A 72,089-nucleotide genomic window follows, 5' to 3' on the forward strand; every position below is an offset into this window, starting at 1 on the left:
TCTCGTGAACCTTAATTTACATTTATAAAGCGCTTTGAGATCTGCTGACAGAAGAAGCTACAGGAAAATGAGACGTCTGATTGGGCTAAAGGTTAAGGTCCTTGTCCAGTCTTTACTCAGCCCTCCCCCAGTCAAAACTGCCTTTGACTTCAGTGAGAGTTTTGCGTGAGTAGGGATTTCCGGATTAACAGAAACTGATGAGTAGATTACGTGCCTCACTCATTATCCTTCCTTGAACACATCATTTGATTAACCTCCCAGGGAATTGATCAGTGTTTAAGAACTGCTCCCTTTTACAGCAGGGCAATGACTTTTTGCTCATCCAGCTTTGTCACCTTTTAGGGGGAGGAGTCTGTATCACCTCCTTGGCTTTCTCTCCTACCACAACAATAATGATTCCATTTTTATGGTCCCCGTAGCTCATAGAGGGAGAATCTAGAAATGTGCCATGTGAATATCCTACCTGGGAAGCGGCAGGGGGCATGTTACTGGGGGGAAATCTTTTGTTCTCGTCATCTTAGTGGGGTGTAAAGGGAAATCAGCATTGTTGAATCAGTGTAGCTTCTGCTGCATGGGAAAGCGCAAGGTGGGGCCACACTTCCTAGTGTGATATGGAGCCCAGCTCTGCCTCAACGCCCAGCTTGCAGCCATGGAGGCGATGGTGAGCAGGGGGAGGCTTGGATCAGGGGCGGGGTAGGCAATGCACAAGCAGTGTGGATAATGTGGAGGCAGCAAATATTATGTTAGATACACAACTTTCAGGGCAGTGGGTTTAGTTAGGAAGGGATCCGCTAAATGGAAAGAAACTGGAAGGAGAAGGGGACAGGGCAGAGAAGAAGAGAGGGGGAGGGACAGGTGTAAAGAGTGAAAAGGCGGTGAAGGGCAGGGGGGTTGAAGCAAACAGCCAATCAGCAGGGAGCAGATAAAGTCCAATCAAAACTGCACACGTTCTCTGAGCGGCCAAAGGTCCCTGCTTAGACTGCTTCTACCAACTGGTGTCTCTGGCTAACTCCTGCCTGGCCACACCGGGAAAGAGGAGGCAGCACCTGGATCCTAGTGCCCCTAGAGTAGGGGGAGTCTTCGCCACACAGTTCTGGGGAAGGGGTGTCCCCAGCTGGGCCCCTTTTATCCTCTCCCCCACCCCAGCGCAGCAGTCCCTCCTTCAGGCGTCCGAGTGCGGCATGCAGCCACTGGTGACATTCCACTGCAGCTACCTGCAGTCGCTGCCTTCGTGCCACAGCTGCCTCTGCCTCTCTGCATGTATAAATAATATCTTGTAGCTACAAATATATTCTGAGGGTCAAGTCCTGTCTGGGGCCAGAGAAGCTGGGCTGAGCAGTGGAGCATCCCAGGGGTTCTGTGGAAAGAGCTCGCCATGGTTGCTTCTCCTACCCTGAGGCTGCAGCTCTGCGGGGGCAATAGCTGGTCTATCAGTACAGTGACTAAGCCACTGGCCCCGCTCTGCTACATCTGGGGCATTGCATGCAGGAAGGCGGCAATATTTACCCTTTAATGAGCTGGGGCCTTGAAAAGTTTTATTTAAAGGCACCGCAATTCACCTTCCAAAATGCAAAACGATGTCCCTGTCCAAGCAACGGCTCGGGTTATCAATCAGATCCTAGAAATAACTAACATCCCGCTGATGCCGAGGGACACGATCAATCATTACGTATTATTATTACATGATGAAATTCTAATTATGGGAAGGAAACATGGCATTACATTTTCCAATCCATCTTCCCAGTGCTTTGCACTTAGATGGCACCTTTCAATCAAGGCTCGCCAAGTGCTTACCAAACTGTATTCCCCTCCCTTCCCCCCAGTGCAGAGTGGGCAAATATCGCCCCATCCCCAAGGGGGGGGGGAAACTGAGGCAGAGACTGGATAAGGGGAAATAAACCCCAAATGAAGTCATCATAGGAGAAAGACTCCCTTCCTTTGAAGTTCATGTATGGCTGGCTCGTCATTGTGTTGCTTACTCTACCACACCGATATCTTGGGCAGTGGACACTCTTGACTCCCAAAGTAGTATAAGACCCCCATGTTTGTCATCTGTCACCAGCTAGGAATCAGTGGAACGTTTAGGAAGGGAAGAATATGCATTGGCTGATTTTTCCCAGACTACTAGTATCTATTTAGATTATCAGCAATTTGAGGCAAGGACCATCTGCTACTCTTCCTTGTACCGTGCCTTGCCCAATGGGGCCCCATTCAGGATTGGCGCTGAAATATTCCTGTAATAAACAAGATTAGTAATAAGTCTTGTGGGTTCTAGCAGTGAGCTGAGCTGTGGGAGGCCTGCCTTTCATTCCCGGCTGTGCCACAGGCTTCCTGTGGGAACTTGGGTAAATCACCTAAACTCTCTGTGCTTGTCAAATGGGGACAAGACTATTCCTTTTGTCTCATCTCCTTAAATTGCTAGCCGACTGGGACAGAGACTGCCTCTTCCAATGTGATTCTGCCCTTCCTAGCCCAATGGGGCCTGGATCTTGGTTGGGACCACTAAGCACAGCTGTAATAATAATAATCACAACCACCACCTCAGGTCAAGGCTGCATCATTTCTTCATCCCATTTGTCACCTTCAGGAATTCATTAATTTCCCCTGCATCCTGTATATAATCACTCGTGTTATGCAGTACATACTCTGACACATTAATAACCACACTGATTTCTTCTGCTGTCTGACAGGCCTACAGAGCCCACGCTCTGCTAACATCTGCCAAAAGGGTCCTCAAGCAACGAGCTGCCTGTAATTGAGCTCTCCGAAGTACCTGCCCTGAGGTGAGATGCAGAGAAACTTTACAAATGAAGATAATAGATGTGTGTGTCACACACAGCTACAGATGGCAAGCAGCAATCACTCACCCCATGAATTCAGCTCCACTGGGAGCTGTAACTGCTCAGTCCAGGGCTGAATTTGCTTCTCTGTGCGCTGCTGTCTGATGGCTGCCCATTGCTGCCAGTGCTCACATGCTAGCCTGTGACTCACTTTACCTTTTGCAGTGAATTGAATTGAGTTGAGTGGCTCATCTAGCTTGTTGAACTGGTCATCATGTTCTTTTGTAATAAATTCTCTAACAAATGCACCCCTCTTTTCTGTTCACAAACTGATCTCACTTTCCAGGAACGGATTCATTATTGATAAGTATTGGTCTGATAGCTCATGAACATATAGAGCCAGACCTTCACCTAGGGCCACAGGTGCCGACCCCGTGGGTGCTCTGGGGCTGGAGCACCCATGGGGAAAAATTAGTGGGTGCTCTCCACCCACTGGCAGCCAAGGTCCCCGCCCCGTCCCCCTGCTCCACCTCACCTTACCTCTGCCTCCTCCCCTGAGTGCACCGCATTCCCGCTCCTCCACTTACCTCCCAGCACTCCCCACCACAAAACAGCTGTTTCGTGGAGTAACAAGCTCCTGGATGGAGTGGGGAGGAATGAGAACGTGGCGGCGAGGAGGAGGGGGGGAAGAGGCGGGGCCAGGGCAGGGATTTGCAGAAGGAGTCGAATGGGGCAGGAAGGGGGCAGAGTTGGGGCGTGGACTTTGGGGAAGGGGTTGGAATGGGGAAGCGGCAGGGGTGGAGTCAGAGGGGCTGGGGACAGATGGGGGTTCACACACCCACCAGCGCCAGCAGAAGTTGGCACCTATGCCTAGGGTTACTTGATCTAGCTCCAGTGAAGTCAAATGGAACAATGCTGATTTTCTCTGGCTGAGGAAGTAGCCCATATTTTTTAGCCCCTGGGGAGATGAACCTATTGGTTATTCATGGTGCACCTTAAGTCCCATGGAACTGTTTACTTTTTAAATCGCACAATGCTGGATGTTGAATCGCAAACAGCATACATTTGTGTCTAAACAAGCACCAACCATAGTATCTGAATATTTCACAAACATTAATGAACCCATATGAGGTAGGTAGGTACCTTTTATCTCCATTTAGAGATCAGTAACTTGCCTATGATCACATAGGAAGCCTGTGGCACAGTTAGGAATAAAACTCTGATCTCCGGAATCCCTAGAATGTGTCTTAATCACAAGACCATCTCTCCTCTGATAAGGATGCAGAAGTGTTGATGCCCCAGGAAAGACTTTTTTCCTGCTCAACAGTCAGCCCAGAATCATATGCAGATATAGGAACCATGGCCCAGGTCCTCAAAGGTATTTAGGGTGTCTAACTCCTTGGTTGGGTCATCGATAGGGGCTGAACCCTGGATTGCTGGCTCCATCCACAATCTACTACCACTTGAGCAAAAGGACTAATTCTGTTAGCTGGTGGCTATCCACAGAGGATCAGCTACTGATGGGGACACAGACACACTTTTCCACCCCAACCTGGGGAAACTCAACCCAAACTTCTGAGATCCCCAGCAGTTCAACCCTATGGGTTTCTAGAGGCCCCAGGTGAGATTTCACCAGCCTTTCTTTTCTTTCTTCCCATTTTCAGTCCTACTGCTCAGAACATACTGAGGTTATTGTTCAATGATGTCACATAAATACAGTCTATTTTCCATCAGGATACTTAAACAGAGCTTTCAAGCCTGCTCTCAAACAAAGCAGTATACAGCAAACATGTACTGTGTAAATGTAATGAGATCCCTGCACTGTTACCCCTCCAGGGCTAAATAATGTTATCCTGCTACATGGCGTGTGAATTTCCTGTGGCCTGACAGCCAGCTGGCTGTCTTGTACAATGTATCATTTTACACATCTGTAGCCATACCAGCATATATGTCATCTGCATCAAATCCTGCCAGTGCTGTACGGCTGCTAGGGATGGAGTGGTTGGGAAATAGCCAACCTGCCCTGGTACCCATTAGTATCCCCCAAAAACCTGCATCTAACCAGACAGTTACACACAGTACAGATCATGGATCAGATGTTCAGCTGATGTAAATGTAGCTCTAATGAAGCTACTTAGACAATCTCCATTGGAGACAATGGAGATATGCTGATTTATATTAGCTGAGGATCTGGTTCCAATGTGTTGGTATTTGAAGAAGTTTGCCTAAAAAACTAATTACTGCTTTGTCAGACTCTCTCTCTCTGGCCTGGAGTTCCCTGTCCCACAACAGCCTCTGAATAAGTAACACACACCGTTGCGTATGGCTCATAACTAACCAAGTGCTGGTGCATCTGTAACTTGGGAGGTAGATTTCGGAAAAGTTCTCAAAGTTTTCATAACAAATAAGACAACACAGATTCTTCCTTCCTATGTGTTCCACTGAACCCAGTCTGATGACAGATTACAAATGTACATCTGAGGACAGATTACAAATCCATCCTTCCATGGATGCAAATAGGAGTTTTGCAATAGATGACCTAGAGTTTTCTGCCAACATGGCAGCAACTGTGGCATTTCAAATTCACTTTTCACCATTCTTTGCTGTAGCAGAGAGAGACAAATTCTGTATGAGCTGAGACATCTGCTTGAATTCCTGCTGCTGATTGGCACTTGGCATTCTGAGTACCTAAAACAGACAGGTGGTAAATACACCTTACACATCCACCTGTGTGCCTGATCCACGGAGGATGTGAGCATTTCAGCCACCAGCTTGAAGAGCTGGCTTGTTAAACTCGTGCTGTAGAGACATGTGCATTCAAGACTGAGATTCCCAGGTTTAGTCCCAGCAAGCTACTTTCTCCCCGAAGCTGGGTCACAATTAGAGCTGGTCAAAAGTTTTCTATCTAAATCCTTTTTTCCACAGGACATTTTGACTGTTGAAAAACTGAAATAGTTTTTGGTCTGTCAAAGGAAAGTTCAACTTGACATTTTCCACAGAAAACGTAGATTAAAATGAGTTTTTCACTGTAATCTTCCACAGAAAACAAAGACTTTCTGACCAGCTTTATACAGAATTCATCTGGCCTTAACAGAATAAACTATCCAGAAGTCTAAAATGCCACGTTTATCGTATTCACTACTTTATCAACCATAAATCATTGACTGGCAAGTTTAAATATGCCAAGCAAGGAAAGCAAAGTATGCTGTATGATACAGCCATCATTGTCCGGTGCTTGCAGTTTGGGCTCATTGTTTGATCTGAGTGCCTCTAGAACTCAGAACATTGGCTTAGGGAGGGAAGGAAAAGCCATACACCAAAGCAATGCTGCATTTCCCAGAGCAGGTTGCCTGCAGCCTGGTCTCTTTCAGTCTCTTTAGAACACAGGGCACTTGGCAGGGCAGAGGGGGCAGGCTGGACCATTGCTCAGCCCTCGGTTATTGGCCTGTAACCCATAGATCAGTGTGCCCCCATGTTAATAAGTGTGATAATGTGAATATGACACACCCCTCAGCTTCATTCATGCCACATTACCCTTCTGAGCAGAGCCCTGGAAAGCTGGTAAATGGCCTGTCTCCAGGAGAATGTGTGAAAGAGAAGGAGGGGCATGGGAAATGGAAGCCAGCTGCAGCCAGGCATCCTACCACTGCTGTTGTAGAAACCACTTGAAATGGTAAAGTCAGTGTAACAGGGCACTCTGCCCCTTTAATAGCCTTGGGCGGGGCAGGAGGGAGAACAGGGAGCTGCTGATCCTGCCCTCCAGAGAAGCCCAGCAGGCTGGTGCTAGGAATCAGCTGATCTGTACTGCATGACCATGACTGGCCCACATTCCCAGCTGGACAATATAAGGGTGAGAGCTGTCTCTTGTAACCAGGGCAGAAGGCTGCAGGCTGGCAGACCCTTTGGAGACTCACCCCCACCCAGGGTCGGCTCCAGTCGCAGGTACCTGGGGCAGCCAATAGAAAGGGGCGGCGCTCTGTCCGTCATTGGGGCAGCACATCCGGGACTGCGGCGGCAATTTGGCGGTGGGTCCTTCACTCCCTCTCTTCCTCTTCGGCAGCAGTTCAATTGGGTTTTTCTTTTTTCTCCTTTTTTTTTTCTGCCGCTTGGGGCGGCAAAAAACTGGAGCCGGCCCTGCCCCCACCACAGGGTCAGAGAGAGCCCTACCCAGTAGCTACCAGAGGCTGAGAACCCCAGTCTGAACCCCTAACCTGACCATTTGTTACTTTTTGCACACTTTTCTTTCTTGTTTGTGAAAAGCAGTAAACAGAGCCCTGAACAAAGGGACAGAAAACTAACCTGGGAGTGGCTGATTGTCTATTCCTTGCTGGTGACTAAGACCACCGGTGTACAATCAGCCCATAGGTAACTTATTGTAGCTTTCTTATTCCAGGCCAGTACGGGAGGACAGTTCGCTGTTTCATGACCACTCTGACAGTTCAGCCACATCTAATTTGAACTAGCCATTCACAGTCATTGTGGTGTTGCTCTGTTGTGTTTCAAAAACATTTTCACCCCTAGCAGTGCCTCTAAGCAGGCCCAGTGTGAGGTAGAGCCTTGAGAAGAGGATATTCCAGAAATCCCAAACTATCCTGTCATACCTGCTTTCTATATAAACCTGTGCTTCAGCCATCTGCATATTGTCCTTTGTTTATTGTGCAGCCTTATTCTTCCAGATAAGGGAATAGATCCTCAGGTGTGAATCAGTATAGCTCACTGTCTTCAATTTACACCTATGAAGGATCGATCTGCATGGTATTTCCCTTCTAAATGGTATACTGATGACTCCAGGTGCGCATGCTTCCTTCTTCCCTCCAAGAAATGGCATTTTACACCAAGGGCCAGTGGCCTGCCTTTTGTTTTCTGGGTCATTTGCTAACAGGACCACCAAACCGCAGATTGCACTGGAGCTATGCCCTGTGGCAACCCAGGGCTGGTAGGGCTGATGTTGAGCTTCTCTGGGTGATTATGAAGGGACAGGATCTGTTTTGTTGTTAGTGACGGAGGAAAGTTTCAGGGGCTTGACTCAATGTGTATAAACGTCCACTGGCTGGATGCTTATCCATGTCAGAATACCAGGGAGCCGGCTAAGGCAGGAACAGACTCAGGATGAAGCAGGAGCAGGGCCCGGCTGGAACATGAGCAGCCTGTCAGAACTCTTACACAATTGGAGTGCTCCTGACCCAGTAGCAAGGCTGAGCAAACTGGAAAGATTGCTTCCCTTAGGCGCCTATATACCAGCCTTGGGATCACCTGGGTGGGTCCTCGCCTGTGGATTGGCTGAACCCTGGTTGAATGGTGTGAGGCCTATCACATGACCTGCCTCTGATGACTCATCACACTCTCTGTTTCAGGGATGACTCATCAGGCTTAAGAAGGTTTAGGCTCAGAGGTAACTCAGGGATGGCTCATCACCTTCTAGGCTGATTTTCTTTGGTCTGCAACAATGGGACTGGAAACCTCGTGAGAATAGGCTCTCTCTGGAGATTCCACGAGCTCTGGGTCCAGTCTAGAGCAGAGATGGGGACCAGATGCAGTAAGAGGGGGACATGGCAGAGTGAGTACCGAGGAGTGTGGACTGAAGAGGACATAGGCCTCTGAATTAAGGGCTCACCACTCAGCTGCAGCTGAACTCTGCTTCTGCTTCTTCACAGCAGAAAAAGAAATATTTGCAGCTCCGTGGTCTTGAGGCTGGCTGGGGTCAGACAGAATATAGGGTTAGATGAACCCCATGTTTGATCCAGTCGAGAAATTCCTCTATTCCTCAGAGGCCAGTTTTCTGACTTGGAAGCGATCAGAGATACCAGATAGGTGCTGAGGCTAGAAAACCAGTTGTAAAGACCAAGTTAGGGACCAAAGCTGCAAAGTAGACAGGCCAAGGCCTACTATAACCCACGCTTAACACTTTGAAGGGATCCAGGTGCAGTACCTAGAGGAACCAAGGTCATCACTGCTGAAGGCAAACGGTAGCCTCTGCAGTAGCCTTTTGTGAGCAGAGCAGCTAACCAGTTATGAAATGGACAGGACAATATGCCCTTCAATGCATGCCATGTTTCACAGAGCCCATTTGCCCCACTTTCCACCACAACCAAGAATGGCGGGTGCACTGTAGAATAATTAAAATCTGCAGGCCCAGGGGAGATCACATAGGAAAAGCTTCTGTACCAATGACAAGGGGAGGGTTGAGTCAATTCCAGCTTCAGGAAATTAAAGCCAGGCTCCAAACTCCATCATTCCGGTTTGCTACTGAATTACCAAGGGGTCATTTCTTTAAACAAGAATTGCATTTCTTTGCTTCAATGCCAGAAAGATATATAAAATATAATTCATGGTCAGATTAATGAGAGAGGGAAAGTCATTAGAAATCAAAAATGAGATAATTCTGCTGTGGACATGAGTGATGGCAGTAAATAAATTATATATGGTTGACATCACTTAATTAGTTGGAAACATAGCGCTTTTTTAACTTTGCTTAGGTGAAGTTTTTCAGCTTTTGACAAGTACATTTCAAGATAAGTATCCTAGATGTCAAGACAGCCAGATATATCTCGTCACTCATGTCATTTTTTGGCCATATAATTTTGAAATTTGATTTAATCATTTTAGAATTTTGGTTGCTGCCATAACATGGCATGTTTTGAAATTGGAGAACAATATTCAGATTATATTGTGTTCTCGAGAGCAACTAGTCAGTGTCCTCCGAAGCAGCTCTTGATACGATGGGCAAAAGATCAAGTCTGAGACAAATGGTGTTGTCTTAATTGTTGTAAATGCTTTGATAACCGATAACACTTTGCACTTCTACAGTGCTCCTCACCTGAGCCTCTCAAAGCACTTCACAGGCATGAATTAAGCCGCGCAAACTAGAACTGGCTGGTTGCAAATAATATTCTTTAGGCAATTTTTCATCAAATAATTATTCACAAATGTGTCTTCCTATTATTTTGCTTGTAATTATTATTCTGCGGTAGGAAAACATTATCCCCATTTTATATAGATGGACCCATGCCGAGGCAGAGAGGTTTAGCTGGCTTCTCCAAATCATACAGGGCCTGATCCAGAGCATGTTAAAATCAACAGGAGTGAATTAAAGGGAGAATTAGAACCCAGTAGTCCTGCATCAAATCACTTGCTGTGTCCATTATTCCATGTAACCAAGAGAACCCTCTTTTGCTAATTAATCAGCATCCAGGATCCTCCATTGTTCTGCAACACATATAGTCATTATAACTCTAAATAGTGGAGAATCCAAATTGGTTGGCTGCTTAGTTTTCCTCCAGGTGGAACATTCCACTGGAGTGTTGTGTTTTCGTTTTATCTTGTTTAAGAAACAGGCCATTTAAGCACTGTGCAGAGTACTAACTCTGCATAGGGATAGTTGATTCTTACTAATTCATTATAAAACAATCATTACCTCTTGAGATATATGCGTGAGAAAAAATTAACTTTGTAGGCCTTACCCAGCCAGACAAATTGGAGGATAATAGGGTTAGCTTTAAATAAAGTGATTGATGGACTTGCCCCATGGCTAAGTGAGATTTTTAAGGAAAAATAACAAAATGCAGGGGGAAAGGCACATTAATTCAGATTGCTAATGTTTTTGCATTTTGCAATACTGCCAGCTAATGCTGTTATTGGGTTGTACTGATTGGCTGGGAAGGAGGCTTAGCAGCACACTACCTCAGGCATTTATATACCGAAGATCTTGCATGGTGTAAATCAGCCATGGGGCAGTGATGGTTTGGAAATGACAACAGACTTTTATTTTAAGATGGTTCAGCGTTGTGAAGTTCAGACCCCGATCCAAAATTTCTCAAGTTTTCAGACTGTTTTAAATTCAAGGATTTGATCCTCATCCTAATAACTTTAGGGGCCATCTTCAAAGTTCACAACTTGGTCCAAATGCCAAAGTTTTGAGGGCGTTAGAGAAGGGTCCAACCCATAGCCCCAGAGCCAAATGTATATGGATATAATTAACCACTTAGGACTGTGCATTTTGTGCTCTGAAGTGTATCATGTAACTTGTACTGGGACAGGAGAGTCCCACAAGGAGAGCTGCAGATGAAACTGGTTATTCAGGCATTGGTGTTCTTTTCTCTTTGAGTCAGTACTTATCTCCCTGCCCCAGCAAGGCGTGGGGAGATGCTGTGCTCATGGTGATGTGTCCCTACCAGTTGTGATAATAAAGCTCTCGTGGTGCTTTCCACGCGAGTATGGGTGATAGTTCTGGGTTCCTGTTTGGGTCATTACATTCTGCCTCCTAAATCCTGCCTGCTGTTTCTGTTCCTCTCACACACATCCTTAATTCCCAAGGGAATGACACCTCCATTCCCTGTCCCCTCCAAGTCGCTGTGAGTAGTGCATCTGTACCACTACCTTCCTCCTTAGCCAACCCAAACCCAGATCTTACGTCTAGCTCACATCCTGCAGAACCCTGGCTTGAGCTGAAGAGTCCTGCACCTACTGAGTTCCAGGAAGTGGGCAGGCACAAGCCCACCCATGTGTGAAGGCCCCTTCCCCAGCCTAAGAGGAGGAGTGACTAAATTCGAGGCCCACTGGCCTGGCTGCTGCTGCTGACATGATGACCTCTGCCACATTAGCTGTTATCAGCGGAGGAACAAATGAACAAGAAAATGTGCACCCATTGTACTAGTTTACCAGGAGCATAGTGCTATGTCTTCTGCCATGCATAGACAAAGATGTGTTTGCTCTTCATGCACATCTGTTATCCTGTAAGGCAAAGCTTCTCTGGGAGTTTTATCCAACCTAGGTTCAGCCAGATTTGGTCCAGAATTTGTCTCATGCCAAAAAGTTGCTTTCATGTATGCAATCTAAACCAAAGATCTGAGTGGCTACTTAGTCAAGGGCCTACCCCTCCCCAGGGTGTGCCAGGGTCAAGTGCTCACTCAGGCTCCAGTCATCCAATGGGGGGCAGACAGCATCAGCAGTTCTAGCTGGGCTTGTCCCTTCCAGGGTTCAGAGGAAACAAAAAGAAACCCGTCCTAAACAAGCCACCAGCCTTTCTCCCTCTACGGGCCTCGGGCAAGCCACAGTCCAACTCAAAGGCCTCTGGGCCGTCACCAGAAAGTGTCTTGTGGCAATTGTTTATTGTCTAGCCCACCTCTCTCTCCGGAAGCTCAGACGGTTCATAGGTATGGCTGCAGGCTCCACCCTTGACCGGACCTCTCCTCATGAGCTGGGAGATCAGATGTCTAGCCTCATCCTCCAGTCTCAACATGCTGGCCAGGGCCACTTGAGCCCACAGCACCGCCTTAACCCGTTCCTGTCTGGTGCAGGGTTTGTACACCCCTCACAGGGCCATAAGTCATCAGCTTTACCCTGACTTCCCTAATCAGCTTCCTACGCCAATTGCCATATAATAGCAATCACTACAGTCATCGCACCAAACGCTGCAGTATCGCATGATAAACTACAGCAGTGATACTTAGACCTCAGTGGTTCAGGAGCCAAAATGGCCATCAACATTACTCAAAAGAGCCTCAGTAGCGTGAATTCATTGTTTCATTTACTATAGTCTTGGTATTCTGACCAAGTGTTATTTTCTCAACTACAATTGGTTAATATCATAGTAAAAGCATCCTGATTGGCTAACACCTTAGACTGGTAATAATTAAATCACGCTGTTTTAATAGTATGTTCTGCAAACAGCCACAGGAGTCACCTGAACTACAGCGTCTCAGACAATCACCGTATCATTCGCACATCTCTCTCCATCAGGTCATCCATCTTCTTCCATTCCAGCTGATGTTTCTGAGCCTTGTCTCCTTTATCAGCACCCTCTGGCCACCCTATCTTTTGGGAAATCCCTTTAACACACCTCTCTTAGGAGCTTGCCTCTCCTTGCACTTAGTCTTTTCCTTGGTCTCCTCATTCCATTTAATGAAAGGACGCTGTGCTGAGCTGCATGACCTTGAAGGCCCTTTTCAAACAGGGAGACAGTCCTAGTTCCTCAAGCTATTTAGGCACCTATTTCCCACTGAAATCATTAGGAGATAGACACTTAAATACCTTTGAGGATCTAGGCAGAGTCTACTTGATCTTTCCATATCAGCTTATTAACCAGCACCTGGGGTCCCCTGTTGGTGGGATGGTTATCACCAAAGGTCACCTGTGTTTAGAGATGTCTTGTCCGAGTTTAGTTCTCCTTACAGAGGCAGTCCTGTTTGCCATCTTTTCCCCTGGGAGAAAGGAAGACCCAACAAGAGAGTTAGGTTGAGATTGGAAATTGTAGTTGGTCGGGGTTCATCTACCCTAGAAGTGCTACAGTGACACCAATGCAGCTGCATCGCTATAGCGCATGTGGTGAAGACTTTCTCTGCCGTCTGCATAATAAATAGCAACAGGTGGGTGCTACATTGGTAGGAGAAGCGCTCCTGCCAACATAGCGCTGTCCACACCGGCACTTAAGCCGGTGTAATTTATGTCGCTCAGGGGAGTGGCTTAATCTCACACACATCAGTTATATCGACATAACCTGTAGTGTAGACAAGCCCTGGGGCTCTGTCCAGTTCCTAGTGGACAAGCCCTCATGTCACAAAACTGCTCTCACAACTGCCCTCTACAAAGATGTCAGAGACTAAATGGACATGGGCCTGGAGCCTCACCCCCATTACTTTCAATGGAAGCGAGGATCTGGGCCATGGGGCCTCAGCTGTTTTGTCGATGCTGCTAGCAGTGAGACCATGCAGAAGCAGCTTGGTGTTCCCAGTCCTGGTTAAATAGAACAGTGGTTCCCAAACATTTTACTAAGGCAACCCACCAAATGCATTTTGTTTTGCAACCCACCCAGGGTGCAGATCCATGGCGGGGGGTCATAGGCCAGCATCCTTCTCCTCCTCACCCTGGTAGGAGGGCACCAACCACCCACAGCAGCACCCCCTCTCCCAGCACTGCAACCCTAATCCTGGCCGGGTGCAAAGGGGAGGCCCGGGCAAGGGTGTTTGGAGAGTCAGCCTGCCCTGCACTCATCCTACTGCAGCAGCACCTGCCTGATGGGGCTGGGCTCGGCTCTCTGCTCCAGGCATTGTGACCTAGCACACATGGTCACCGTGGATGAGTGGCACAGCCAAACACGAGTGGCACTGCAACCCTGTTGCAATGCCCAGAGTGGGGAGCCAGGCCTAGTCCCCAGGTGGGTCAAGATACACCATTTGGGAAACACTGAAATAGACGACTTTACTTTCTACTTCCCTTAATACAGCAAGTCTAACACCACTAAGGACTGGGTCCTGTTCCAGTGCAGTCAAGGGCAAAACTCCCATTGACACAGAACGGCGTCTAAGGAACATCAGCGATGCAATGAATACAGTAGAACCTCAGAGTTCCAAACACCTCGGGAATGGGGGTTATTCATAACTCTGAAATGTTCGTAACGCTGAACAAAACATCATGGTTGTTCTTTCAAAAGTTTACAACTGAACATTGACTTAATACAACTTTGAAAAATTTGCTATGCAGAAGAAAACGCTTTTTAAAAAAAAAAGTAGTTTATATTTAACACAGTACTGTACTGTATTTGGCTGGGGTTTTTTGGTTTGTTTCTTCGCTGTGTTGCTGCCTGATTGCATATTCCCAGTTCCAAATGAGGTGCGTGGTTGACTGGTCAGTTCGTAACTCTGAGGTTCTACTATATAGTGAATTATACACCTGATGCAACTCCCATTGACTATAATGGCAGTAGCATCAGATGCTAAATTCACTATGTGAATTACATCGTTGATGTTCCTGAGTTGCTGTGTCTGCATACTTACTGCGTATTACCGGCCAGGGCCTCCTCTATCCCTAGTGATAGAGAATGTATTTCTGTAACTCAATGCACTCAATCTACTGGCAAGAGGGACAAACTGTCCTATGATGCTCTCCTGCAAGGTGCTGAGCACCCTCACCTCCCATTGAAGAGCTAAGGGTCCACAACCTTTCCAGGATCAGGCCCTCAATGCTTAATTCTGCAACACTGAAGTCAACAGTTAATTGATCTCACTGATTTCAATGAGAGTTTGATCAGCCCTTATGGCTGCAATTCAACAAAGCACTTAAGAACCTGCTTACCCCATGGAAGCCCATCCCTATTCAATAAGGCCTCCCAGTTCAGGAATGCAGTCCTGTTCAGGAAGGGCACTTAAGCATATGATTACTTAATTGGGACTTAAGCACATGCTTCAGTGCTGAATTAAGGACTATATTCACACATGCAGCCTCCACTGACACTAATGGGAGTTGTCTACAAATATCTGGTGGCAGAATGCAACCCCAAATGCTACCAAAATAAGCATGGAACATGATGTCCTTTATTCACCTCCACGGGTTACAATGAAAACGAGCGTATCTATGATTTGGTAAAATATATTTTATTTTTTCATACAAAGAAATAGTATGAATTATCAGAATTTCATTTTCCTAGAAACATCTCTCTGTGTAAAATTAATTTGTGTTGTACATACCACAAAATACTTGATTTACATTTTTTTAATTCTTTTAAAAACAAATTGGCTATTCTATAGTACCATGTTACAGACAACACATCGCTAATATCTGTACTGCACTTCTGAATACAGGGCTGAATGAAACTCAGCCATAAATTAATGTTACAATGTGAAAAAAGAAAATCTAACCACACCTCTGAGTTTAACGGATTATTCTTCTTGAAGAAAACAAAACACGATGATAGCATTGAGTCCATTATTAGCAACCCAGATGCATACTACAGGGAATCCAATCTTGGTTGCCATATTGCTTAGGTAAGGCCTTTTATATTAATTGGTCTCATATAAACTTCATTACAAAGGCTGTTCAGCCAGGATTAGCAATTTGCTTAAGGTATTCAGAGTATCAAACACCATATATTTCTATAATCCAACATGGTTGCCTCATGAAACCATTCAGTACCAAGGTTTGATTATACCAACTAAGCCAACAGCCTGGTGAATTTTGTACAGTTCAGAAAGGCATCAGGAGATCAAAAATTGTTACAAAGAAAGCAATATACAGAGAGATCAGGACACCTAAATCCTCCAGTATATATATAAAAAAACCAACCTAAGGAAATAGAGGTGAAATGAAGAAATGGTAAAGTGATAAATACCTGAAGTTTGCCACGTACTGGAAGAAATGGGATCACATGGTTGGACAATGTTGTCACTTCACCAGAAAGTGACTCTGGTTTCATGAAAGCTGAGTGAACAGTTGGAGAGTGACCATGCAGGGCCACCAGAGTGCAAAGCTTAATTCAACACACTGCATAAGTTCTGCATTAGGAAGACGCCGGGATTCAAGTTCTATAATAACTAGTGTCCTAGGATGCTGCTTTACAAGATCTAAAGCTTTTTTCTGCAATCATTCAAGACCCTCAAGCTAGCAGGCCCTTATGGTAAATTGAATATGCTAGTATATTTATCACTCAGTAGTAGAGGTGGACCCCAAGACCAGCGGTCCATGGTGAAAGCCTGGGCCCCAAACACACATTCATCCAAATGCCCCTTGAGTTTTCATCTCTGTTTTGCAACCCAGGGCTCTCTCTGCACTACAGTAATGAAGATGCCACACTCTCTATTGTGGCTTTTCACAGTATTGGCTAATGTGTCATTCAGCTGATGGAACTGCCTATGGCAAAACAATACTGTTTCACGGGCGAGATTTCACCTTTCCTTGGAGTGGGAAAAGCTTGGAGGAAAAAACCAAATCAAAGGTTGCACTATGCTCTAAAACTGACCAAAATTAGACTGTCATTATAGAGCTTGATACTGCAAAGTGCTAAGCATCACCCTGCTGGGATTTGAGGGTGCTCTCATATACTTGTCTTTCTCCTCTCCCACTGACCTGGGTATGGCCCCCTCCCCCACATTTCCCAGTGACAGGAGAGCTGGGACAGGGGAACCTTTTGACTCTGGATCTACCTTTATTTGCCATGACATTACACTGCTCTCGTAAACAAGTTAAAATTCCCTGTTAGTCATTAGGTTAAACTAAGCACCCTTGGGGTTTAGAATGGGAGCAGATGCATCCACATTTCAAGGGGCAGCATTTTACTGCAAACCTCTGTTACAGGCAGAGGGCTGGCTTCTGCTCTCAGTACCATTAGTGTAAGTGAGGTCAGAGCTGGACCCGGCCAGAGCAACATGGGCCTGTTAACTGAATGGTTTGGAAGGAAAGTTATTGCATCTGCATGTCCATCATTAAGCAGCTGTAGTGGACAGCTGTATAGGACAAACAAGAGCAAGGAGGCTGTTAAAGTAAAAGCAACATCTGAGGAATGTTATATGACAACCACCACCACAGCTGGGTATTGTTTAGTAATCTGGTATTATAATGGAGGGGTTGCTGATCAGGCGTGGCCACTGGCGTCTTCAGCCTGGTGCTAAGATATATTGGTGACACATATGAAACCAACATATCAACATAATGAAATCATGTATCTTTTACCCATTTGCTGTTGCTGTAGCATTATACATGCAGTTGTCTAGCATTTTATTACATTGCACATATATTACTTGTTTACTTACACAGTAACATCATAAGGTTTATTTAGCAAATACCTTGCTGCTCCCACTACGTAGTATTTATAGACATTCCTGCACACTGTATGAAAGGTGCAATTAATAGCTTGTTTAATCTACATTCAGGGTTAAACTGAAGTCAAAACCAGCCATGTGGACCCTGTAGTTGCCCTGGAACAATGGTATGGCCCTGCTTTAATTAAATTCAATGGGAATTAGGATCGGGATTTTCTGCAGTTACCCTCGTCACTAAGAGGTCCCTTAGAGATGGGTGAACCTCAGGCGGTGAGGATAGACACCCAAAGTTTGTGGAGATTATCCACACCACCGAAGCCTGCAAATTTGGCCAGAATTCTAGTGAGAATCAGATTCATTCACTCACTGCTAGTTTCTGCCAGGGCTATACATTCTGCAAGAACAGCTATTCTGGGAGTGGGTCAACATTTCTGGTTCCACTCCTGGCCTGACACCAGAAACTTCAGGGAGCAGAAACGCTCCTCTGAACAGCTCAGCTCCTCAAAAACTGTTTGGTTCAAACTACAAGTAAAACATTGGGTTCTTATTTTAACTGGTTGTCCCATCCTTGCTTATGTATTTAAATGATCAACGGTTACACCTCTGAGTAAAGAGCAGGCTGGACTAATATCAGAGCCCTGTGTGATTCAGGGTCTTATTTTCCAAGTATTTAGGGTGAATGTACCGCATGTGAAATGAGAGACCAGTGGCAGTAGATGCAGGCAAGTACTATGCAAGTGTCCCTAAGTAGTCCTACAGATTCATCTGAATCCTGCCTGGTAACATCCCCTCCCAATTCCAGGTAGAGGCCTGTTCTGGACAGAGATTCTTGATGAAGTAGTAGACCAAAATGTAAGGTGGACAAGACAACATCCACTGGGAATAAGGCTGAAGCCCCCCCTCACCCATCCCCACACAGTCATTGCACTGGTGACCTACCTCAGATCCCCAGCTGTGCATGGACTCACTGTGTCCCCTACCCACGCCTCGGGGGACACTAAATCAGTGACAGACTCATACCCTGGCTTTTGCTAATGGCTCCTGTGGTTCTATTGATTTCTTTGGTGTGTCTAAGCAGATGCTCTGCCTGCATGTTCGACTCTAGTGCGTTTTAAAATGGGTTCCGTACAAGGTGAGTGTATACATGTAGGAGCTGAAGTGCATTTACTACGGCATAGTTCCACCCAGCACTAAGCATTTCACATCTTTAATAAGAATAATAAAGTTTTTAAAAAAATGCATAGAGTCCCCACCCAGGAAACCTGTTTGGGCCAGTAGGGGGAGCTTCTCCTTGTTTAAAAAACAAAACAAAAACAGAGTGATAAGACTGCTCCTCCTTTACAGCAAAATCTCATGCTATAGGTGCTCCTTTTGCTCTTTTCCAAAGGAGCACCTTATGCACCAAGCAACACTTGGGGAAACAGAAGCAAGCAGAAGTCTCCCAGCAGTATGGCTGGGGAGTGTGGATACTGATGGATTTTGCACATTATAATGTCTCTGTAAAGCAGCTGCTGTGTTCGGCATAAGCATCTGAGCTTCAAAAAGCGGCACAGCCTCTCCCGCCCCTACTGTTATTCGGAAGGCAGGAAGGAACCGATCTCATGCAAAAGGTAGGGGAACAGATACTAGGGAGTTAGAAGATGACAAGTAAATGTTTATAAAGGCCTAATACCCGTAACGAAAATAAAATTGTGCTTTTTTGCCCCCTTCCTTTTTAATACTAATTTCCTCTAGGTAAATGGAAACACCATCATTTACAAACCAAACAAAATAAAAAGACCAATATTAGAATTAAACACCATGGAATGTTTAAAAGAAAAAAGGTTATGGGCTAATATTCTAGACAGTGTGGTTAGGCAGCTTAGTGAATTAATTACTTAAAAATTAAAAATAAATTATTATAAAATAGATTTCTGTACATTTTACATACACACACATATATCTTTATAGAAGCAAGCTGCACCATGGGGTAATTACAAGGAGACACTGTCGTGCCAGCCTCAGTCCCAGCCGAAGTCGTGCCCAGTCATCTGGTAGAACTTCATGTTGAAAGGCCTGTAGAACTCCCGCAGTCTCTGCACCACCTCTCTGTCTATATTGGGGTGGGTCCTGCCTTTTGTTTTCCCCAGGCAGTGGGGTTTGCTGCTGCCTTCAGCTTTCTTCAGGCAGGGGAAGCCCTTGGTTTTGTTGAAGTAGAAGTGTTTGTCCGTGATGATCCTTTTAAGGCCCAGAAAGTCCTGGACCCTGCCCAGCTCCCCGGCAGGGTCGCTGATCAGCCTCTCCCCGCTGACGAAGAGGATCTGCCCAATGGGGAAGTAGAGAAGCCAGTTCTCCAGGTGCTTGGCGTAGATGCCGATCTGGATGGCGCTCCACGAGGTGTCGATCAGGCCTGTAGTCCTGTTTTTGAAGGTCAGGCTCTCAAAGGTGGGGATATCGGGCTTCTTTGAGAGAGTCTGCGTGTAATCGGAGATGGCTCGGGTCACGGGATCCCGCACCACCACGATGAGCTTGGTGCCCTTTGACATGGCGGAGATTCGAGCAGGCGCTTCCTTAGTGACAAAGTAGCTGGGAGTTTTCTCCATGGTGATCTGCCCATCCAGGGTTCTGGGCATCAGGTCTCTGCCAAGAAAACAAATGCACTGGTTAGGACAGCAGGATAACTCATCCCTTGCAATGTAACCTTTATGGGCCCTGCTACCAGCATAAGTCCTATCAGTGAGACTTGCAAATACACAAAGTATTCAGGCACGAGGTTAGACTCCTGGCAATTATACCACAGTAGTAATTCATGTTCTGTGTTCAGCTTGCTTTAAAGAGGCTAGTCCACCTCCAGGGGGTGTGAATTAGCTGCAGCCTTGAAACTACATCAGTTCAACAAAATAGAATTGAAATATATTCATCAGAAAAAGCTGGCGCACAGAGGAAAAGAATCATTCACCCTCGGGTGCTATGCAGATTGCCTGGCCCAAAGGAAAATCCTATTTCCCTATTACTTTGCTCTTGTAAAGGTTACTGGGCTTAATTTCTAATGGGAAACCCATTGCTCTTCTCTTTTGTAACACTACACTGGGAAGTTTTCTAATGTGCATCACAAGAGAGACCATCGCTTCCTCGTGAAACATAAAGCATGTACAATTGCGTGCAAGGCAGCAAGTTGAATAAACAACTGCACGCTGACTTGTCAGCATCAGGTCCACCATGTGTACTCAGCGGAAGAGGCCTCTTAAAGTCTCTCAATTCTCTTTCCCTCTAGACCCCCTGAAAGTGCACGATTGTTTCCTATAATACTTGTACAGCACCTAACACAACAAGGTCCTGGTCCACAACACACACATAATAAAAAACAACAACTCCTGTTGACTTCAATGGGAGCCATGATCATGAACCCAAGGGAAAAACTTGAGCCCTGTGTTTTAATATCACGTAGTGTGAATGTATAACAGCAAGAAAATCCTTAGCCTAGGACAATAGCTTCTGTGCGTTTTGGCTAGTAATTGTTTGTATAAATTATACCCATTCCCAGAATACTTAACTCCTTGATGCCATGTATCAAATCCACTGTAACTTGTGTCCTACTAATAGAAAACACAAGTGAAAAAACAGATCTCTTCAAAAGGCAGTATCCCACATACCTCTTAGGCATTCCACCCACTAAGCTCAAACATATTGAAACATCATAAGGAAGGCGCACTGGGGCTCTGTAATTTAACATGCCAAATGTTTTCACATCTATGTGCTCCTCTTTCATCATAGGCAAGATTTGCTTAGGTGCACTCTAGGAAACCCACGCCACTTAAGCCCACAATAGGTCTGTGCAAAGTGGCAAGAGGCAACACCTCTGTGAGGGCAGCTAGTCTTTGCCCCTACTGGGTGCTGTGGGAAAGGTTTCTGTACCAGCTTTCCATAGGTCAGCATGTAGGGCAATGATGGGGCAGGCCAGTGGAAATGCTGTCAGATCCATGTTTAAATGGATGTTGTGTCCTACCATGCAAGCAGCCAGAGGAAGTGGATTTCACCTCTCTCAGGTCCTTGCATTTCATCCACAGCAAGGCCTAACTCCACATGCTTCATACAGGTGCAGTGCTTTTTACTCATCGCATGCCATGCCTGATCACTGGTGCCAGATGGAACCTGTGCTGCTCTATCAAATTCCCAGGGTGAGTGAGTCTCCAAAAAACACTCTGCCAGGTAGAGTGATTTTCAGGAGAAGCTGCTCTCCAACTGGCGAATCCCATAAAAGGTCTGTTTTCTAAGCCAATCACAAAACATAGCAGGCCAATAATGGCACAGCCAACAACTACTGAATCTCATCAGAGCTGAGGCTGAATTTGATAGGCCACTTGTTCACCAATGTCTGAGGTTTTTTTTTTTTGTTTGAGGAAACTGATCCTGATCTCCATAGCCTGTGCTGGCTGTCTTCTGGCTTAAGATGTTGGTTTTGACTTATGAAGCCCCTACTGGCCTGGGAGCTACCTATCTAGGAGATGGTTCACCCCGCGACCTACTGCAGCAGCTGCGGTTGGCGGAGATGCCTACGTTGAAGCCCCTTTGGAAGCAGAAAGAGGAGTCTGTTAGTGTGCTGGACCTTGGGAACTCCCTTTCTCCCCAGGTTTGAGAGAGCCAGAGCTAATTAGCCTTCAAGGCATGGTAGAAGGCCTGCTTTTTCTCCCTGGAGGAGATAAGTAGTCTCCATCTCTTCCTGTCTTCAAGATCGGATGCTTTTCTGGAAGAGATGCTTTAGCCAAGCAAGTTATTGGGCTCAACACAGAGTAACTGGGTAAAATTTAAGGGCTGGTGTTATAAGGAGGACAGACTAGATGATCTAATGGTCCCTGCTGGCCTTAGCTCTGCAAATCTAGGAAGGGCTTGGCAGTGGTGGTGTGTAGAACTCTTGGATTGCACAGGAGGGGGAAGTAGAAGGAATCTATTTTTATGATATTTATGGTGTTGCTGGGTCAGTTGATCCAAGCGGAGAGGAAGTGACGGGGTGTTTATTTAGTTTGTTTTCTAAAAGAACATCCAGGGCACCAAGAACACTGGACAAGTGCTCCATTACGCTTTGTAAAAATCTAAAATAAATAACTAATAGATCGCCTCTGGCAGGTACAGCAATTAAATCCACAGGCCTTTGGGATACTGGAAAAGAGGGATTCACTGGGAGAAGAATCATAAGTCTCATGGTCTCGTGGCCTCCTACCTTTACAGATGTACATCCACCTCCCAGTAGACTTACAAAAGAGCCACAACTGGCCAGAACCAGAATTCACGTGAAGTGCTGCTGACACACCTTAGCTCTTGTTGGCTTCAGAGTAAGCTGAGGGTGTTCAGTTCCTTACAGGATTAGCTCAAGAGAGTTTCAAAGCAAAGTTGTCTGGGCTCCCCCTACTGGATCTGCAGTGGCATTTTGCGGAAAGATGGTGTTTCTAGAGCTATGAACTTCTCTGTTGAAATGCTGGCACAGGTACAATAGCAGCAGCCAAATAGATTCACAATGTGCCTTCCTCTGCATGTAAAAAACCCAAAGTCTGTTCTTTGCCAGTGAAGAAGAATAAAACTGGTAGGGAGAGAAATGTGATTGTCAAGCTTTTCAGAAGGTATTCCAGGCAAAGAAGAGTAAGAATAAAGACTCTCTCAACATGCATTAGAGTTGTTGAAAGTGCCACCAGGATCTAGTTCCAAAGCAAAGCTTTCCCACTATGCGCTGACACTCTGTTGTATACTGGTAGCGTCCCAAGACCACCAACAGAATCAGAGATTGTCTCACAGGGTCTGCCTTGTTTTAAAAGGCAGCGTACAAAGCAAAAGGACAACAATTGCATTTGATGGACAATGAAGCCTGTTGAGACTAAGATGGGTCTGAACATTGGATTAAGACAGCCTCATGCTTTGGGAAAATTAAGATCTGTATCTAGGTCCAACTTTGATGTTCTGTCCCATCTCTAGCAGAGATCTACATACGGGTCTTCCATGCTTTCCTAAACAGGAGAGTCGCTGGCTTGCTTGCGACTAAACAGGGGAAGCATCAAAGTCACAGGACTACAGGTTTACCAGATGGCCTGAGATTTACACAGGTGGAGGAGTAGCTAATGCTTGTTGATACCTAGCTTAACTAATAATAGATCATGATGATTCCGAGGTGAGCCACCATCTGATTCATGGGTATATACCAAGGGCAAACTGGTTTCATCATGGCACTAAGGGACCAATCCCTACACACACTGAAGTCCACAGTGAAACTCTTGTTGGCTTTGGTGCAAGTAGGAGTTGGCCCAAGTCGTACAGTCTAGTCGCTCTGAAAGGGACTGATCCCAGAGCTGCAGGAACAGCAAGAGCAAACTAAATCAGCGGAGAAGCATCATTGGAGAGAAGAAAATCAGAAGAGACAGTGGTCAGAAGAACTGCTGTAGCAGACACATGTTGGCAGGCTGTAACCCATCAGGATGAAAGGAGGGGAATCGAACTTTGCCCCACTATTGCTGATCTGCTGTGCATAAAGGCTAAAGAGGCTAATGTGCTGCCCGGATGGCTCTGTAATGTATTCTACAACTACTCCTCGTTTCTAATACACAGGTGCAGCTCATGGAGACTATAGGGTCCTGCCTTGACCTGCAGAAGATGTACATCCAAGTTAAAGATCTGGGTAGCTTCAATCTGCTCTGTTTTGTGCAAATGGGTGTGGCTCCTGATAAACTTAACACAGGGGGAGATAATGAAAGGGGACTTAGCCATTGGCAACCTTAATACCCTTTTACACCCTTGACAACCTCTCCCATACTCTTTGGTTGGGCAAGGTTTGGGCGCCCGATGCTTTCAGAAAGCTAACCACAAATCCCACCCGTGGCAGTTCCCAGCCACCCCTCGTACAAACACCAGAGCACACTGGGCCAGACCCTCAGCTGGTAGAAGGTTGAATAGGTCCATTGACATCAGTGGATCTATGGCAACTGACACCAACCAAGATTTGGCCCTTAAAGCTTCCATGGAAGAGAGTCTTGGCAAAGCCATGAAGTGGCTGTGTGAGCAGAGAGATGAATTTTCCACAGGCAGAGAGCAGAGCACCTAACTCCGAGCTCTTAACATGTCAGGGAAGACAGAATTAAAAAAGCTTTTCCTGTAATGAATATTTGTTCAGCAAAGCTTCACCCATCGTAGGCGAAGTGATGGGCTTACCCTAAAGATGGATTGGCCTACTTTACCTATTAACCACTTACATTAATCTAAGAATGAATAAAGAGAGCCTAACCGCTCTAATCCCCAGGCCCTTTGCAGGCCCCAATCTTTATGAATAAAGCAAGCGCACATAAATGTTTAAAACAAACAAAAAAACCCTCTGCTGAAACTGCAGCATTTTCAACACAAACTCTTCCGATCTGAAAGACGGAGAGAGATAAATTTACGAAGTCGCAATGACAGGTGGCCACGTGGTAATCCAATCCCCGACGCCTAATGCCCTTCGTGGCAGCTTTTTGTCCGCACAAAGGGACTCTGAACTAATCTGTTGACACTTCTCAATAAAGAATATCCAGATAGGCTATTGTCAGTGGGAGGGGGTGGGTGGATGAGGGAAGGTTTACAAACTGTTGAGCTGTTATTCGTTTGTATCGAGTCGGCAGGTACAAGAGATCTACGTTTGTAAGAGAGACAAAAGCTTTCCCCAAGGGTAGCAAGGGGGTATGTGACTGACTAGCTAAACCGATGGAACAGAAGCATGTCAGGGCTGGTGTAGTGATCCTTCCTGGGCCTATTCCGGGGGGGGTGGAGGGGGACCATAAATGTAAGAAAGTTGGGTGTGTTGGAGTAGAGGAGGATGAGTGGAAAGCTAAACCTGACTAGAAAAAAAACATTTCTGAATCTAGGCAGCATGCAGAGCCCAGTGAAAACATGTGGCATGGATTCTATCCAATACAATTATCGCTCGAGTGGTTCTTATGGTCAGGAATCTGATCTGGAGGTGCATCAGCAACATCCACAGCATGGCAGATTTTAGCTTTAAGAGTGTCTCCTCCCCTCCTGCATATGTTCATAGAGATTGTATTCATCTCTGGCGAAGTCTGAGGCGAGCATTTCATTTTAGCCCGCTATTTCTGGCTGATCACCTCCCATGTCATATTTACACTGTACAAATATTGTTTTCCTGCCTCTCTAGGTTTCTGTCCACAAAGCCACATTTTGCACGGGGCAGGTTCTCTGCAGTATTTTGGAGATGCTATGAGAGTGGAAACTGAGTAAGCACCTTTCTGGGGTTGCCAATGGGGTGGGGCAGCTGCAGTGGGTGCAGAACTGGAGGTGCCTGCTCCTATGCCTCTCTTTCTGAAGTCTCTGGCACAGAGACCTATTGGGGCACGTCAGAGAGGGGAGAAGGAGCAGACAAAGTGTGATGTGCTTCTGCAATTGTCAGAGGAGACCTTCCAATTGGAAAGCAGCATATAACCCAACCCCAGACACTTCCGCTTGAGACAGCTTTGAGCATGGGCTTGGGAGAAAAGAACTCCTGTATTCTAATTCCAGCTCTGTTCCAGGTGACCTTGGTCAATCACCTCCCTGCTCTGTGCCTCCGTTTCCCAAAACAAGGATTATAATGCCTGTCTCATGGAGGGAGAGGGATGAGAAGAAACAGGTTGTATTTTGAGTGGTTTGAAGATGAAGAGAACTATTTAAATATTATTTGGATAAGCATGAATGGCCCAGATCCTCAAAAGGTATTTAGGTGCCTAATTACCATTTAGTACAATGGGAGTTAGGTCCCTAGCTACCTGTGAGGATCTGGGTCTAAATGCCTGGATGCTTATTAACCTCTTGAGCCTGTAAAACTGGGCAGGAAATCATGCTCTCTTGCAAAATTTACAGCTCTCCCCGCTTCAGCTCAGGCTACAGCCACAATGAGAATCACCTTTTTGTGCTGTATTTCCAGACTTCTCCTCCAGCTGTTCCCTGGAAGGAAGAGACCGAGGCCAAAGAAAAATTGAAAAGAAAAAAAAGAGAGAGAATCAGGCAAATTATTTTGGGCTTCAACAACATTGAGTTCAAATGAATCTGGATTACAGGCCTGAACCTGCCTGTCTACACTGCAGGCCAGATTCAGAATACCCAGGCAGTTTTTGCTTAATTTTTAGTGATGGGAGACATGACAAATGTTTTTAAAAAAGAGCAGACAGCAACCTGATATTTCCTATGGAAGGTGCTCAGGCACCCTGATGGACTGTCTAAAAACCCAACTAGATTAGACTGAAGGTTCGTGTTCTTAGCAAAATCCCCTGCAACCACTTCCAACCAAAGGCTTCAGAAGACCAGCTGAGATGTGCAGAACATCTGAACTTCAGACGTCATTTATGACAAGGGAAAGGCTGGCCTTGAGGCGGCTAAAATCAGCCTGAACATAACACTTCCTAAAGCTGCAGTGTAGATCTGTACAGCATCTGTAGCCTTAAATGGTGGGGGAGGGATGTAAAACTTGACACACGACAAACCAAAGCACCCTAAGTTACAGGCTGCTTTTGAAAAACTGGGCCTTAACTTCTCTCTGTGGATAATACTTCCCTAGCTCCTGGGACGTGTTGCCAGGACAAACTGGTTACTGTTTGGTAAGTGCACAGATACTATAGAGATGAATGGAGAGCAGGAAACCCCTTAAATAAAGCGCTTCTCCCCATCCTCCTTTGCAGGGCCGCAGTGGGGAAAGGTAGAGTTGTGGGGTACTCCTTTTAGGGATTTATAGAGCACTAGCCAGCGTCGTCCCTAGGTGATAACAGCAAGGAGGTGTGAGGCAAATAAAAATGGTCTCTGTGCTCAGCTTACTAGGGTTTGGTCACTTGTATTTTTTTGCTTTGTTCCAATCCTTTATGACACAATGAACCACTCCACGTTAACGAACTAGGCTGCAGGTGCAACAGAGGGGAAAACTCTGTAAGGAAACAGAACTCCGCTTCAGGCTTTGAAAGGTTATCTCCAGCAGGGAAGTGAGGGAAAGGCTTCGGAGATTGACAGCATTCTTTCTTGTGCCTTACGCTAACCAAATCAGGGCCACCACCATCCTCTGCTTGGAACTGGTGGGCAAAGGGAGGGGTGAGACAGTGCTGTAGAACCTCTGTCATCTTAATGGAGACATATTATTTTGGAAGCAAAAATAAACTTCTTGGATGCTCCAGTTTCACATACCGAGTTATCTTCACCCACTGGGAAATTAAATGAGCTCCCCCCATCTCCCTTCATTTGCATTATGAATATTTCTTTAGGTGAAACACTCTTTAACGGTTCGGTTCCATCCTCTCCCTGCACTGCTAGCTCTCACAGCAAAGGGGAAACAGAAGTGGCTTTAGAGGACCATCGGGAATATAAATTTAGCTCAGAAGAGCATGTTCAACTGGGGGCCCGGGAAGATTTGGAGACACTGTGAAAGGGGAGGGGGGGAGACTATCCCCATTGCTGGCACCAAGCAGCTTTGCTTTACATTTCATCCACTTTGCCAGGGCGATAACCAGTTGTTCCGAGTCTCCAAGATAGCAGGTTGCTGACAGGAAGTGGGAGAAATTTACAACAGTTATCAACGGAGCTGAGGGCTAGATTAAAAAAAGCTGTAACAGGGCCCGATAAACAAGAGAGCACTGGAAAAAAAACTTGGAAGCTGAAAATACCCAATGCAGCAAGACAGCTTAATACCAGCCTTTGTCTTTAAAATCCAGTATCAGTCTCTTGTTTGCTGCACACTTTATTGCAGGTAGGTCATTTGCCAGCTTCTGTAGAGAATGAAACCAAGACTATTCTCCTTTAACCCTGGCTGCAGCTTGCAAGCAGAGACCCCATCCTTCCAACTCACCCTGATTTAAATGACAGCAGAAGATACCCAGCACCCTGCAGGAGCCAGCCCCAGTCTCTAGCTAATGTGGATGCTAAGGGAGAGGGCCCAAGCACAAGAGCCGAGAGTCGTACTGAAACACATACTCCTGGGTTTCTTTTAGCCCTACTCCACCCTCCTGCAGCTGGGGCTGGGCCTGATCCAGCATGGCGCTGATCTCAGCGGGAGCTGAAGATGCTCAGCAGCTTGCAGGACTAGGCACAGCTTCGCTGGGATGTCCAGCGTTACAGGGGGTTTTGAAAGACTTCATGGGAAGAGTCAGGAGCTGAATGCAATAAAGACGATTTACTGCCAGGTTTAAACTTCTGGCACATGTGATTGTTTCTGACATCACAAGTAAGTTTTGAATGAGCTAAGCAGCTTCAAGACAGACTCCAATGTCAGGGAAAGATGGTCTGGTCTGAGCATGGCTTGAGGGGAGGGGGAGGAAATCACAAAGGAGTTTGCAGGGGGAGTTTTGAAAATCCTATGAGAAATGAGCTTCCTTTGGAGCTTACGCAGGTGACGAGGCCCAGGACAGGAGGGTTAAGGAAAGGAGTTGCTGATTGCCTTTTGAACGGAAGAGACCTGTGTACCTGGAAACCACAGTTGGCTCAGTAGGACTTACCCTGTGCCATCCCTTCTCCTCCTCACCCCAGCAGGTTAAATCTGCCAAGCATTTCTCAACTTGAAAGGGACACCAACCCCTTTTAGAGACGACAGGGAGGAAGTGACACTGCTAGGCTTCAAAAACAGCAGCAGCTTGACAAGCGCACCAAGTGAGAGGAGCACCCTGGGCTCATTCTGCAGGGACGTGAATGTGGTATTAGAGACATTGTTTAACTTGCACAACTGCCTTAGAATCATAGGACTGGAAGGGACCTCGAGAGGTCATCTAGTCCAGTCCCCTGCACTCATGGCAGGACTAAGTATTATATGCTTAATATGCACCATGTTTGTTATTAGGCTCCAGAGCTGGACTCCCGAGGCCTTAAATAACATGGGATCCCAATGTCCCTGAACTCGGGGTGGGGCAAGGAGGCATCTCTGACACCCTAACAAGAATGTGCCAATGGTACAGCTCTTTCTAATTAGAGCTTGTGTTTGAGTTCGCGCTAGCACTGGAATCTGTTCTGAAAGCAAGTATCAGAGGGGTAGCCGTGTTAGTCTGGATCTGTAAAAGCAGCAAAGAGTCCTGTGGCACCTTATGGACTAACAGACGACGAAGTGGGTATTCACTCACGAAAGCTCATGCTCCAATACGTCTGTTAGTCTATAAGGTGCCATGGGACTCTCTGCTGCTTGTTCTGAAAGCAAGATCTCAGCTTTGCAGACGGAGCCAATCTCTACCAATCTAGACGTTTCTTTCCCCATCCCCACCTCTTCCCAGTATACAGAGGCACTAATAACCAGGCTGGTTACTTTAACAAGCTGCATGGGGTTGCCAACTTTCTACTAGCACAAAACCAAACAACCCTGCCCCGCCTCTCCTCCAAGGCCCTGCTCTCCCCACCCTCACTCACTTATTTTCACTGGGATGGGGCAGGGGCTTGGGGTGCAGGAGGGAGGGAGTGTTCTGGCTGGGGGTACAGACTCTGGGGTGGGGCCAGGGATGAGGAGTTTAGGGTGCAGGAGGGGGCTCTGGGCTGGGGAGGTGGAGCTGAGGGGTTTAGAGTATGGGAGGGGGCTCTGGGCAGAGGGTTGGGATGTGGGAGGGTGTATGGGCTCTGGGCAGGGGCCAGAAATGAGGGGTTCAGGAGGAGGATCCAGGCTGGGGCTGAGGAGGAGGGATTTGGGGTGCAGGAGGGGGGTCGGGCTGGGGCAGGGGGTGTGGATGGCTTTTGCTCTCAGGCCTGACCTACCCTTAAAAGGTTTTCCCAGTATAACTATTTTTGTCAGGGGTGTGGCTGTTGACTGAAGTAGTTATACCAGTAAAGGCTTAGCATGGATGCAGTTACGTGGGTACAACTCATTCTCCTTCCCCTCCTAGAAGGAGTTATATCAGTGTAAGCAAAACCACTTTTACACAAGTATAACTGCATCCACCCTCGAAGGGGAGTTGCCACTTTAATTACAGGATAGCTAAAACTTTCTAACTCAGAAAAGGCCTCAGAGTAGCTCCTGAAGAGCCTGGGTTCCCCCACCCCCACATCACCAACAGAAACTTATTTAAAATCTATCCAGTAGGGGTTGTGGTCTGTTTCTAAAGTCACTGCGTAAAGGTGCATCAATGACTCTCCCCAGGCTCTGGGTGGGGGTAGAAATTCAGCTAAAACAGAACTACCTTATCCCCTCCCCCACACCTTCACCCACTAGCAAAGGGCTTCTTTTGAGGTGCTAAGGTGTTTGGATAGCGTTTTTCCTCTTCTCCTCCAGTTACCAGCCAAGAATCTGGAAGCATAACATGCGGGGAACCTCGGGGAGGAAGCCTCTTCCTAGGGGATGTGCAGCCCAGTTTTACATGCCAACACTTGGATGCTCAAAGCAGCCCTCTCAAACCCAACCTCTTGCCTGTCAGTGTGCCATCTTCTCCCACTGCCGCCTTAAGCGTGGTAGTCAGCTGTGACTACAGAGCAGTTTGGAGATTGCACGTGCCAGTCAAAGAGAAGCATGGCCATGTGGCTGGGAGTGGGGAGAATTTTCTTGGTGGCCTCCTTCTCCACGACTTTAACCACCCTGTGATTAACAACTGGGCAAGGTGGGCCCAAATCACCACCACTCTGCGCAGGCGGCATTTCCAGCTGCTGTGCACAGCTATACGATGGTGTGGTGTAAGGCACTGAAGAATCAGGACTTCCTTTTGGGGAGGGGGAGAGTTCTGATCCTTTTATCCTGTTTCTCAACAGGAGATTCAATGGAGCAAGCAAAAATTCTCTTTCCTCCCAGCTGCTTCTTCACTAGAGCCGGTCGAGACGTTCAGGGGACCCTGCCGGCTCATTAAAAAGGAGGCTCCCTCTATGTAAGCACCGCAGCCTCTTTCTGTTCTTGTACTTAAAAGCACTGAACTTCCACTAAATAATTATCTTCCTTTCTTGGTGGGGGCAGCACTTTACACATCAAAAGCCTTCTTTGGAGAGGCCTACTATCATTTTAGATGAAGTGGTAAATATTCTGTTCACTCCAGTTATAGTTATAATCCCATTAGTGAGGCCCCGAGAAAGCAATGGCATTATCAGCTAGTGAGCATCACTGAGGATCCCCCCCCCCCGGGGGGAGGGGAGGGAGCACATGGCAGAAGGCAAGTAAAGAAGTGAAAGTAACAAAAGATGCATTTGCCAGCTCCACTTCCCCCCGCCCCCGAAAGATCTGATCTCCATTGTCCTGATGCTTCAATGGTGCTTTGCTCTGAAAGTTAAAAAAAAAAAAAAAAGGCTTTTAAGTGCAGCAAGGGGCAGGCTGAAATGAGCATCTTATTCGTTTTGGTTACCTCCAGCTTCCTTTCCTTCTTTGCAGGAAGGACTCTCCCCCACCCCCCCATTCCCTCCCCCAGGGTGGCAGATCCACTTAACAAAGAGCACCAGTTCCTGTTCCTGGTGGGGGTGGGAAGGGAACCAGGGGGTAGTGCTTAGATTAAAAGCTAATTGCTGTTTATGGATGAGTTCTTTAGAATATTTCTCATCATTATCAGACTTCACTGCCCACTGGCTAAAATCAGATGAAATTAGAGTGATCTGTCTATTTCCTTTTAAAAAAAAACACAGGCTTCTTGTGCTAAAGGGGGTGGTTACTGGGAAACAGAAGTTAAAGAAACCCTCTAAACCCAGCAGGAAACATGATGGAGCTAAATGGCAAACTAGGATCAGCTGAAAGAGCCTTTAGCCCCAGGGACAGCTGCCTGGATCAAGCTTTTGGGGGGTTTGTTTTTTTAATTCTGTAAGAAGTTGGCTGTTAATACCTTGTGTATTAAAAAAAATTACTTGGACTTTTGCCCCTTCATCAATACTCTGATTACCACCCCCCCCCCCATGTACTCCTCCCCCTACAATGGGTATGTCTGTCTGTCTACACAACAGCCGGGAGCTCCGATTCCCAGCTTGGGCAGACGTACACACGCTAGTTCCGTTTGAGCTGGTGCCTACATAGAGCAGCGTGGCTACATTGGTATGGGCAGGAGCTTGGGCTGGCGACCTGTGTATGGACCAGGCAGGGATGGGAGGGGGGAAATTCGACTCTTGGAATTAGCCCACTGCAGCCACCCTGCTATTTTTAGCACACTACCTTGAGTTGAACTAGTGCAGATACATCTACCTGAACTGGGACCTGTGGCTCCAGCTGCTGTGTAGAGGTACAGGTTACTGTGTGTTCCCTGGCTTCATGGACATTAATATTAATCCCTCCTGACCATCAACAACATCTTAGATTTCTTTGTACAATATTCCTGACTCCACCTCCTCCAACCGTGTTTCAGCCTAGTGCACAAACAGGCCTGATTCTGATCGGTAACACTGATTTCAGCGGATATAAATTGGTAGAGTGGTGTAAATTTTGAGTGACTGGGTGGTTCTCACCCCATGTTATTAAAGGGAGTTCATTATTCCAGTCGCCTCCTGGATTTCTGGTGCAAACATAAGGGTAATAGGTTTTATTCTTAGAAAACAACTGCTGAGCTCTGAATCTCTGGAGAAACAATTCTGGACTTGTGCAAAACACATTTTTGTGTTTGTCTACAGAGACTCAGTGCTTGACTCCAGTGAAACCACGTTTAAGGCCTTTATTAGGATTTTAATGTTAGGACAACAGCATAGGAGACAAAAATAGCAAAAACTGCTAGTCAGTTTCCCTTCCCTCAAAATCCGTAACATTGACTTAATGTTAACCATTTACTGAAAGGACTGTGTAGTTGTGTTGCCATCATTACAGCAGTAGCCCTGTTCCTTGAGCTGTGAGGCTATCACAAACACAGATATAACAGGAGCCAGTGGTCAGAAGTTTAAGTGGGAGCAGTTCAGACTAGAAACAAGGCATAACTTTCTATCAGTGAGAGTAATTAGCCACTGGAACAGCTTCCCAGGGGTTGGGAAGATTCCACATCACTGGCAAGGTTTCAATCAAGCTTGGATGTTTTTTGTGATCAGTGCTCTAGTTCAAACAGGAATTCATTGATTCAGAGATGTACTGGCAGGAGTGGCTCAACTTACTGACCCTGCGAGCTGAATACAATCATCTTCAGACGTTTGAGAGCTGGGAGACTCACACAAACTGCCCCATGGGGCAACACCTGCTGGGGTGTGGGGCTTCTTCCCCAATGCCCTCCCCCCCACACACACAGGACTAAGCCCCCCTATTCCTCCATCCCTGCAGGGCAAAAGCCTAGAGCTCCTCCCTGCCCAGTCTTGTGGGTGGAGAACAAGGGGGGCTCTGGTAGTCGCACTTTAACTGGAAGAGGCGGATGCGGCTCACGAGCCCCAATTTGGCCATGCCTGTACTATGGCCTGTGCTGTGCAGGAGTCAGACTACGTGATCACAACAGTCCCTTCTGGCTTTCGGCCAGTTTAACATCCCCTTATGATACCGATTTTTTTTTTTTAAATGCAATGAAGAGGCCTTCCTAGAATGAACCCCATCTTGTGTGCGCAGAGGGAAACCGGAACTAAAGCCAGCTGAACAAGGACAGATTCAACAGTTACAAGCAAGCCAACAAAACGAGGCAGGAGTCTGAATCGGTAAAATCTCATTCTCATCTAGCTGAGATGCGGTAATGGGAGAGATGTGAAAATAAACTTGGATCTCATAGGCTTTAGCTAGCTCAGAGCAGGCTTAAGGAAGAGGCTTCACTTGGAAGCAGTTTAAACAGCTGACTAAGAACATCTGAAAAAAAGTTTGTAGCTGCTAGAAAAAAAATCTAAGACAGCCCCAGCTGCACAGGGGCTGAGAAAAGGCTGTACAGATAATCAGTGCCACTTTGGGACCAGTTCTATCCCATGAAGTTAAGAGTTGTGCCATTGACTTCAATGGAGGCAGGACCAAGCACCTTCATCAGAGCTGCACCATTAACAACAAAACCAAACACACACACTTTACAATTCTGTTATTAGCACCATTTCTCTCCTGGTTAATGCCTTGTGATCAATTTCTCAGCATCCATCTTTGCACTGGACAGGGGGAAGGGGCATTAGTAGCCTGATACGACAACTTTATCACAGAGGAATAAGCCAGGAGAGGGCCAGTGCCTGATCCTGCAATGACAGCAGTTGCAACAGACTCATCTGTATTGCACTCTGCTATGGCCTGGTCTAAAAAGTCCTTGTACAGGTACAAGTATATGAGTGAGGGGTGTAATTCCCAGATCGCTACAGTTCCTAGCATGGATGCATTATCAGTATAAAGACTCCTTCAACTGGTATAGCTTATTCCCTGTCCTGTACAGGAGTAGCTACACTGATATAAAAACACCTTCACAGGATAACTGCGTCCATGCTAGGGGCAGCTGTGCCAGTACAATTAAAGCAAGACAAACTTATAGTGTAGACAAGGCCAAAGTCTTTCTTGTGACACCTCCTTTTCTGGAATTCCTTCCCCACATCTCTCCAACACAACACACCCCACCCCACCCCCAAAAAACTACTTCTTCAGATAGCCTGAACCAAGTGAAACTATCATTTGTGGATTTGCTTACATGAAACAATGGCAGTCTCATTACAACTCATTTGCACCTCCCCCTGGGGTCTGCAGTGGAAAATGGCTGCAAATGCAGATTACTATCCAGTTATCCAAAACTGCAGCAAATTCAGCAGATTCTGGAGGCCCTGGGCTGTAGGTTTTGCATCTTCTGCCAATGGTGGCATCTCAAACACCTATGCAGGGAATCAGATGAGAGCAGAGAGTGCCTGTCAGAATACACATCAAGATTTCACAATAAGCATTCTTAATATGGGGGGGGGGGAACAAACTGAGCCCTCAAACTGCTCTCACTTGGACTAGTTTGCTTCCTTCAAATCGAAGCACAGCACCATGTGGTCAGACAAGGAGTTAAAAACCAGTCACCAATCACTCATCTGTATGGTGTTTAAATTATTGCCTTCCCATGGTCTCAAGAGAGTCTACTTGTAACAAAAGTATCAAATAACTACAGGGTTAATAAGATGCTTGCTTAGAAGTATTTCCTACTTGTAGTCACACACAATGGATCCCTTAAAACATTAGGGTTTGGTATAATGGTGAGCCAAGTAATAAGTTTATGTTAACACTCTGGGGTAAAGGTATTGGCTGGAGTCAGTTGTCATAGAACCACTGAGGATCTGCTCTCAGGTCTCATACTACATGGGGGCCACTTGTGGATTTCCATTTGAAGCCAGTGTTTCAAGGAGGTGCATGGGTCCCTTTCTCACTAAGGAAGGAAAGGTAAATTCCATGGAACCTCCGGTTCTCATCCAGCTCTTCACCCTTCTGAATAGAACTAATCCAAAAAATTCAGCGAAAAACAAGACCACACACACTTTAAATTAAGGATTACAAATTTCTTCTCCCTGGTTTTCTGAACAGCTCTAAGGGCTCAGTCACACTGGCGTAATACCACTGACTTTAGCCAAACCCACTGAGCGCCATACTGTTCACTAGGTTTGCCCCTTTGGTTCAGATCTTATGGAGCTATGGTCTTGTGCCTCCCACAAGGGCATTAAAAATTCATGGATATTTTAATTGTAATTTTATTGTGAAGTGTCTGTACCCAAAGTTTCCCCTCCAAGTATTGAGCACACGCAGTGTGCCTGTCTGTCAGATCTTCACCCTAGAGGTAGCTGTAATTTCACTGATGTTATATGCTGGTCCTCAAAGATAATATCTTGCATTTCTATAGCACACTGTAATTGTGGGATGCCCAGTGAGATGACTCATGTAGGAGTCCAATCTGTCAAGCTTGGATGGGAGTTCCACATGCATCTAGTGGAGAGCAGAATCTACACAGTATGTATTATCAAACATTCGGCTGGATTTTTACATTAGTATCTAACCCAGCAGAGATCGCATCACATCAAGGTGAAGTGTCAAGAGCAGCAAAGCGACATTTAACACGACACGAGCACCTGTATCACAAGCAGCTGAATCACAAGCCGAACACTTCACAAAACTATTTAACAGAAGTGGCCTCTTCCAGAGTTACGAGCAAACAACTAACACCCTGCACTGGTAGGAAAATGAAAAATCTCTGGTTAAAAAAATGCAATGGTTGTTACTGAATCAACATAAATAGCAAATACTTTTCCTAACAACTAAAAACAATTAGACTTGGAAAATAGCTCACACATTACTGGGGCACCTTCATAATAGTAAAAGTGCAACAAACAGCTCCAGAAATTTTTTTATTTTTATATATAATGTTTCGGCAAGGGTGGAACTCTTGGAGTTTAAACTGGGGGGTGGGCATGACACGACAGGAGAATAGTGCTTTGGCCTTAAGTACGAGTGATGTCTCTGCAAAGAAACACTGCATTATTCTTGTGGTCTCACAGGTACCATTTGGGCTAAGGACATGGACACAAAACCACCATCTGAACAGGACAAAAGCGCCACTGTAATAGGCTCCAATTGACACTGGAGCTGGCAGTCACAACAGAGAGGCTAGAAGCTGAATGAGCCATGGAAAGTGAGCTCTCCTCTGTCCACGTAGTGGTGGTCCCTTCCAAGTGAGGGCATGGCCAGACTACAAAACTCATTCCAGTGGTTCACCCTTGAGTTACTCCCCCAAGTCAGCCTAGCACCATGTGCATGCTGCAGGAGAGCAAAGCAGGCAGGTGTGTATTAACCCTGCCTCTGCTGGATCTCCTAGTTCCAGAGCTATAGCAGGGGGAGCACAAAACTGCCTGTTTCATCTTTCACCAGGGTCAATTTCAGTTTAGAAAGCTCCCTGGCTTAGGCACCACACAGGTGAGTAACCACCACAAACAGGTTTTGCTCATTTTTTGTGTCTTAGGATACAAGGCTGAAACTAATTACCTAAATGAACCAAGCCCAAGTCCCTTTGTGAGCCCTTTCCGTGTTTGCCACAAGCACATACATTAATGCACTAATCTGTGTTCCTAGCACTCTGAGACAACTGGGCAAGAACTTGCACAGGTAACTATTAAAGCAGCTCAAAAAGTTTGCCATGAAACTGTATTTCTCACCACCTTGCCAAGTTTCCTCTAATAATGCCTAGCCTCCTGGTGCCTTGCCATTATGGCCATTGTCAGGAAGTACACTTCTAATCAATACAGAACTAACACCCATCCCCAGCCCCCTTTTTCTGTGCATAAAGGCATCCCACCTTCCACACTCATGGTTAGTGACTGATCCTGGCAAAGGCAGCGCTCAGTGGAATGTATTGTCTCATCTGTCCTCAGGGTGGGTGGGAGTCTTTAAAACCTGATGAACATTAGCCAGCTCCTGTATTTGATTAGAACAAGTGTCAGACATCCTGATAATGAAGCTGTACAAGCTCAGATTTGCCAGAGCCAGAAGATAATGGATTTCATGCCATGCTCAGTGCCTCCTGCGAAGTCTCTTGGGGTCCTCTTTCATTCAGTTGACTTCAGGCCTGGGGAAAAAGCCAATCTCTGAACAAGCAACATGCAAACAGGGCAAGTTCCCCTCAAGGAACAGCGTGAACGGGCAGGAACAATGCTGCATGGTCTGCAATGTGTGGAGCAGCTTTCTGGAAAGATGAGTACTTGACATGAAGTTCCTGTCGGGCTGAATCCCTTTTGTTCCCATCTTCAGCAGGAGATTCCTGCCTCCCCCAGGCCAGTTGTTTCAACCCTTGTGGGCTGCGTTCAGTCACTGGACTAGCAAAGGCCAGGCCACCCTTAACAGCCTCAACTCTTCCTCCCTCCACTGCCTCCTCCTCCTCCTCCTCTCACAATTAGTCTCTGCAATTCCAAATGAAAACAATCCCTTCCTCTTCAGACCCCCTTCTCCAGCCTGGATAAAAGGAAGGGGTGTTTTTAACTGCAGAAGTAGCCACGCTGCTGAGAAGAAGCCACTTAAGGAATTGTGTGAGGTTAAGACCCCTGAACGGGACTGGCTACAAGGTGGTAGCCATGTGACAGGCCTGCCACCCACTGGCTTCTTTATGGTGGCTAGGTGCTGAGAGAGGGAGGGTGAGCTCCCCCAACCCCCAGCTGATCATACAGGAGAACCAGCTTTTGATTCTTAATTTATCCAACAGCACTTCACTCTGCTGGGCTTAGCTGCCCTCCCTGCACCGAGCACCCTCGGTAATGAACTCCTATTTGGCTGTTGAATGGGAGCCAGTTTTACTGATGAATGCTGAGCCTGATTGGCTTCAGCATGCAGCAATGAAGGGAAATCCATAAGGGGGGGGGGGGGGAGGCTCAATGTTAAAAGCTAGAGACACTGTCAAAGGTTTTCAAGAGCAACTAGTGATTTTCAGGTGCCCAACCCGATACCTTAAAAAGGGACTCGACTTTCAGAGGGCAGGTGCTCGTTATCTTCTCCAACGCAAACCCTTGAAAGGAATCAAAGTTAAGCACCATGAGTCAGTTGCAGTAAGTCACTTTGCATTGCTGTGCCTCATTTTCTGCACCTGTAAAGTGGGGATAATAGGAGCCAAAGATTACTGGATGAAGCTATTCAGTGAATATTACATGTGATAACAAATATTTTATTCACTGAATTAGTTGTCCAGCAAAGATTTGGTCAGCTGGAGAACTGTCTGCATAACAAAAGTGAATTGCTGAATAATGACGTTTATGGAATACAACACATGGTTCGCATGCAACCAGCTGTGCTATTTGCCTACTTCCTACAAGTGCTGGAACGCTTACCGAGGTGTGCAAAGTGCTTTGAGATCCTTAGATGAGAGGCACTAGAGAAGTGGAAATGCTTATTAATCTGGATCTCTCTCCACAGTTTTAGCTCCAGATTGCGAGCCATAGGTGTCCTTATAGCAGAGGCTTGGCTGACCAGCTCTGCTGCAGGTTTTTCATTAGTCTAAAAACCTCAGCCAATAAAGCAGCTCAAGATGTTGATACATTAGTGAATTAATTGGATAGGCCTGCATGCAATAGATTCTCCCCCTCCAGGAGGGCCAGATGTTCTGCTCCCAAGAAGGATAGGTCTGTGGGGTTTTTTTTTAAACTAGGAGGGTGGGGTTGAAGAGGTCACTGTTTAAATCTCCTTTAACTACAATATGACCTGGACAGCATGTACTTGCACCAGGATGAACTACATTTGCCATGCTCTGGAATAAAAGATCTAGCAAATTAATACACTGTTGACCTCTGTGCTGATCCCTAAATGCATTTTAATACAAATGGGATTGCCTTCTCCAATCACTTACAATTGGATTTGTGATTACAGTCAAAGGGAGTAGCCACTGCATTAGATTAGTTTCTTTTGTTTACAGCCATGCTATCAGGTGCAGGGCATGTTTGGAAAGAAGTCTAGTGCTGGACGATCACCTCTGCAAAATCTACTTACCAAGCCAGCCCCCACCTTGTCCCTCCCTCTCTTCAACCTCCAAAAATAGAAAAAAGGTTAAAAAAAGTTATGACTAAGTTTCAGAAAGAGCACGGGATTGCTGCCCAGTAAAGTTACAAAAAGGTACAGCTTAATGAGACAAGAAGTCAGAAGCCTGCCATCCACAGACAAATCAGAGCTAAAACGTGCTAGATCAGATGAAAACAATTGACCTATGGCGAGAGTGAAACTCCCAGAGAAGTAGGACAGGTACCAATTAGAAACATTAAGCAGGTGTGTCTGCAGAACACCCCCTCCCCCCATTAGTTACAGGGGCTCGTGATCTTGGCGTAAATAGTAGATCCAAAATAGACAATCAACTCACTGCCAAGGGGTCTTTTAAGGAGGACTCAGCCGTAAAGATGTTCTCTGCTGTGTGTTCATGTAATGAGACCTACATACTTTAATGAAAGACTTTGCATTTCCATACCAATGATCTGACGGACTGAGTGAGTCTATTGGACTATCCACATGCACACACTCCTGTTCTTCTTGCTGTTTATTTCTGAGCTACCCAGATCATCTCTCTTTAAGACTAGCTACTCATCCTATTCACCAGGATAGATCACATCCTGCCATCTTCACTGGACACTATCAAATACATGGTTAAGGACTGATGGAGCCAGTTGGATACTTTGATTCTGTCCCATAACTCTAACACCCACCACATGCCTTCTCAGCTTTTTGCACCCAGAGATGGTACCTACATGGTGTCAGAACCTCATCCAATTAACAGCAGCCTAGCCACATTGTGGGATGGGTAAGTGTACAAACTCATACCTCTCTTTACTGTATCCTCACCCATAGCTCTAATAGAATTTTAAAAAATTACTCATCTCAAAATTACTCCTAAATCCTTCAGCCACAATTTTGTTATTAAGAACCCAGTGGGCTTGTATGCAAGAACTTAGTAAAGCCCAACTTAAATGACTCCTCCCGCCCCCGAAACACTGCTCAGTTTGAATGAGAGCCATTGTTATTCAGATTAAAGCAAGTGTCAGATTAACAAATCAATGGGCATATGAGATATAAGACTGGTTACCATTGAAGTCTTTCAAATACCCAAACATATGGATGAACCAAATCTGAATTGTAATTGACTCACCCCTCTTTGATCTTTCTACCCTACAGGCTCCCAAATGAGACAGTGCCATCAGCCTCCACACTAGAGCTGAGGAGTGAAAAGATTCCATTGTGAACCAGCCACATACAATGCCTATTCTCTCAGCTTCCGTCTGCTGGATGTAGATGTGCCGTGGCACTTATAATTGAGACAGATCAGCTCCAAAAAATCAGTGAGTAACAGAGCAGAAGAGCTCAACTGGGGTCATGTTACGTTACACAGAAATCATTTACAAACCCATCTAGTGCAAGGTATTTTCCAGAGATCCCACATACCACTTACAAGCGGTCCTCATGTGCACCCCAGAATTCCAATGGCTTCATCATTTTAAGCTGCACAGAGGAGCATCGTGCAGCAGTTTTAAACGAGGCTCCATGGCAAGCCAGTACAGGGGTTTGTGGTACTCATGGTATCTGAAAAGGCCATGCAGCAGCCAGCCCTTCAGTTCATCTTCCTGATTTTTCCACCCAGTTGCATACAACCAAGCACAGAAACAAAGGATGGAACTTCTAGAGTCACTGTACTTTATTATCCATTGCTAGCACTGACAATCACCAGGCATTCACTCCTCTGTGGCAGGCATACGACAAGAACCTAGCTAGGTTTCTTCAGTGCAATGCTTAGCGCTCTGTGTCAACCCAAGCAAATGGGAAAGAAATGCATGATTACCCTTTAGCCATGTTAAAATGCAGTCTCCTCCCAGCGGGTCCAATTCTGCCATCCTTATTCAAGTGGAAATCAATGGGGACTATTCGCTGAGTAAGGTACTACTCTACTTAAGTAAGGTCAGCAGAATCAGGCTTGCACAGAACTGTTCACCACCTTGTCCAGTGACATCCCATGCCTGGCTGTTCACATTGCTTCTATTTTGTTTAAGTCCATCATTTCCTGCAGTGGTTTTCTTTATTAGATGGAGTTTGGGGGAATTGGAGGGGGGGTTGCAGCTGAATTCAGGAGCAACTAAAGCATTGTCCTTCAAGCCATGAAAAAATACTTGGTTTTGAGTTTTGCAATGAACAAGGTTTTCCTGGGTTTGGGTAGAGGTGGACAACCAAAGATTTGAATCATATATTTTCATTATGTAAAAGTGGAAAGATTTCTCAATCAAGCCACATAACAAATATTTGCTAGGCTCAAAGTTTCAGGTTTCATCACCAACCCAATATCTGGGCTGGGTTTCCCCAAAGGTCTGCAGGAAACTTGCCAAATCCTTCAGCAATCACCAAATCCTAGAGAGACAAAAGGGAGGTTGTTTTTTTTTTTTTAAACCTTAAACCAACAAGTTTCCATCACTAGGGTTTTGTTGCATACCCTTTGCTACCCAATAACCTTGGTAACTGGGTCATGCAAAGATCAGAAACTCCTGCTCTCTATTAGCAGTATTTGGCATATGATCCCAAGTTCAGCAGTTTTGATTCCTTCCAGTAGAGGGCAATAATGCCACATACTATTCAGCTCCTTACAGGTACGGGGAAGGGGGGGAGGGGAGAAAAATCACACTAAATAGGTGGCCACAAAAACACAAATCAAACTAGCTAGAAAAGTTCACCAAAACTGAGACTTTATAGAGCTCCATTTATTGTCCAATACTGCAATCGGCTTAACACTGCCAGTGAAGTCTGATGATGAAATCTATAAGAGTTCTGTGTGTGGGGCAATTATAGGAGCTGGCATACAAGAATTGGGGAAAGATACACCACCTTTACTTTTTAAAAAAAAAAAAATCAGAAAATTCACAGGCTCTTAATCTGCTTTAAGACCACCTGGGCCTACTGTTTATATATAGCCGAATTAATTATACTACCTTTATCTGTGTGACTTCAGCTTTCTCTTGGGAGAGCTAATAGCTGTAATGTTAAAGAAACAGTTTGCCAGAAGTTAGCAACGTACAACATGGATATCTCACACACCCACACCCCGATGCTGCAGAAGCATCAGGGGAAAAAGGGCTCCACCTTCCACAACAGATCCAGGCAGTACAGAGGAAAGAGAACCTGTAATTAACAAGCTTAAGGACAGACAACTAGAGTTCTCACCCCATATCAGTTTGCAATGAGACCTGGCTTGAAATGCTAACCTGCTATTCAGTTTTATCTGAGCCTGATCCCTGGCAGGTCTGACAACTCCTCCCAAGGCATCGTTCCACTCTTAAACTTCCCCCTCCGCCCCATTAACTGGATTCACTCAGCCTTTCAGAAACACCAGACTGGCCTCCTGCTCACTCGCTACTAGAGCAGTGATAAATGGAAACAAAATTCGCTCTCAGAATTGTGTGTGTCAAATTCTAACAAACTGATGGCAGGGGGAAAAGAGACATTACAATCCCCTTCCACCCACTCCCACAGAAAGGTGTAAGAGCCAAATCAAAAACTTTACAACACTAATGAGTTCAGCCTGCAATTCTGCCAGGCAGCAGAGCACTTAGCATTCTGGTATAGAGATCTAGGATACAAAACATTCTGTTTAAGTGCATGGTTAACATAGGTTCACTTTCTATACTAGGATCCATCCATTAATTCCAACAAAGACAATGAATTAAAATGGACCCCAAAGATATAGCTAGCTCAAAATTTCTACAAGCTCCTCTGACTTAAAAGCCTAAGTCTCATTTTCAAAAGCGACTTTAACCAGTTAGCTGCTGAGAGTTTAGTGGCTTGAGGTAAAGTTTTCACTGGTGCCTCTATTGAGGAGCGCAAGTCATGAGAATTTCTGGGAAATCTTATCCCAAACCACTAAACTGTCAGGGACTAACTGATCTACAAAACCCCACCATCTAGCACATTGCAATGCTATGGGATCAGTGTTATAAAAATCTTTGGATTTATTAAGATAATATCAAAGGACGGACGAACAGGAAACATGCACCAATGCTGAAACTTAGTTCAGCCATTCAGTCCCATTTTTAGCGCTGACTCACCACTGTTACTCTGGAGTTACACCTGGTATAGCAGCTGCAGCCCCTGAGCACATAATACTGGATTGTGTGAGTAAGTCCAGGTTAAGGCCCATTTCCAGCAATGTTTGCATATCCCGGCAATGAGGGCAGTGTCAGAGTGAGGCGTTCAGACTCACTTCTGTCGAGAGGAATTGGGTTACTGATTGTAACTAAGAACAGGAATAGGCCCATCGTTTGTACGACACCACCAGCGTCATTTTATAATTTATTTGGCAACTAGTTTCCTGGGCATAAAACATAAGATATATTTTTACAAAGACAAATGTTGATGTTTAAAGGCTAGGATACTTAGCCTACTTACAGGAGAACCTGAAAAACGTCTGTTAGTCTATAAGGTGCCACAGGATTCTTTGCTGCTTTGACAATTCTTAATTATTGATTTGAAAACTCATTAGATGGTAAAATGAAAACACCTCTATTTGGTCTTTGCACATTTCCAAATAAATATTTAAGAGTTAAGTGTGGCAGTGAAGTCTATTAATAAGCACTTCATTTTTTGTTCGCCATTGGCCTAACGCTGCACTAAACACTGGAGAAATTACAGAATTATTTGTTACTTCACTGATGTTACTCCAGGTTTATGTCACTGTTATTGAGAGCAGAATTGGTCCAAAGTTGCAAGGTATTTTAGAATCCTATGAAATACTCTAAGTTTAAAAATGGAATGGTGCTTGTAAAAATAAGTGAATACCACACACATTGATATAATGTTTTCTTTTGAATGGTTTGTTAACTAGTCACTAATTTGCATAATCCAATAATCCGCAAATGATCTCCTGGTCATCAGTGCAAATTATTGGTTCCACTGAAGAGCTATACATATACAATACATTTTAATGTCATTAAAACTATTATTCACCTCCCTGGAGACAGATTACAGCTTTGCAAAATAGTGGAGGTTATTTTTTACATGATGCAACTAGCCTCGAGGTGTCCCCCCCTTTTTTTAAGCACTCATTATGCAATAACCATTACAAAAGCTAAGGGTTGCATATAGTTATTGCAAAGTGTATGTATATATTCATGCCCACAGAAATAGGTGTGATGGACCCAATCTTGCATTTCTTACTCTGTCAAAACCCTCACTGTGACTGAGGACTTCAAGCAAATATTTTGCAATTACCATGCATCAGGTCCTAATGTCTACAGCTCCAGTGCTGGCTCTTAAAAAGCGTATCCCCTCATTACAGTTACTTACATGTTAAAGGTATTTTTTGCAAGAGGATTTCAAGTGCCGATTCCAGGGATACTTGGTTCTGCTCGTCACAGGGCCAGTCGTGCAGCAGTGCAGGATCAGGCCCTGTAGCAAGGAAGATCAGAACTTAATCATCCTCTCCCGTACCTTCACAAACATGCCAGTCTCACTTAACTGATAGAACAAGCAATTGAGTACTGACCAGCTAGGAATCCGTACTAGAGTAGGTAGCACATGCCAATCTAAACAAATACAATTGAGTTTTCCAGTGGGAATTGTGCTCCTAAAAATCATTTCCATACTTTTTGAAATCCAACACAGTGACGCTGAAATGTTGCCTTAGTAGACCTGCCAGATTAGAGCCCTGATCTTTTAGGACTCATCCTTAATAGCGTAAAAACGCACTTATACAAACAGTCCCACTGATTTCATTGTGAGGACTACTGGGGCAAGGCTTTGCAAGAGCCCCGTTATACCTAGTTAAGCACAATATTAAATTAGCCACTTGTCAGTTTAGATGGAAGAATCAATTTAGGGGGCGGGAAGGGGGGAATTTAGTACAGTCTGGGCCTTGATCCTTAGCCGATATAAACTGGCACTTTTTAAAAAAGAAATAATTTGTAAAAACAGTAAGTGGCTGAGGAATCTGGGCCAAGTGCAGTACCCAACGCCAGTTATTTGCACTAGACTGGATTTCAGGTTGATTTACTGATAATCCAGGATGCTATTGTGCACCAAAGGTTGTAGAAATTCAGTTCTCTTACAGCTTTTCCTTGCTGTCCCTAGACAGACACCCTGGAGGCCTGGGGACAGGGTGTTCTGGGGAGAAGGATTCTGGTCCTAAACATTGTTGCTTCCACTGGTCCATCAGAACCCAAGCGTACTGACCTTCAGAGCAAGTTGCAAAATACATCATTTTGGGGCAAGTGTTTGCCTGGCGAAATTCTTTTAATGGCAGCACAAGGCTTGACAAGGGCATTGTTTGTGACTGATCAACTTTAATATGTTCATTTTTAACGTTCCATGTCATGGTAATGGGTGCCTGACAGTCAATTAAATATTGTCATTGGCAACAAAAATTGAGATGGGAACCTGCTTAATTAAACGTGTTTTGCCCAGCATAAAAGCTTTCTTCCCTCCCCATTTACGCTGTGCCTAACAACCATGCTCTGTACAGCTGATCTGCATCAAGTCATGCATGTACTATGGATATAAAAAGGAATTTTCATAAGCTATTCATTACTCCTGTGCAGCATCAAATCTTCTGCCTCGTGTTTAATATTTGGTTTATCTAGTAACCAATATTGCAGTCTATTGGAGTGCTGCTAGTCATGTGAATCAAATTGCATGATCAGATCCTTAGAAGGTGATGTTAAAAAAAAATCCCATTTAGATTGGAACACGCGGGGGGGGGCAGATTTTGCTATCACTCATGTCTTTTGATGTTCTTTCCAAGCTTTTTTAAATTATGTGTAACATTACAATCCAATTCTGTTTTAGTGACGTTACTTGTAGTGATTTTAAACTTGCAAAGAGATGTGAAATTGTTGGGAGCATAAATGAGAGCAGATAAGTCAACTTCTCCACAATTTAGATTTCTGGGACTGTTTTGAATGTAACACTGTATATTAAACTTTCAAGCACAGTCACACAGGCATCACTTCAGTCACTCCTCAAACACCACATGCTGACAACAGGTAGCAACTGATAGCTTCCTGACCTTCTCATTAAACTGCCGAAATAACATGACCTGGTATTTGGACATATGGGCTCCAAAGAACAACACTGTCCAACACAGACCTGGCCTATTAATTATCCCCCCCCCCCCCCAACTAGTATTCATGCCAACACAAGAGGTGAGTGTTCATGTTGAAAGATGACTATACTTCGTTCTTACTACAACGAGCCCAAGGTCTATGCGGTTATTCCAGCCTAAGTCAGCTGAGCAATTAAAGCCTGCTCTCGGCAAGTACTCAACACCCTCAATTTTGTTTCTTTTTGACTATGATGGTACTCAGCACTTTGCAGGGTAGAAAATAAAGAACTGTTTAGGCAGTATAACACATTTAAAAATAAAAAAAGTTTGGCACCTACATTTTTCAAATGACAATGAAAGCCTTCAACCGCCCAGAAAGCAGCAGAAGATATTCAACTGCATAAGTTAAAGAGTTCACTGTGTGCACTTACATAAAAAATAAATAAATAAAAGTTATGGAGCACCAGGGATTTTCTTCCAATTATTTTGATGCTAATTGCTAGCATAATGTTCCATGACATGCCAGAGTATCGCACTAATCAGATTAGCCAGGCAGATCCACCACCCAAATAAGTCTCACACACACCCCCGAATGCATGGTCAACTTTGAAAAAAGTTCAACAACTCAACAGGTGAGGCTATGAAACCTGATCACGGCAGACAATGTAGCTCCTCTCAGCATCGTGCTGGGAAGAACTCATCACGTGCGTCATATCAGGCAATGTGCTTGAAACAGAGTAGCGCACTGAAAGCCCAGCAACACGAATAATCTTTGCCATCTGTTTGAACAACTCAACCCTCCTCAGATCTAAAGGAATGATCCCACGCAAACACAAGGGCCTTGCTGACTGATCATAGCAGTCCACCCCTCCTTTCTGGGGCCATTTTCTTCATAACTCCACACAGTCACTAAGACAATGTCATTTGGGTCTGTCAGGATCTGACTGGAGGCAATAAGTGCCTTGCAGAGCTTTTTTTTTTTTTAAATAAAAAGACACAGAAGTAGTGATAGTCCCATTTAAACTCCTATTGGGCTCTTGCCTGCAAACGTTAATGAGTGGGTGGGAAAAATCCCCCTCGACAAATGATTTTTTTTGGTACTGATTTAAACCAGTACGAGGCAAGCTGAATAATAGTGTGATTTCTTTTTGAAAGAAAGAGAACAAAAAGATCCCAAAGGGATAAAAAATGTTAAGGAGAAGCCATCCAAAAAAAAAAATGAACAAAAAGCCTTATTTAAAAATAAATTGTAGCTTTCGTTCCAGTTAAGTGCAACTCAACGACATTTGCTAGAGAAGCTTGCCTTCTTTGTACAGATGCTATGATTCGTATGTTTTTTAATCAAAGGAATTCAGGTCCAGTCCAGGTCACTCTGAAGTTTATCGTAAGAGACCCCTTGCATCCTTAAAAGCAAGATCTTGCAAGGTTTGAGTGCCCTCAGAGATGCTGTCAGTGGTCGTGGAGGGCACTCAGCACCTGGCTGCACTGGATCTTGTTGCTTTATCAATAGTTCGCAAAGATATACTGTAAGAGGTGTTGGAACCAGACACTTGTTACCACTGTAAAGCCGGAATTTATATTGCTGCAGCAACCATGGGTGAAATCCCAGCCTCAGTGAAGTCAATGCAAGTTTGCTGTTAACTTCATTGGGGCCAGGATTTTACTCTAGATCACTAATAAACCACTCGACTAAGACAGACTAATTATCCCCCCACCCCCTTTTCTGATCTGACTAGGTACTCGGAGGCACAACAGGACAATTTGCTCATTATGGCAATTGTGACATTCCTATGGTAAGGAAGTTCACGGCTCACCAAGTCTCTGCAGAGTCACCGTGAAGCAGCACCCTAACACAATGGAGATCCTCAACTGGGATTCCTTAAGTGCCAAGTTATCCAAGAAGATTTTTATGAATGTAGTTATTACCATGCTTGAAATAGAGAAACTACATGTAACCAGACAGGCCCATGAACCTGCAGCCACAACTGTCACTAAAGTCAGAAATTAGGGACTCAGCACTTGCAGGAGGATCACACCCTAAAACTTGGCTTTCCAAGGCAAGGATTCCATCAGTTTCTGTCCAGAGCACTGTACATTATGGTGCTATTATTAAGATTACAGCACTAGGACACTTTCCAAACACAGACAAAGCCTACAATCTGTTAGTCTAAATAAAAATTCAGTGGGGGACTAGGGATATTCAGCACATTGCAGGAGGTGCTTGGCACTGCAGCAAACCGGCCCTACGGCAGAAAGAAAAATTATTAAAAAAACAAACAACAATCCATCAGGCAGTATAAGTTGTCTCACAATAAGTGTAACAGACTTCAGTTCTGTTACACTTATTGTACTACACTTAATAGTACTATTAAGAGTATTATTACTACCCCAAATAAAAAGGAATCCAATAATAAAAATACAGAGAAAATAGTTCAAAATATCAGGGAACTGATATTCTAGACTTGCAAGAAGTTGAGTTTTTTGGCAGTCCTGTAAGGCAGCAATTGCACTATATACCAGACCACAAGAGGCTATTCCCTTGCCTCTCCCCACCACAAACACACAAGGTTGTTAATGCTGCACACTTCAATTTTTTAAGACAATCTCAAAGGGGAAGCTTATTAAATATCAAAAATTCCATACACTACTTATAATTAGTTTGCAGTAATGGCTGGATCTTATTTCTTTTCTGTCATGGTAAATATTCTCATTTGAAGCAGCTAACATGCTGCATTAATTACCAGAGAAAATGCAACATGCTTACAGAATTCATTTCTATTGGATCTCCAGCTATCTTGCTATTGAAAATCCATTCAATTTTTCCCTCTTATCGCTTTGCTGCTTCAGGGACTGTATTTCCCAACATCTGATTTTGCTTTATTTTTGCAGCAGAAAAAGTGAAACCAAACATGATTTTCAACAACCCCTTTACCTTGCAAACAATTAAGCAGAAGAAAAACAAAAGCCACCATTTTGCCTCTCCTTCAAGTCAATATACCATATAATTTAAAAAGGAACAATTCAGACAAAAAAAATATGATATATTAAATACTATCAGTCACAAATACCATTCCAGAATGGAAACTTATCTAGATAAGCAAGTTCTATAGAAAGTTCTGTCTTGCATGAGTCAACAGAAACTTTTTAAAAAACAAAAACTGTTTTTTAAAGTTGTCTCTCAACTAAAACAAAGTACCAATTCCTCAAAGATCTACCACCACCCCAGGGTTAAATATTCCTATTAGCATATTGCTAGGAAGAACTATACCAAGAAGAAGTTTAAAAACTGGACAATTGGATTTGTGCAACAAGGACTCAATCCTGCAAACACTTATGCATATGAGTAACTTTACAAATGCAAGAGGCCCCATTGACTTCAGTGGGGCTACTTGTGAATAGTTTTAAGTGTTCCTAGTATCAGAATATAAGGGATAGTATGTATATAGCTGAACAGTGAGCAATTTATATTTTCTGGTTATGCAAATGATAAAATAGGAAATTTTATCATTCAGCTATAGCTCTTTATCCTTTTTGACATTAACTTCAATTTAAAACATTAATAGAGATTATGGAAATATGCAGGACCTTGAAAAGTGCTGAGGCTCAGTCAAATCTGTGGGAGTTTGGAGACAATATCTTATTTCTAACTTATATCGTCAAATCCCTTTAGCTTACTTGGATCAGAGTTGGAAATTTACAAAAAGTTATTTTTAATGAAAAAAGTGATATGCTGTCAGATTTTTAGTTTGTGACATTTATAAACTGTCAAGCTGTTTGGCAATTGCAGTGTTCATTTTCCAATTGCAATATTCGTTTTTAAGTGCTAAACTTAGCCCTCTGTCTTGCAAACACTTAAGCACATGAATAACTTTCAAGTATAATTTGCAAATGTGCCTAGTGATTTAGAAGCTAAAATCCTTTAAAAAAAGTGGTTCTTAAATTCAATCTCAAGCCATTTTGGTGACAAAGTTTTACAAGTAATCACATTCCATTGAAATCAATGGACCCACTTGCATAAGCAAAGTTACATAAGTACATAAGTGTTTACAAGGTAAGGGGCTCGAGCTCCCACAGAAGCTTATTAAAAGAATTTATATTCCAATGAATCGCTTCAGAATTAATGTGAATAAATTGAATACTGGCATTTCCAAACGTAAAGCAAAAATATGTCTTTTAAATATTGACAGTCTCCCAACTCACTGCATCTGGGATAACACTTATGATTAAGTTACTTTTAGTTATTTTCCTCCCCCTTCACTTGTAAAAGATTAATCAACCATTTTATGGTCTAATTTAGGTGCCTAATTAAAAACAGAGTTCAACACCTTCAACACCATTTTTGCTAATAAATCTTGACAGCTCTTCTGTTTTGTAACATGCAGGTTCTCATTTCAGAATACTGTATTACAAATGCAGTTTGCTTTTTTATTTTACCTTAACTGCTGTAGGGTTGGCAGTACGTGGTTGAAATCCCAGAATTGATAGCAAGAGATTTCAAAAGAGACTTTAGCTAGATTGTATCTCCTCCTCCTCCTCCCAGTAACCACTGCAGCATACATTGTGACCTTATTTTATGTTTTGCTAACAGCAGTTGGAGGGTGGGAGTCTCTCTCTCTCAAAGTGCATTCAAATTAAAATTTGGAGAGCTTGAAATCTTCACAGCTGCTACCTAAACTCACAGGGTTTCAAATTTAACTCTGTTTACAAATTTTGTTTAGTATTCCTTTATACTGGGGAAAAAGTTTCTTTAAGTGTCTGTATTTTGCTAATCTTGATTTGAAATATTCATGCAAATCTTCACCATGCTCCTACAGGCTCCTTATGCACATGCTTAATGCTATGCAACAGTAGTTCCATTGGATCCAAAAGAGACTACTCACATGTGCAAAGTTAAGCAGGTGCTTGCAGGAATATGGTTTTTATAAAGCCCGGATTGCCGCTCTCTAAGGCCCCAATCCTTTAAACTCTATAGTAGTCCCACTGCCTCCTTGTGTGGAAATTATTTGTGTGCTTTCAGGATCAGGCCCTAGAACTGTAGATTTTAGAACTGAATAACTCCTACCTCCAACCATGCAATTCCAGCCCCACTGCCATTGAAGTTAGTGTTCATAAATCTTCTATTGCTCTGAAACTCCACCCACATAACACTGAACCTGGTATCTAACCAGTTTTACCCCCATTAATGCAGTGTAGTTAATTATCTTCATTCTGCTTCCCAAAATGACTAATCTGAGCAATTTCTCAGTGGTGAAACTGATCCTGTGAGAGAGATACTAGGAGAATTAGTGTATGAACTACTTAATGCCAAAGTTACAAAATGAATGCTCCCCTAATTCATACAGATCTAACAACCACCACCACCACCATGTTCTGTCACAGGGTACACAGCAGATCCTGTAGTGATACCACTATAATTTTTAGTATGGTCAAAATAAAGAAAGATTTGGTTCTGCTAAGACATTCACGCTATATAGTTGTGTTTCAATAGCAGAAGAGTATTTAAACATCCTAAATATGTGAAAGCAACATGCAAAATCTTGAAAGTTAAGCGGAGGAAAAAAAGTAGTGTTCAGAAGCTGAGTAGTATTCATGCTTTGTATAAAATATTTCAGTTTTAAGTTTACTATTAAAATCTTAATTTGTAATTGACCTGTAGCTATAATTTTAAGCTTTTTTCCTCTATATTGAGGTTATTTGCACTATAGATACAGATATTAACTAAGTATTTTCCCCTCTTAGATTAGCAAACATGTTATCTACTGATTTGGGGAGGTGGAGGGGGCGGGAAGAATCATTCAAAACAAGAGCTTTTAATTAGTATTTCCACCTCATCTTCAACAGCATGTCAGCTCTGAGGAAGTGATCTGGGATAGCATGAGAGTGAATAAAGTAGGTAAAATCTGAAGCACTCCAGTCGTAGTCTAAAGCAAACCTGATTACGGGGACAGATGACTGTTTCGTTTCTTTTCTCACAGCAGTCCTGAATCATCACAGCAAACAGAAGGGGGGAAAAACATCCCCCAATCAACATCTTTAATGAGCTTCATCACCCACAAATCTCTTTTGTTTAGGTTAATGGTGCCTTGTTATGCCAAGTGGAACTACAATTAAATTCTGATGCTTAATGCAAATCTCCTCCTCTGCTTTGCCACTGTAGCTCTTGGGATTATCAAACTATAAAACCATTACCCACTTAACTGGTTGTGAGCAGTGCAGTTTGTGCCGAAGAGACAACCTGCAACATTACAGCCCCTCAAGTCTACCTTAGAGAAGTCAGGCAATAACTTCTTTCTGAATATCCTAAACAGACAACATGAGCCACATGGTATATATAGTCTAAACCTTGATCTAGGGTAATAGATTCCTCTTCCATTCCCTCCTATTTTAATAATGTTATGAGCAGAGCACCACCACTGTTTATGTGATGTATAAATACAAGTCATCCTTATTTATGGGCTAGGTTGTTGCATTATTTTTCATAACCCCTGCAATAATTTAAGTTACCACTGCTTTGAAACAAAACAGGGGATTCAGGAGTGCATTAATAATGAAGAGTTATAGAAAGGCAAAAAAAATCTTTTCATCTATTTTTTAATCCTATTGGTTCTGGGGTGGGGGGGGGGAAATAGACCCTAGTTTAGAGTTTACAGTACAAATGCATACACTGAACATTTATTTTAATTTGATTTAAATTGAATTCCCAAGTTTGAATAATTTTTTGGATTAATTAGGTTAATAGGTTATCAGTGATCAGACCTTACACCCAGAGCGGATTGTAGGAGGAGCAGAGAAATGGAGGTGCATGACTGAGCACAGGGGTGGGAGAGAACCCAGCATTTTTATAGGGGTTTACATCTTTCCAGGCAATTATCTTGCCCTAGTTGCAGTAGGATCCTAATGCTGCTCTTTCAGCAGAGATTAGTGTAGAAGTTAATGTTTCTTGTCACCCTGACAGTTTTGCTCATTAATTTTGTGTTTAGTTTGGGGAGGATATTAAAAAACAAGAAAGCAAGGGAGTTAAAGCAGGTTTCTTTAAGGCCAGAGTAGTGCTAAGATGACCAATCTCCTCTTATGCTCTACTAATGAAATTGCTAATGAACTGCTGAATAAACAACAAAACAAAAACTTGACACGTTGGTGCTCTGAATTTTGTTGTTGGAATCTTCTTTTTAAAAAAAAATCTTCCACTGTTATCACCACCACCCCTCTCAAAAAGTCCTAAACACATACCTAAAGTGACTAATAGACTTTGAATGGGCCAGATCCCATAGTCTTAACACAGAACCCCCATTAACTTCAGTGTCTACTTATGGGTTTCAGGACTGAATTAAAATAGATTTTACTTCTGTACCATGTCCCTGAATGAATGAGGGAAAGATTGAACCGAAGAGGATAGCTAGTTTGGTTTGTTTTATTGCAACAAAATAACCAAGTATTTCTGTTTGCTGGACTCCACCACCTCTTTGAAATCAACAAGTACCCATTCACTTAAAAAAACAGCAAAGAATGAAATATACAGTACTAACAGGTTTTGTAACTAACATCCCTAACAAACCCTATGGGTGCTACTGGATTTTTCACTTGGTTTACAGTTTATTTTTTTCCTTTCCCACCAAATGTTTTCCAGCTGACACAGATTATACCTTCACCTTTCTTCAGGGATTAAATTAATTACTCCAATTCAAATGGAAACATTCCTTAATTTAATAGAGTCACTGTTCTGGAGTTAGAACATTATATGCCTGAATATGTTTTCAAAGGCTAACCAGATTTAGAATTAAGGATTTTTTCCCCTCGAAGAAAAAAAAAAGTGAACCTACAACTACAAAGCAGTCAAGTATAAAATAAGTGTGAAGTTCGTGATTTACATTATTTACTGCAAGACAATCAAATCTGACTATTGTAGAATTAGACAACTGATTTTGTTTAAGATACACCCAGGCTTCTTTATACATAAAAATCGGAGGTCTATATATTTAATGACATGTGGTGTGTCTATAGAAAGTCACAATCATAGCTTTACTAGATAGGCCTGTACACTCACGTGCATTTTAATCTCTAGCTAGTTATCGATCCCTTCCCTTCAACGCGAAATCGGGGCTAGTTCTCGATTAGTCAGATTCCATTGTCTCCTAGGATTTAGTGGAAGTTATTCGCTTTCCATTTGTCATAAAGCGCCAAAAACTGGGCTTTGCAGGAATCGTGCTCGCAGCTTAGTTAGTGAAAAGGGAACCAGGCAGATGAAAGCTGCAGGTGAACTGCCTCCTCCTTTCCCCCCCGAAGTTGGGCTAACTTTCCTCCCCTGGATTTTCTGTACAGATCCGTCACCTGCCGCTCGGTGCCCCCCCGCCACCCCAAACACCCCTGTAATGCAGCTCCAGGGTAAAGCAAGTCGCAGCCTGGGACATGGTGCACAAGATGCCTATCATCATCCGGCAAAATTCAAGAATCAAGAAATAATTAGGGGAGGGGAAGAGGACAATCAAAGCACTTTAGTCTCCCGGGAGCTGCATTTTCTCTCTTCAGTCCTTCCCTTCCACACACACTTCAAGAAATTGTAAATTTTGTTCTTTGGCGATTTTTTCCACTCGTATTTGTTCTGAAGTCAGGACTTTTTAGAACCATGCTGCCAAAACAGTTTCAAACAAAATTCAGAGACACCACGCTGGCAAGAGACACACACCAAACACGCCCGTGTTTGGGCACCACAAGGCAAGCGGGGTGAAAGAACAAAGCGTTAATACGAGACCGTTGCTCTCCCATTGCTGTTCAGCTCGGCTGAGCCCCAACGAGTCGGACCGCAGAAGTTAAACGGAACGCGGTGCAAAAATGACACGAAGCAGCGGCAATATTTCAGGAACTCTACCGATGGGATTATTTCTTTCCCAACTCCGCGAGCAAATCGGGCCCAGATTATCCAACACTATGGGGCTAATCTCATTTAAACTAATAATTTACTGCAAACTGGAGTTTGCACCTCAACGCCTTTAAACACCGGCTCACTATAAAATAAAAATCTACCACGGGAGCAGCTGCGATCAGTCTCAGTCCAGAGACACTTTACAGTTAAACGCTTTTCTGCGAACAAAAAGGATCTGGTGCATCTGAAGTATTCCCCCCCCCCTAAACTTTTCGTGATCAAAATGTATTTTAAGGCCCCCCTAAAGCAGCGTTTTATTTTGTTTTATCGATAAAACCAAACAACGTGTCTTGCAAACGTTCAGAGAAATCTGGATTGTTTCGAGTTAATGCGGAGCGGTACCGGAGTTTTTGATCGATTCCCTTTTGCAAAGAAGGAGCCGAGAAGGGTCTGATGCGCTGGAAGAGATGCTGCAGTGTCCCTTTCTTCCCAACAGAGATCACTACATCCCTGCTCCATGAAACCCCGTCTTGCCAAAGAAAACTACAGGCGCCAAAAATACATGCGAGGAATTGAAGTCGGGGGCACGTTTATGTGGATACTGGCAAATGCCGAACCTAAAAACGCAGCTATTGGTGAAACGGTACAAGATGGGAAGGGGCACCTGCATTGCCCCATCCGTCACGACAGCAAATAACTTTCCATCTTCTAAATTATGGGAACTTTCCCAGCTGTTTTATCTGGGATTTTTAATCAACAGCTGAGCTGCCTTCAGGAAACCGAACCGGGACACAGCACTCGACTTGTTGTTAGTCAACAGCCTGACCTGGAACATCAATCCGAACCGTTCGGGGTAATCTTACAAATTATGGGCAGACCCTGCTCTTGCAGAAATCCGTGGCCCAGACGGCTATTGCATGAAACAGCAGCAGAATCTGTGCGCCCGATCCTTCGATAAGCCAGATACCCCGATTCCTTCGCCGATTTGTTAGAAACAAAGAACGGGTCTAATCAAAGTGCTTCCCCTCTGGGGCAGTCCCCTAGTGTAGCTCGCCCCCTCATGCGGGGATAGTAGAAAGTAGCTGAATGGTTCTCCAGGATTCACATTTAATTGGAGGGAGAAGTCACTATTTTATTTTAATTTTTTTTGCAATTTCTATATCGCTTTAAGAGAGAAACAATCCCACCTTCCGATAGCAGAGCGGTAAAGCCACTGCACAGCAACTGGAGAAGAAAAATAAACTTTCTAAGTATTTTTTTTCCTGGAGTCTCTGCGGTAATGGGAATCCCCAGGGGACATCTCATTTTTTGTTTTTTAAAGGCAGAACTCTACCCATTTCCACAGAGTTTGCAGGACATCTTGTCCGGCTGGAGAAATTAGAAATGGAAAAATACACACTGGATGGGTCTAGCATGGGCCAGGGCAAAAGCCAACCCGGAGCCGCACCTAATTTAGACCCTTTTCTGCTGCAAAGAGCGAAGTTAGGGAAAGCTCCGGGAGCAGCATCTCTTGCATGTTCAGAGTTGGGGGAGGAGGGGAGTGACTCCTGCTGCTGATCTGAGGCTATAAATTATGGATCTGTACAAAAGGTGTAAGTGGAACCCCCCTCTCCCCTGGAGGGGGAAATGAAGCAGAAATGGCCCGGAGGGTGAGGAAGGTGATTTATGGGTTTGGTGCAAGTGACCCCGGAGGGGTTAACTTTCAATCACGCACACGCATCGGGAGGCACAGGGAGGGGTGGGGGCAGGGGGGGGTACCTGTACCAGGCGAAGCCCTGCTCGTAGTTGCGGTCGAAGAAGTGGGGCTCGGCCCCCACGGCCCGGATGTCGGGGTGCACCCGCAGGAACTCCAGCAGCGCCCGCGTGCCGCCCTTCTTCACCCCGATGATGATGGCCTGCGGCAGCTTCTTGGTGCCGGAGCCGTTGAAGAAGCTGGAGATGGGGCTGGTGGGGTCGGGGGCCGCGCTCTGCTCCTCCCGCGGCTCCGAGGGGGAAGCCGCGGCGGAACCCGCCAGCCCCTTGGCTCCCCCGGAAGGCGCCCGGCGCAGCAGCTTGGAAAGCACCTGGAGCCCCTCTCCGTGCGCTCCAGCGGTGGCGGCAGCCTCCCCAGCGCCGGCAGCGGCCGCGGGCCTCCCCGCGAGGCCGGGCACGGAGGCGCAGGAGCCGGCGCACGAGTAGAACATGTAGAGCCAGAGGAAGAGCATGATGCAGAGCAGCAGGAGTTTCCGTCTCACCGGGAGCAGCGGCGGCGGCGGCTGCAGGGCGCTGGGCGCATCGAGGCAGCCGATCAGGCGCTGTCCCATATGCCCGCCGGCGCGCCGGGCAGCATGGCTCAGCGCACGGGCACCGCCGCGGGGAGCCGCGCTGGGCAGCGCATAGGCGGGCTGCGCTCCCCGGGAGGGACTAGCGCGGGGAGGCGCGGGGCGCCATGCTGCGCTCCCCGGGGCGCACGGCCACTGCCCCAGGGCAAGTCACTCAGCGGGCTCCGCGCGGCGCGCCCAGCAGCAGCGCCGCCTCTGCCCCAGCGCCCCGCGGCTGCTCCCCGGGAGCGTGCGTGCGACCGGCCCCGCGCAGAGCCTCCCCCGGACTGCCCGGGCGCCGGCCTCCAGCGGGCAGCCCCTCAGCCCGGCGAGGAGGGGTGGGAAGCGGGCGCCGGTGACAGGCAGCCCCGGTGGCCTATAAGAGCCGGGCTCCCTATGCTAATTAGCCCCATTTGTTGATCGCAAGGCAGCCAACGGGAGTGCAGGCTGCTCCGGCGGGGCGGGGCGCCGGGGGCGGCTGGAGGTGATTAGTGATTCTAATTGGCTAATGAGCCGTTCAAGGGGCCGGGGCGGCTGAGGAGTCAAGGCTTTTCGGGGGAGTGGGGGGTGGAAGGGAGGAGAAGGGGAGACGGGATCAGCAGCCCCCTGCCCCGAACTCATTCCTCCTCCTCGCTCAGCCACGCAGCCGGAGAGCCTGGGCTGCGCGCTGGAGCCAGCCCCGTTACCCGCCCAGATGTGCAGCGAGACGCAGCCAGATGTTGCGAGCGCGCGCACACAGGGAGGTTATGAAGGAGGGGGAGGGATACTGGCTCCGGAAGGCAGGGATCGTCCGGGGAAGGTCATCAACCCAATGATGAATTGAGTTGGCCGAAGGGACCCGGTTAGTGGATGAAGAGGAAAGGAGACGCCTAGCAGCGGCCAGTGCTGCTTCCAGCGCCCACCCTCCAGATGTGTTGTATATAGAGAGCGCTGCCACCAGCAATATCTATAGGGGACCCCGCTCCCCAGCAATATATGTAGTGCTGCCCCCCGCAATCCGCACAGCTCCCCGACCCCCAGAAGTATATGGCTCCCCAGCAATATATATGGTACCCCCCCACACACTGATCTATACACTCAAAAGTTCTGTGTATAGCCCTGCAGTCAGCCATACAGCTAGCGATCTCTCCAGTCATATATAGGGCTCCCTCCGATAGTCTATAGCGCCGCTCCCAACCATAGGGACTTTCTTCTGCACCAACCTGGCTCCCCGGTGCAGGGCAGGCAAGTTGCAGCGCACGGACCTCGGCACTACCTCACAGGAGGCCGTTCGTGTCTCCTCCTGGCGAATCGCTGCCCGGAGATTCCATCTGGGGGCTTCGCTTTCGGAGCCGCTCCACCTTCACTGGAAACATTTCGTTTTTCTTTCCGTCTCCCCCACTTTTGCCCTAGCCGGGGGGGGGGGTTGCTCACGGGGGGAGACGAACTTTAAAGGGTTCTTTGCAGACAGAGACTTTTAACTGTAACCGCAGATGAAGCCAAGGAGAGAGACAAACGGGGAGCTAATGACGTTAGTACTTAGTGGGGGTGTTCTGTTGTGTTTTGTTTTGTAATGAAGTAACGTGCCTTAGCTGCACGAAGGGAAGGGGGAAATACGCTGATAAATTCGATACAGTTGTTAGGCTTTTTATATTTACATTGAGGGCAGAAGAATGCACATCCCATGGACAAATGCTCCCAAGATTTAGAACGAAAAATATTGTCATGCCATGTTACTCTTTCTTTCTTTCTTTCTTTCTTTCTTTCTTTCTTTCTTTCTTTCTTTCTTTCTTTCTTTCTGCAAAACCAACCAGACCTACCTAGCTCGACTTGCAAAATAGATAAACATTGGTGCTTTAGCCCCACACTTAACGATTTCATTTTCTTTTTTCTGCGGGTTGCCAGATCGGTCTGTTTTGTGTTGTGTTGTTTCGTGGCACAGCAAGATGCCTCCCGCCATAGAGCAGAGAGCTACTGTATTTATCAGAAGCTGGCTCCAGGCTGCCTCATTATTTTTGTCTTTCTCTAATAGCGGGATAATCATTAAAGGCCCTTCAGGACTGCAGCAAGTGCGCTGAAGTTTACAAAGAGAAAGTGGCGGCGTTTTTAGGGGTGATAGCGGGGATTATCTGTCCCCCTCACTCTGTGGCTAGCCTGCAGAATGACTTGGAGTCTTTCCCCGTGTATAAAATGGTGCTACCCGGGGGGGAGAGCTGCTCTGTTGTCCACTGCCTGGAGCTGCAACTGGGCTGCCCACCGGCGCTAATTACAGGCGTAACCGGGATGGCCAAGGGACAGGTTTCCCAAGGATCCACTTGAACGTGGCAAAATGCAGCCTTCAAATGGCCTTTTCCCCTCCAGCCAGGCGGCGGGCGGATCAGCCCCTGGAAACTCAGCCAGAGGAACTTTCTGAAACAAGCAGGGGTCCCTAGCCGCCCGCAGCCTGGAACAACGAGCCAGGTTGGCGGGACAATGCGGATCACACCCACACCCAGGCAACGAGATGTTCAGTGCTCAACCCCAGAGGGAGAGACTTCGAGACAAATTCAACTTCGCGACAGGGGACCGGCACAAAGACTCTGATGTTATGTGTATACGCGTGTTCTCCGGACACACAAAAGGCAACGTTTGTGAAGTTCTTAAGGGGAATCAACATTTTCCTTCTTCCCTGGGGCTTTAAACCAGCCTGGATCATTCAGTTACTTATGTCTTCATTCGCTGTTGTGAAAATAAACAAGCGCTACGAGAAAACACAACCCTGGGTTTCCATAGGAGTTAGTGGGGGTGGGGAGAGGGTGTCTGGAGGAAAGAAGAATATTTCAAAGTTAACAACATTTCTTCCTACGGAAAATACATTTCTGCTTATGGATCATCACAGCTAGTCGTTTTCCTCTAAAACGTGCAGAGAGTTTTGCCAATGGATTCAACAGGAGAGGATTGGGCCCTTGGATGTATTTTGCCCAGCTAACGTCCTAGCTAAACTTTGTTTGCCTCTAGACATACTTAAATAATGTTTAAAAGGAATGGAAAAAAAAGGACAATCCGATTTTTTTTCCTGGCGCGTTTAAGTACTTGTTTCTCTGTCTAAATCTTTTGAAGATGTTTCGCATAACATAATCATTGTTCACCCTTAGGTCAGTTTGTAAAATCATTCTTACAGCGCACACAAATTCGACTGAAGGGCAGATCAGATCTGAATCCACCTGAATAGAATCTGCGTTATCACTTTTAAGGTTGATTTTTGAAACCAACATTTTGTATCCTAGAGGAGGAGAGGAAAAAAACAAACAAAAAAACCTCCTAGAGATTAATGCCCCGTCCCTACTTTTCACAGATACTTGGTAATGATCCCTTGAAGGAGGAAAGGCCAGAGGAAAAAACAAACGAACACGTGTTTGTATTCCTACTCAAAAGAACAAAAGAGATCTACACACTGTAAACTCGTGAGTTCGCCTTAGAGTTGTAACGTCAAAGAGACATGTCAATTTCGCAGTGAAAATAACCCAGTGCAAATATCTGTCTCTTTTGGCCATAGCAACTATGGAGTTACTAATCCCCCCCCCCCATTTTGACACAGACATTTGCAATCTGTTTGTCTCGATTTATAGACAGGGGGTTGGTTGATAAGTCCCCAAAACTTGTCAAAGCGACACTCCCAAGTTTTATCGGAAGGAAACCGTGTGTGTAGCTTGTGTGCTCGACAGATGAGCTCAGCCTAGTCTAGCCCATCGAAAGCTACCTCGGGATCTTTGCAGGGGGTCGTGCGGGTATGTTTGTCACCTCTCGGAAACTGGTGATTGGGACGGAGCAAATGACTCCCAACGCAGAGCCATTGTCCGGCCATCCCAAGAGAAGAAATGCGAAGGGATCCCTTCTCCGCAGCGCACAGTTCTGCTGGCTGGAGGAGGGAAGTTTACTGTGTCCCTCGGCCAGGAAAGGAAGGCGATTGAGTTTCAGTTCGTTGCGGACCTGCCTCGGAAAAGCTTTGAGGCGAGCTGGCAGGTATGCTGAAGCCAGCAGGGGCGAGGGTCTCCAGTTCCCCGGATCAGGGCGCTCTTTAGGACAGCAGTCGCTCAGCGAACTGCAATAATCCACTTCCCCTCTTCCCCCGCCCAGAACATCGGCCTTTTCGCGGCGGGACAGCCCAGAGATCTGCCAAAGCGGGCAAGCCCAGTGGGTAGGAACCGGTGCAAGTCGGGGGTCGCCTGCGCCCCTCCCCAGGCCCCAGCGAGAGTTGGCAAACCGCACCCTGTGGTGGCCACTGAGCTGCCTCCCTCTAGGCTGTTCCTTACCCATCTTAACCCTCGGCCCTGGGGGGTTTCCGGCCCCCGGTTCTCCTAGCTGCAGGAGTGCAATAAATAAACCCATAAGATCAATTGAATCAAAGCAGCACCTTAAAGGAGTCGAGAGCAATTCATTGCTCTCTGATCCGTTCCGATGCAGTGACAGAACTCCCCCCTACCCTACCCGGCCCTTTTTGTCTCTTCCCAGGAGGACTGGCAAGCGGGACCGAGACAGCCACATGCCCAGCTAGCGAAGGCCACTGACTGCTCACCAAGTCTGCTCTGATTTCTCTTTATAAGCCCGGAAAAAAACCAACAACCTCCCGAACCAATTCCCCCTCTAGGTCACTAGCAGGCGACTTCCCTTGTTTGCATCCAGTCACCCTACGCTTTTCGCAGCTGTCCCGGGCTTTCAAAACTTCATTAACTCCTAGGCTGTGAATTATTTTTACAGCTAAGCCAACTGTTTCTTGTACCTGTGGCTGCGTGGTGCATATCCAGCCTCAATCCAAACCTTCTTAGCTACTCTACCGCCTCCAGCTTTGTTCCCCCCCTCCAGATCTTCTTTGCGGGAAAGACGAAATCTGGATGATTTCCCCTTCAAGGAAGCGGAGAACATAACGGCATAGATTTCGGCTGCTCTCCATAATTAAGCGTCCCGTTGCTACCAAACTCTGCAGTGGAACCTGACCTCGGATCGAGGGAATCTTTACTTATAGAGAGGTAGAAGGAAAAGTCCCAGATTGTTCCCATGCCTTGAGATGTGCTTGCAAAACTACTTCTAAAGGGTTTAAGAAAAGAGGATCTCTCTGGGAGCACACACTGGAAGCTGTGGTCTGTTAGGGGCATATTTCAGTCCACTAATCCAGCTGGAAAGTTACACACTCAGCAGCGCTTTACCCAGGTCTGAAAGGCGAAATTCTGTGGCCAAACACTTCTTTCTCCTCCTCGCAGTTATCTAGTTAGGAACCGAGCTGCGGAACTGCAGCGTGCGAGCTGTTTATTCTTAGCATGCCAACATCATCAAGGTTAACAGGGCTGGGGGGAGTTGAGGCAATAACCAGTGTAATGAATAGAGGGAACCTGGGACAACTGACGCCGAATGGTGCCTGTTTTCGAAGGACTAGCCGCATTTCGTATTTATTTATTTAGCTTTTGATGGCTAATGCAAAATTCCAGCACATCAAAAAGAGACAGAGTCGGAACAATACCGAAATAAAGTGCAAAGGGGCCCGATCCTGCTGTATTTACGCAGCTAGAACTCCCGTTAAAGTCAATGAGGATTTTGCCTGTCCAGTTCCAGATTGTAAAGCAGGGCTCGAAGACTACCTCTTGCGATGCTATGGTGTTTTGTCTCGATACCCGCTCCAAGGATACTACTCTGGTGACACGACTGCCTGGCTGTATGAGAAGGGAATAAACTACTGATTCTGGAAATTTGCTTCATGCATCAGAAAAATGTTTTAATACTTAAAAAAAAAACCTCTCATCAAGAAACATTTCACATTATATTTAACCACACAGATCTTGTCTAGTATTATTACAGACAGCCGCAAGGACAGGCATGTGCAAATAAATAGCGACATGACAGGCATTTTACCATAATACAAAATGGTGAAAATATCAATAGATTCGCAGAGTTTAAGGCTAGTAATGACCACACTGATCATCGAGTTTAACCTCCTGCATAACCCAGGCCAAAGAACAGCATCCAAAAATTTCTGCATCAAGCCCATAACTTCTGACTGAGCTAGAGCATCGCTTCTGAAGTATATCGCTCGTCTGTCTTTAAAAAGGCCAGGCCTTGGAGAATCCAGCACAGCCCTAGGTAAGTATTCCCAAAGGTGAATCGCCCTCATTGTTAACATTTTGCACCTACTTGCTAGTTAGACTTTGTCTAGCTTCGGCTTCCAACCACAGGAGCTTGTCAGGGCTTTTCCTACTGGATTTAAGAGCTGTCTGCTGTCAGAAATCTCTTCCCCCAAATGGCCCATTTCCTAGCTTTTCACAGGACTGCCATATTAAGACAGTGAGCAAAGTGTGGGAACCATCCGATGATCACAGAATGAAAAAAGAACAGCTCGGCTATGTCGTTTGTTCATGGGTCACACTGGGGTGATTGTGGCAATGGTGGATTTAACGCACAGGCCACAAGCCAAGGCAAAGAAAGGCCACAGCGCCAACCTAAGTGCATAGTGAAGCACTCGAACCCCAAAGTCTTTCTTTCTTGGAAAGTTGGCCCAGCAGTGAGAGCAGTAGCCTGAGCTGTGGGCAAGCTGAGTTCAGTCCCTTGGGTGAAATTCTGGCCCTACTGAAATCAATGGCAAAATTCCCATTGACTTCAATGGGGTCAGACTTTCCCCTCTTTTCATTTAATGCAAATTGCCAAATAGAGATTCAGAGAAGAGGAGTAAAACTGAAGTGTGGGGACGATCATTTTTATTCAGTACCATATTTATTTTCAGCATTTGTATTATTTATTTGATGGTAGGCCCCAGTCAGGACCCACACCCCGTTGGGTATGGAATGGTACCAATGCACGGTCTCTGCCCCAAAGGGCTGATGGCTCCTCTTTTACTCAGAGCAGACAGGCTGGTGACAGAGGGGCTGCCATTAAGAGGATTCTAGTCAAGTTGGTCACAAAAGTTTTCCTCAAAACAGTTTTCTGTCAGAAAATGTCATTTTGATGAACTGGTCACACAATCATTTTGATGTAGGCACAAATTCATTGAGAAACAGAATCAGACCAAAGCTCTGGTTTCTACATGACCAAGTCCAGTTTTTCATTTGCAATGACTTTCGATGTTAACATTTACTTGTATGTGATATTTAAAAAAAAAAGTCAAAAGGGTCAGACTAGAAAGAAATGATTTCAATTGACTTGGAACATTTGGAGGTGTTTTTTTTGGAATGGTGCTTTACAGAAATGTTGAACGTTGCATGTTTCGTGTTGTCCCAGTTTGGGACGAAATTGTTTTGTGGGACAGAAAATCCATTTTCCGCCCAGCTGCGTTCAGCCGAGCCAGCACCCAGCCATGTGCTTCCTGACAGGAGAGGACTGCATGGTCCTCCCCAGTGGTTTGAAGCCTGGACAGCTGCCTCAGATAATTATGGCAGTGGAGCAGGATGCTGGCCGGACTTTCCCATAAAGGGCCAGCACCTTTTAAGGCCAGATATTCAGGGCATGTGTATCCCACAAGGGAGCATCTGGCTTGAGCAAGGCTGGCAGAGGAAGCAGGATATAAGAGTTCTTTGTGGAAGGTTTGGTGAGAGGAGCAGCTGGCTGGGCTTTCTTGACCCCAGGAAGGGAAGGATCCAGAGAAATGAGCCAGCATCGAGTGGGGAAGGACTGCTTGAATCCCCTGATCAAAGGGGAGAGGAAGAAGGACCACAGAGGCTCTGGGAAGGGAGCTGCCTCAGAGTACTAGGTCTGGGGTCTGCTATGACATTTGAGTTTTGAAGGACCAAGAGCAGAGTCTGGAGAATGGTCTGCGGAAGTCTGAAGGGTGGATGTGCAGAAACAATAGGATGGGAATAAACCGGGGTCTGAGAAGAGAGGCTCTTTGTTGGTAGGATAGTTCCCTCTCCTACCCCACATACCTCAGACCTGGAGGGGAAACTGAGATAGGGTGGTCAGGTGTGTCCGCTTCTAACAGGGGTTTATCTCCGGATGTGAAAGATCTACATGTTATGGCTCCTACCGGTGACAACCCCATGCCATCCCTTCCACTCTAGCCTTACAGAGGTATGAATTGCTACTGGCACAGCCATATTCTACTCTTCTGTATTATTGCACTGGGCAATCCAGAAGCATCAATATGAAAACCCTGCCAGCATTTCCTACCTGTTCTTGGTGCCTGTGCATTCCCTGCAGCTCACGTGGTGGACTTAGGCACTTTTGGAGAAAGTGGCATTGTTCGACAGAGTGCTTGTTTTTAGCATTGCTCTGGGACTGTGGTGGTGATAATCCCACAGGGGATTTATACCTGCAGAGATGGAAGCAGGCAAGATTTCCAGAACATCAGGACCAACCGATTGTGTCCAGCTAGTTACTATGAACTGGGGACTGAAGGCCCTCATCTTTCAGCAACAAGAGACAGTAAAACTGAGAAACCACATTTCTTCTGTCAATAGAAAGAAATGTCATGGTTCAGGTGTTTCCAGTATTTTTGTGAGGCCTATATAGCATCCTATGCTTTCCTCTCTAGATTGTTTCCATTCAGGTTCATGTAACACATCATGAAGGCCAAAACTATAACAGGGTTCAAAAAAGAACTAGATAAGTTCATGGAGGATAGCTCCATCAATGGCTATTAGCCAGGATGACTGGGGATGGTGTCTCTAGTCTCTGTTTTCCAGAATCGGGGAACGGGCGATGGGATGGATCACTTGATGATTACCTGTTGTCCTTTCCCTCTGGGGCACCTGGCATTGGCCACTGTCAGCAGACAGGATACTGGGCTAGATGGACCATTGGTCTGACCCAGTATGGCTGTTCTTATGCTCTTATTTCTCTTTGTTCTTCTGTTGGAGAAAGAATATGGTGGATTTCACCTCAAAACCTACTGGGGGTGGGCAGGAATTGTGCAAACATATAGATCATGGGAATCCTCTACAGCTGGGATTTTCAAAGGAGCCTGTGGGAGTTTGGTGTCTGGCTCCCTTAGGCTCCTTGGAAAAATCTTATCCTACACTCTTAAGACAACGCTTATCCAGAAGGCCCCCAAAGACCTTGACAAACCATGAGCCAACTGCTGGAGACCTCCTTAACTATTAGATTTCAAGTGAGCATGAAGTTATGCTTTAGCTTAATATGAAAAATGGTGACTATCACACACAGCTTCCTAGCCAAGAAAAGAATTCTATTAGGTGCCTTTACATGGTCTAAAAATCTCTGCTCTCTTCAGTGCCTAGGGATCCTCTACAGAACTTTCTAATCAGCAGGGATTAGACAACTTGTGATTGACAACTTGCCCTAGGGTAATTGGCGCTGTAAGGGTGCAATCCAACTTCCAGTTAAGTCTGAGTGAGTCTTTCCATTGACTCTAAAGGATGTTGGGTTGCCTTACGGTACACTACTAATAATTTTCACTGGTTATCTAGAACACTACAGTAAGGCTGCAAGTCTCGGCCCTAAACTTCCCTTCATCCCAACCCTGAAACATAGCCACCTTTGGTGTGGAATTTATCATTCCGAGCCAGCTGCACACAATATAAGCAGTATGTTAAATGAGAAAATGAAGACCAGCTCCCCGAACTGAACCTACATGGAGGAATTTAGATAAGCATGATGTAATTACCAGAACCAGAGTTGGGTCAGACAGTTGAAACATCTGGAATAGAAGAAGTACTTCATGGAATGTCGGTCTCTCTCTTGTCTGTCTTGTATCTGGGCACCTCACAATCCTGAATGTCTTTAGTGCTGACAACACACCTATGAGCGAGGCCAGTGCTATTATCCCCATTGTACAGCTGGGGCACTGAGGCACAGAAAGACTGTCCCAAGGTCACCCAACCAGTCTGTGACAGAGCAGGGAGCTGAAGTTATGTTTCTTGAGTCCTAGACTAGGTACCTTAACCCTGTTTCTCTAACTCTTCTGTTAGCTCTCCTTAAAGCTCTGACTGTCTACCATAGTGGAGCCTGCTCTCTGAATTTACAAATCCATATTACCCTTGATAATGAATTCAGACTGTCTAAGTCTCACTGGTGGATTCCCAGGACTTTATACTGCACGAGTTATAGTGGATCTCAAAGACGTTTATAAACCATATATAAAACTTATATCCTATTACAGTTCTGTGTTCCACAGCTGCCAGATTTCATCCCAGAGGTGGCTGCATTTCAGTAGTGGCTGAACAAGATGCAGCTACCTCTGGGGTGGTAACCTGGCAGTTGTTTAACAGTGCACTGCAACATTACATATCACTGTAGGCAGTAAGTAAAGGAGAATCCTATATCTAGCTATCTCGAAGCCATAGGGAGGCACAACGCATCTGCTCAAAAATGGAAGACACATGGAATATCACCTTGGTCTAGCAAAAAGTGCCTTGGGCTACAAGTGCTCAGGACTTTGACAGCACCTCCAGTAATATAGTGCCAGCTAACACCGTGCTAGGGGACGACTGGACACTACTGTCTCAAAGGGAACAGCACCTATTCAAGCATTAGTGCCACGCTGCACTGCCCCTGAGAGACTGCTTAAGAAAACCCCTCCTAATACCAACCTGTCCTGGCCCCGTGTAGCTTAGCAGAACTGACAGGATCACAACCCTCACTGGCCAGAGCTACCAAAGCTAGTAGTAGGCCTCAATTTTGCATGTTGGTGAGGATGACGTATCCTAGGCAACAAAGCACTTATGCGCGTTGTGATTGGGTAGTCTTCCCCTTAAGGGCAGTGGTACCTAGTGGTCAGCACGGTCATGTGTCATGGCTCTTTAAGATGTTGGAAGTTTTGGGGGTATACAAAGACCTAGGACAGTAGAGGTACTAGAGGAGAGAAAGTGACCCCAGGAATAAGCGTTTGGAAGAAAGTCAATTGCTATTTCTTTAAGGGCTTGGGACCAGGAACTTTGCAGAGTGGAAGGCTACCTTCGCTCACCCAACCAACGGGGAGCAAGCTGGGAGTAGGGGATTAGCATATATTCTGCCTGCTCCCACCTGAGTCATAGCTGGGCAGGTAGCACTGGGAGAAGGCTACCTGCCGAACCCTCCAAGCTGGCGGACTAATTAGGAAAGGGTGCCCAGCTCAGGGAAAGTTAGCTAAAGCCTGGTAGCTGGCCTAAAATCCCAACTCCAGCTCTGAGGAGGCGAGCTCGGGGGGAAAGATGTCTGCCACGAGGGATGAGTGAACTGTCTAAACCACTAGCCCAGCTCTGTGCAGGAGAGTTGGGGCAACTCCTATTTGGAGACAGGAGACAGCCTGAAATCCAATCCCAGCCCCAGAAACAGGACTGAGGGGAAGATTCCTGTTTGAAGGAGGGAAATACTGACTGCCTCCAGGGGAGAGCCAGAGGGACTGTTCAGAATAGAGCCCCATTGCTGTGAGAGGGGCTGGGAGCAGCTTCCAGGGAGCACCTGCATGGCTGGCTAAGAGGAGTCTGTGAGGAACCACAAACTGAAGGTGGGGCTAGCAGAGTCCGCAGACCTGGTGAAGATGCTGACCACAGGGCAAAGGTAGGAAGAGTTCAGGGAAATGGGTGAGGGACTGGAGGAACAGTCCTTAGCTGCCTAAAACAGGGCCACAGATCTGCAACCCAGAGGAGAGGGTGGGCCTGGGTTTCTCTCCCTCAAACAAAGAGGGAAAGTACAGGCATCCAAAGGGAAAGAGGCAAGAACTATGAGCCCCAAACAGAGGCAGAGGGGTGGGCTTAGAGGCTACTAGACTTTGGGTTTTCTTATTTGGGACTTTTCCATTAACCTCAGAAGGGGAATGGACTGGGAGATGAGTGACCTGGCTGATGGGGAGACCACAGAAGCAGCAGACTTGTGGAACCAGAGTGGGACAAGGGAGCACAGGGGTGAAAGAACCCCTGCAATACCGCATGCTGCCATGAGGGGGTGCGCTGGCATAGCTCTCTCAGTAAGGCGTGTGGGAAAATATCACACCCTGGCAGACATAGCTAAGTCGACAAACTCCTCTAGTGCAGACTCAGTCATACTGGTAAAAAAGGTAATTTGGCTGGTTATAGCTTAACTTGTTGAGGGATAAGCCATGGTGGCAAAAGGACAGTATAAGCAGTGTCTCCCTAGGTGGGTTTGCTGATATATCTATATGGTAAATGCTTTATAGTGTAGACAAGATGGATATAGGAAAAAAGGGGAAATGGAGGCACCAAGAGACAAAGTGACTTGCCCAAGGTCATACAGCAAGTCAGTGGCAGAGCCATAAATGGAACTTAGGCTCTTGAGTCATAGTTCAAGGGACCATGCTGCACGCCTGTCCTTTTTGGGATCACCGTCACTGCACTCTATCTACTAAACAACTCTTACCCTAGTGTTTACTATTTCAGCCATTGTGTAAAAATTCAGAGACATTTCCTAAGTCTTTGCAGGCACTTTAGAACTGATTATGTTCCCAAAGCCGGTGATGACATCAAACAAGCTCTGGTAAAATAGAATCCCAGAAGAACAATATTTTCTCTCTTTCTAACATACGTAGTGAAGCTAGAGCTGCAGAGGGAGGACAGCTTGTAGCTAGCAGAGTGCTGTACTATATCAGCAGCTTGACTATAGTAATTGTGACAGCAGCTTCAGAGCAAATGAAATTAGATGAGAGACTCCCCACAGTCTGTTTATAAATCAATATTATAGGCAGCATTGGTTCAAGAGATGATGGAAACTGGCTTGTCAGTCTAGGATTGTAGTGTATTTAGTTAGGTAACTATTATTCCTTTATTTTGAGCACTGAGCCTTTACATTTTTAAAGATTCTGCTGTCTGTGGAGTCAAGCAGCCATTCTGCATTCAGGTCAACGCAGGAGAGAGACACACACTGTGCTCTCTCATGGAAACTCAGCTTTTGTTCTTACTTCTAAAGGCCCATCTGACGGCCAGGGTCTTGTTGCTCCTCGCACATGGCAAAACCTAACCAGGCTAAAATCAACAAACTGGCACAGAATGATGTTTCTGAGCCCATAAAGCATTTACTTATATCTTATAAATGGAGCTCAGCTTTTAAGACACATTGTTATCACCAAGATGCAGTTACAGAGAAATCTGTCTTAAGCAGCTTCTCCAGGGAATGACAAAAACTGGTTGCTTAATGGAGATGGCTTCCTTGCAAAGGTTTGTATTGTAGTAGTGCCTACAGGCTCACTGTCACTGTAATCATTATTAGTTGTATGACCATATTGCTGAGGAGCCCCAGTGCCAGGCATTGTACAAATGGAACAAAAAGACAGTCCCTGCCCCAAAGAGCTTACAGTCTACAAACCTAACAGTCCTTCCCTTGGAGACCTCAACAATTGAACTTGGTCAGTTGGCGATACTTTGGGGCAGGCATCCAATATCTAAGAAGGGTGTACGACAAATGCAGCCCACAGAGCTCTCCAGTATGATCTGTGAGCTGTCCTCAGCTGTATCTGGAAGTGAAGTCCTCTGGGGATTGCAGTTCACATCATGGCATGCTCTGACCTGAGAGAGAAAGAGCACAGCATGGGGCTATATGGAAGAGGGCATCTCCAGTTTGCATCATGGTATTAAGGAAAATACTTAAGCACACACTTACTTCTCATTGAAATCAATGCAATTTAATTGCAGGCTTAAAGTGAAGCATGTGCTTCTGTGCTTTTCTGAGCAGCTCTTGAGCTCTTGCTATGATGCCAGTGTGGTACCCAGCTGAGCACCATTTAGATGGAGATGGGCCAACCGTCTAAAAGTCCCTGTTGCAACGGGAAAGAATATGGAGAATCCTGTCAACTTTCCTGTTGGAATAACTAGAGAATTTCAGATAGAGGCAATGGAAGAGACCGGTCAGCCCCTCTAGGCCACCCCCCTGGTGTCAGTGCAGGATTGTTCCCTACCATTCTCCAATCCTGTGCGCAGTGTAGTGATATGGCCTCCATCACTTCCCTGGAGAGACTATTTCACAATTCATGGTCCTTGCCACTCATTTAGTATTTAGCCCAACCACACTCTTCCCCCCGCCCGCCCCAATATCATCTTGTCACTCCTGGGGTTGTGCTACTGAATAAGAAACTATTTATGTGGTTTGGGAGCAGATGCCCCTTTTCTAGCCACAGAACATCTTCATTGCAAAATGATGTATAGTTTTTGCTGAAATTGTTCTTTGATGCTTGGAAGCAGAAATTGGAATCTCTTTATTATAGATGACAATTTCCAAACTTAAAGTGTTGCATCCAGCTGGAACTGGAACTAAAAATCAATGGTAACTTAGGTACTAGTAATCATGACTTGATCACACATATAATGTGCAAACAGAATAAAGACCAGACCAGTGATATATATAATACACACACAGTTCTTTAGAAGGGCCAGTTTCACAAAGCTGAAAACAATTGACCCAAATCATATGGGAGGAAGAAT

General features: G+C 45.5%; 1 protein-coding gene across 1 annotated transcript; it reads right to left on the bottom strand.

The window, feature by feature from the left end:
• Positions 1 to 15,127: 15,127 nt before the first annotated feature.
• LOC123346006 (heparan sulfate glucosamine 3-O-sulfotransferase 3B1-like) lies at positions 15,128 to 58,064 on the bottom strand. Its single transcript, XM_044983186.1, has 2 exons — positions 57,242 to 58,064; positions 15,128 to 19,927 (listed from the first exon to the last, which is right to left on the bottom strand). The coding sequence occupies exons 1-2, from the start codon at positions 57,784 to 57,786 to the stop codon at positions 19,309 to 19,311; spliced, it is 1,164 nt and encodes a 387-aa protein (XP_044839121.1). The 5' UTR covers positions 57,787 to 58,064; the 3' UTR covers positions 15,128 to 19,308.
• Positions 58,065 to 72,089: the final 14,025 nt, after the last annotated feature.

The sequence above is a fragment of the Mauremys mutica genome, chromosome 12, assembly GCF_020497125.1.
Source record: "Mauremys mutica isolate MM-2020 ecotype Southern chromosome 12, ASM2049712v1, whole genome shotgun sequence".
NCBI lineage: Eukaryota > Metazoa > Chordata > Testudines > Geoemydidae > Mauremys > Mauremys mutica.

Excerpts from the sequence above, each read along its gene's own strand:
- LOC123346006 (XM_044983186.1), bottom strand. The coding sequence starts at position 57,786 with ATGGGACAGCGCCTGATCGGCTGCCTCGATGCGCCCAGCGCCCTGCAG. Across the intron at positions 19,928-57,241 it reads CAGGGCTTCGCCTGGTACAG|AGACCTGATGCCCAGAACCC; the intron begins GTACCCCCCCCT and ends TTTTCTTGGCAG.